The 72089-nt window shown below is 37.0% G+C and overlaps 1 long non-coding RNA gene across 1 annotated transcript; it reads right to left on the bottom strand.

Moving 5' to 3' along the window:
- Positions 1–45914: 45914 nt before the first annotated feature.
- LOC107649404 (uncharacterized) lies at positions 45915–71056 on the bottom strand. The gene is made up of 6 exons (XR_001623154.2): positions 70890–71056; positions 63475–63722; positions 62861–62956; positions 61303–61333; positions 46631–46730; positions 45915–46184 (listed from the first exon to the last, which is right to left on the bottom strand). It is a non-coding gene; the product is annotated as an uncharacterized LOC107649404 (long non-coding RNA).
- Between the last annotated feature and the right edge of the window lie 1033 nt (positions 71057–72089).

Here is a 72089-nt window from a genome sequence, read left to right as displayed (position 1 = left end):
GTGGGTTGGGACCAGGAGATCGATCTGGGTCAAGCAGGTCCCGAGCGGATGAATGGAAGCAAGTGTGGAAAGAGCGCAGAAGCAGGCAAGCAGGCATTAGGAGCAAGATGAATCAAGAAGCTTTGCTTAAAAGTCTTGGAGAAACATGGCTTAAAAAAAATTATCTAGGCTATCTTTAAAAAAAAAAAGAGAAGTTCTCATCCAATCTTGTGATCACCAGACTGTAAAAATTAAATTAGTCTCTAGTAATAAAAATATTATATTTTATGAGGTTTATTAAGGATTATTAGAATTCAAGGAATAAAGAAAATGCAAAAATAAGAAACCACATACCCATGGCTTATCAGCCAACTCAGAATACCCATTCTTAGCTTACTTACTACATCATTGCAAATGAGAAAGCAGAGCATAGAAGAGCAAGAGGTAGGCGTTACTGCCAGTTTAAATACTAATTGTGATCTTGCCCAGGTGGAGACTCAGATGAGATTATAGGGAATTCTGGGAAATACCAAGGACTTCTGGGGATTGAATTCTAGAGTTCAAATCTCCATTTTTACAGTAGAGAATAGGGAAAACCCCATCCCTCTTTCCTTATCCTCCATCCTTGTCCTGTCTTCACCAATAAACCCTTATTTGAGTTAAAAAAGAGAAAAGAGTTTTTCTCTAAAGCATCATAGTCCACACTGACTGAAACTGAAAAAGGTTGAAGGGAAAGGGGAAGGAGAAGCTGAAAGGCTTCTGAAGAGAGGAGGAAAGGGAGATTGAAAAGGGGGGAGGAAGGGAGACATAAAAGGAATAGGATAGGCAAACCTTGATCCATTAGTTATCCAGAATCAATCAATATACACCCCCCAGAATAACTATCTATTACAAATATCTGAAGCACTTGAATTTGAACATATAAGGAAGAGATAGGTGCCTGAAGCACCAAAATAGCCTTCTGAGCAAGGTATTTCAACTCTTATGAAACGAAAGAAAAATAAACAGTTTTTTAAATCAAATAAGTTGATGGAATACTACTGTGCTGTAAGAAATGACAAAAAGGTTAGTTTCAGAAAAAACAAATATGGAAAGACTTGCATGAAATCATGCAAACTGAAATAAGCCCGACGGAAGCAAATTGAGCACAGTAATCTAGTGTTGAAGAACTTCCAGCTCCAAGGTATTAGAGCAAGAATACACTATGTCAAAAAATTCTTAGAAAACTGGAAAGTAACTGGTAGAAACTAGGCATAGATCAACATATCACATTGTACACCTAGATAAGCTCAAAAAGGATATTTGATTTTAGATATAAAGGATGATATCAGAAGCCAATTAGTGGAACATGAAAGAAATTACTTGTCAGAGCTGTGGCTAGGGGGAAAAATCATGTCCAAAAGGCCAGCTATCTGACAATGATTCCACTCCTTGTTTTTTCCATGTAATTCTCATGTTTTTCATTCAGTAATTTGTAATGTTATACATAGACTAATATGTATGTAACACTGTAATTCATAGTGATATGAATTATTAATTATTTGCATAGCTGCACCTCAGTTGATAGGAGCTATCATTTAACAGCTGAAGCAACTCCTATATCTTGGCAGGAAAATCTACTTCAAAAGCAGGAAAAGGCAGCAAAAGGGTGGTTTAATTTTATGTGAATTTAAGAAAAAAATCACTTCTAGGAAACCTTTTAAACTATGAAAATCATCCATTTCCCATAGGTTTCTCCTATAGAATATGAAAATGTCTGGGATGTGACAAGGAAATCACTTTAAAAGACTGATATATATTAATTTAAGGTCACAAAGGAATTCAGCTATGTAATTCCTAAATGAAAACTCAAGTCAGCACTCAACCTTTTATGGAGTTTAATTACAAACAGGATGAAGAAAAGTATTAGAGATAGAGAGAGAGAGAGAGAGAGAGAGAGAGAGAGAGAGGGAGAGAGAAAGGGGAGAGAAGGGAATAGGGCTTAAATACCCCTTCTGTTTAGGCTGGGCCAAAAGGCCCAAGCCCTTAGATAGCTGGGGCAAAGAAAGGAGATCAGTCCCTATTACTCACATGACCAAAATGGAGAAACAGTCTCAGGGGCCTCCACCTCCAGCTTCCTTCAGAGCAAGCTTCTCAGAGCACCTCTCCAACCACTCAGAGCCAAAACTCTCCAACCCACCACCTCCAGTCCTCAGACCCCTCTCTCTTTAAGGAAGCCATCCAAGTTCCCTCCCCTCAGTTCTCACATCTACCAATCACTGTCCATGTCTTCCCTGTGTCAATGGTGGCTCTAGCTTAACCCAGGACCGCCCAGAGGTCTGTGGCTTTGCACATGTCTGTTGAAGGTCATATTCTCAATAATTAAATCTTGATCCTTTGCTGCAGCCCTTCCTAAATCCTGTTACCCTGAGTAGGGTAGAGATTGGAATAATTAAATTTTGATCTATGCTGCAGCCCTTCCTAAATCCTGTTAGGACTGAGTAGGGTGGAGATTGTAATTTCCAAGACCTGGTTCTGTCATTCCAAGTATCTCTATTGTATCAATTCTAAAATCAATCATGACTCAAGGAAATTCCTGTTCTATGCTTAAGCATAGGTCAAAGCCCTTTCCATTGTTCATCAAAAGGTTTCTGTCCTAAAGTAATCTTAAGAAGGGAGGAGGAGGAACCTCCCATGCCAATGGGGTTCACATTCCAATAGAGTTCCCACTATCAATAGGAAATTTTTCAAGTATGAAATTTCCCAATGGTGAAATTTCCAACATTTATAGGTCTAAGAAATTTTAAGGTTTACAGGGAGGAGGAAAGCCCAAAGGTAGTTTAGACACTGAAATATTATAAAGCCCCATGTAGCCCACACTATGCTAAAACAGATTGGAGATCAATCAGTCAACAAACATTTATTAAGCATCTCCCCAGGGATTGTGCTAATTAAGAGGCATGCAAAAAGATGCAAAAGATAGTCCCTGTCCTCTAGGAGCTTTCAGTCTAATTTGGGAGATGTGCAAACAAAAATATTCAAATTAAATTATATTTAGAAGGAATTTCTATTTTTGTTCAGTTATGTCCAACTCTTTGTGACCTCTGTTTGAGTTTTCGTGGCAAAGATACTGGATTTGTTTGCTATTTCCTTCTCAAGCTCATTTTACAGATGAAACAAATGGATTCCAGTGACTTGCCCAGAGTCACACAGCTACTAAGTGTCAGAAAGCCCCAAGTGGAGTCAGAAAGAGTTGGACACAATTGAAAAATTCCTTTCATGGCTTGCTCCAGCTCCCCTGTTGTTCTCTCATTTAAAACTATCCCAGTCTCCTATTGAATATCTCTGATGCTTCCTCAGCTTTTGAATGCCAAGATGAATGTCATGTAGATGAAGTATGATAGTATGGAGAACAAACCAACCTTTCTTGCCCCCCATCTCTTAGAGGCTAACTTCCTTTTATCTCTTTGTAGTCCAGTCTGCCTTAATTCCAGATAATCCATAGTAGGAAAATTGCAGAACCAGTCTCAAAAAATGGTAGATACCCTAAAGCAATCTCTTAATTGAAAAAGAAACAAGATTCTACAGGAAATCATCCAGCTTCTGTTTGAAGAGGCAGCTACATAGCCTCTGCTGAACCAGAAATCAGTAAGAACCTAGTTCAAATCTAGCCTCAGATGCTTACTAGATGTGTCAATCTGAATAAATTATTCCATCTGGTTGCCTTAGTTTCCTCATCTGTAAAGTGAAGGTAATAATAGTGTCTTCCTCCCAGGGTTGTTTTGAGAGTAAAATGAGAAAGTTTGTAAAGTGCTATAATAACATCTAGGAAGGTTGAAGAAACCAGCTCTGAAGAAAGTCCATTTGGGAGTGATGAGGGAAATTCCCCAAACTCCATTTCTCAGATGCCACAAATTAATCTGGACTTAGAGAAGCTGAATCCTGAGACAAGGACTCTGAATGATCAAAGTGTTATGGAAGAAATTGATTTTCCTGCTTGACTTTTCCTTGTTATTTGCCATGATATTCAGTTTTGATTTAAGCTTGGTTTCTTGCCTGTAAATAGACTAGAATGAGAATTTGTACAAATATGATTATCCAAAACACCTCGCAGTGTACCTAAGGAGCAAGAAGTTTCAGAGTTCAACAAGACATCTATTATACTTATATCAAGCCTAAACCAACCCTTGGCAACTTCTACTTTTTACTCCTACTTTTGCCTTTTGGGACTCAGCAAAATAAAACTTCCTTTTCTATGTGACTGCTCTCCACCTACCTGAAGATAGTATTAATCCCTATTTCCACCTTCCATTTCCTACCAATATTCTCCAGGCCAAATATTACCAGTTCATTCAAATGATAGTCCTATGACATGATCTCAAAAGTCTATCCCCATCCTAGCTGGCTTATACAGGATGCAATCCAGCTTATCAATAGCCTCCCTAAAATCTGACACCAAGAAAGAATATAATACAGTAGATGCTGTCTAACCAGTTTTCAACAGTGGAATGATCATCTCCCTTTGTTTTGGACACTATACCTTTTTTAATGTTGCCTAATTTCCCATTCAATTCTTGGACTGCCATATTATATTTTTGATTCATCTTGAGGTTTCAGTCTACTGAAACCCACCAAGATTTTTTTTCAGATTGGCTGTATCTTTGGGGTACTCCAATAGAGATCTCCTTTGGAATTAGTTGGGAGAGGGAATAAGCATTTATATAGGGCCTGCTATATGCCAGGGACTTTAAGAAATATTATTTCATTTGATATTCACAATAATCCTGAGAGGTAGAAACTATTATAATCATTCATATCTTACAGTTGAGAAAACTGAGGCAAATGGAGGTTAAAGGACTTGTCCAAGGTCACACTGCTCATATTTAAGGACAGATTTGAATTCAGGTCTTCCTGATTCCAAGCCCAGGACTCTCTATCCATTATGCCTCCAACTATGTGTGTGTGTGTGTGTGTGTGTGTGTGTGTGTGTGTGTATGTATAGATGTATGTATGTATTCATTCTATAGTAAATAGAATCTTGCACCAGAAGTCAAGAAGACCTAAGCTCAAATTCAGCAACTAGCTGTATGACCATGGGTTAGTCCCTTAACCTTTGTTTAATCTTAGTTTCCCTAATTATAAAATGGGATAATAATAAAACCTAACATAAAATTTTGATGATCAAAGAGCTTGACACATCATAAGCACTTAATAAAGAAATAAAACTTATTTGTTTTAGTCCTCCCTCTTCAAGTTTACATTGATCTACTAAAGACTAATTTTTTGGGTAATTATTTAATTAGTACATAAATGACATCATCTTATTCATTTTGTATCATGCCGTCATAAAAGAGAACCTTTGCGTCAAGACACACCAAACTATACTGGGTGAGTTGAGGATAGAGGTTGAATTCAAAAAGCTAGGTACTTTTTTTTTTTTACCAGACAAAGGAGTTAAATTTTATTAAACAATAGTTACAAGCTAGATGCCAAAAGATACATTATCTTTCCTCCCACGACCATCTCTTTCCAGAACTTTCCAATTACTTTGCAAGACACCATTATCCTTCCAGGCAATCAGGTTCACAACCTCAATGTCACCCTCAACTCTTCACTCTCATCCACCCCACCTATCCAAACAGTTGCCAAATCTTGTCATTTCTATCTCCCCAACATCTCTTGCATCTATGTCCCATCCATTCACAGAACCATAGTCCTGCTTTCATCACTTCTTGCTTAGTCTATTATCATAGCCTCCTATACTATCCTCCTGTCTCTCCTCTCTCTCCCCACTCTTATCCCTCCTACATACAGCTGCAAAAGCGAGCATCCAAAAGTTAAGGACTGATGGTATCAATCAGTCAATAAACCCCACCCAGTAATATCCAGTGACTCCTTTGGCTTCCAGAATCAAATGCAAACTCTTCCTTTTTGACATTTAAAAAGCTTCACAAGCTGTCTAATTCCTACTTTTCCCAGTCGAATCCATCACTTACCTTCTCTCCTATGATCCAGCTATTCTGGACTATTTGCTGCTGTTCTTTATACATGGCATCCCATCTCTTCTCTCTGTGGCTTTGAACTAACTTTTCCTCCTGCCTAGAATGTTCTCTGTCCTTATTTCTACTTCTCAGAATTTCTAGCTTCCTTCAAATTTCAGTTCAAGTGCCATCATCTACATTCATATTTTCTAGATCTCCCAGCTACTACTGACCACCCTCTTCAGACTACCAAGTATTTGTTTGGTAGATATCCTGTACACATTTTAGTGTGTACATCTTGTCTCCCCATTATTAAAGGGCATGCAACATTTTGTGAACTTAGTACCAAATCATATCAAATAAGAGATTGCAACAAAAGAAGGATGTGTTATCAATTTTTTTTTTAAGATGTAAGAGGCAAGGTTTGTTATTGTAGTTAATCAGTCATTTAAGTTGTGTCCAACTCTTCATGACACCCTTTGGAGTTTTCTTGGCAAAGATACTAGAGTGGTTTTCCATTTCCTTTTCCAGCTCATTTTATAAATGAGGAAACTAAGGCAAAACAGGATTAAATAACTTGCCCAGGGTCACACAGCTAGTAAGTATCTGAGGTTTGTTTTATGTCAACATATTTAAGTATGTTACTTTGTCCTTGTTTAATTCTCCTTCCACTTAAGAATGTGAGCCAAGAAGCCTTTCTTAAATTTTGCTTCTGCTACTTTATTTGAACCTTTTCATCTTAAATCATTTCTCAATGTCTCCCCTGAAATAAAAGTAAAGACTTCCTTTACAACAGAATTGTGTGGCATATTTAGCTAAGATCACAAATTGTTATCACATACAGTTTGGTAACATGGAAAATGGAAGGATATCTACTGGCTTGAGAATTCAAAAGGTGAAGAAAAAAAAGACTTATTACATAAGATCTTTTCATGAGCCTCAACTTTTGACTTTGCTAACTTAAAAAAAATATTACTTATGTTTTATATTTTGTTTTCATTTCTAAAGGTGTTCTTCCCTTTCCATCAAACCATTCATCCCTTGTAACAGATTTTTTTGTTTTTTAAATTTTATTTTTAACTTTATTAATTACTTTAGAATATTTTCCATAGTTACATGCTTTATGTTCTTTCTCTCCCCTCCTTCCTCCCTGCTCCTGTAGCCTATGAGCAATTCCAATGGGTTTTCACATGTATCATTGATCAAGGCCTATTTCCATATTTGCAATAGGGTGATTGTTTAGAGTCTACATTCCCCAATCATATATGCAATGAACCATGTGATCAAGAAAATATTTTTCTTCTGTGTTTCTACTCCCACAGTTCTTCCTCTGGATGTGGAGAACATTTTTCTCATAAGTCCCTGGATCATTGCATTGCTTCTAGTAGAGAAGTCTATTACATTCAATTGTATGTCAGTGTATCAGCCTCTGTGTTCAATGTTCTGCTGGTTCTACTCCTTTTACTCTGCCAATTCCTTGAGGTTGTTCCAGTTCACATGGAATTCCTCCAGTTCATTATTCCTTTTAGCACAATAGTATTCCATCAACAAAAGATACCACAATTTGTTCAGCCATTCCCCAATTGAAGGACATCCCCTCATTTTTCAAATTTTTGCCACCACAAAGAGTGTGGCTATAAATATTTTTGTACAAGTCTTTTTCGTTATTTTCCTTTTGGGGTAAAAAAAAAAAAAGCAGTGGTATGACTGGATCAAAGGGCAGGCAGTCATTTAAAGCCCTTTGGACATAGTTCCAGATTACCTTCCAGAGTGGTTGGATCAATTCACAACTCCACCAGCAATGCATTACTGTCCCTATTTTGCCACATCCCCTCCAACATTTATTACTTTCCTTTGCTGTCATGTTAGCCAATCTGCTAGGTGGGAGGTGGTACTTTAGAGTTGTTTTGATTTTCATTTTTCTCTAATTATGAGAGATTTAGAACATTTTTTTCATGTATTGATAGTTTTGATTTCTTTATCTGAAAATTGCCTATTTATGTCAATTGGGGAATGGCTTGATTTTTTTATACAATTGATTTAGTTCCTTATATATTTGAGAAATTAGACTTTTGCAAGAGTTTTTTGTTATAAAGATGTTTCCCCAATTTGTTGCTTCCCTTCTAATTTTGGATGTGTTGGTTTCACGTGTACAAAACCTTTTTAATTTAATGTAATCAAAATTATATTCTCTATCTCTTGCTTGGTCTTAAATTCCTTCCTTTCCCATAGATCTGACGGGTATACTATTGTATGTTCACCTAATTTACTTATAGTTTCCTTCTTTATATTCAGGTCATTCACCCATTCTGAGTTTATCTTGATGTAGGGTGTGAAATGTTGATCTAAACCTAATCTCTCCCATACTGTTTTCCAATTTTCCTAGAAGTTTTTGTCAAATACTGGGTTTTTGTCCTGAAAGTTGTTGTCTTTGTGTTTATTGAACACTAGCTTGCTGAGGTCACTTACTCCAAGTCTATTCCATTGATCCTCTGCTTCTGTTTCTTAGCCAATATATTGTTTTAATGACCACTGCTTTATAGTGTTAGAGTGAAGAGAGCCCCTGTTAAGGCGACTGGGATTTTATATGACCTGGTCTGACAGGTCTCTTCAAGGCCAGAGAGCAAAAATGACTGAGCTATCAGACCTCCGACTAGTGAGTAACCAATCTGACTGCTTCTCAGTGATAACAAGGTTTAATCACAATAACTGGGTATGGGATGAGGGAAGTGAGTTGAAGTTTATTTCTTATACCTAATAAAATCTAATTTGTTTTCCCACCAACTGACTTGAATGGCAAGACTCTTCAGTCCTCAACCAAAGAGGAGGCTATGCTAACTATTCTCTATGCCTGATAAAATCCTTCTCTTCTTAACTAAACCTAGGCTAAATTCAAATAGGAATGAGTCTTTAGATTATAGATTGAAATAGAAGTGGAGACTGGCTTTCAGGAGCAATCCAGTTTCCCTCTGGGGAGGGCCCCCAAAGGCAAACTGATGAGTCTGATCAGCTCCCTCTCAGATCTTGTTCTTCAGAGAGTCTCAGGGGAGTTATAAGTCTCAGATGGTTTCATGCTCTTCTCAAATTCTCATACAGGAATGGTTTCCACTTTCCAAAGGGTTAGAGCAGGGTGTGAGAGCTGGTTGTCTCTCCAGAGACCAGGAGCATCCCCCCCCCCACCTGTCCGTTGGAATCCAAGCATCCCCTCTCCTTCCAAAATTCTAACAGGGTTAACCCCTATCAGTTTTACTTCACTGCATTCTATGAGACTCGCCTTGTAATCCTTTTGTCTTCCTAAAGTCTTTTATTACAATAATACAATAACAGATTTTTAAAACAGAAAAAAGCAGTATTCTAGTCATGTCAAACAATGCACCTACTCTATCTGCCAGAACATGATATATTTCAGACTCATTGCCTCTCACCTTAGCAAAAAAAAAAAAGGCTTATATGCTTTTTCTTTCTGCTGGCCATATGTGTATATGTCTGTGTGTATATGTGTAAAGTCAGTAAATGTTGGCCCTCTCCATTCACAGAGAAGCTGTATAACAATAAGAGGAGGATTCTTTTCTGCCTTCTTTGGCCTGCTCATATATTCACTTGATAAGATGTGCTAGATAGTCATTTAGTCACTCAGTGTAGAAGCTACTTGGAACACCTAATAAGGACTGGGTTTCAATGGAGATGATTTAAATAAATAATTGACCCACAGCTGCCTAGAATCTTATTCACTTCAATACCACTGACCATGTGGTTCCTACTGAAAACAATTAAGATGGGCACACCCTTTATTCACCTTAATGGATTTGTATTTCACCCTTTGGACTTGTGCTATCTGTCTACTATTCTGTAAATTGAAGGCAGGGACAGCTTGAAGAGAGCTCCACCCTGTTCACACACTGGGGTGTGAGGCAGCTCATTGCTTTTACAGACTCCATGGAGACCAAAGAAGTCTGGGAGGAAAAGGGTTATCTGCCTGAGGAAGACTGAATAGGAGGCTGGCCAGCATTTAGTTTTGTCTTTGAGCTCTACAAAGTAAATCTTGTCTTGACCCTGCATCCATCTCCTAGAACAAAACTTATGCAAATTGAAATTTGGAACTGGACTATTACTAGCCCAACTCTTAGATCATCATGTGAATTAATGCTCCTGATTCTTTTTTCATTTCTGCCACAGCCTGTGATTCTTTGGTTTCTTCTAGCTAGTTAATCTATTCCCCTGGTTCCTGGTATCAGCCGGTTGCCCTTTATTTCTGAGTTCCACTGCTCCTGGAAATCCCCCATGTTGCCTTCCCAGAGCAACCTGGATATTAGCCAATCATGGTTTTTACCAGACCCCAAACTAGACTTTGCCTAATGGCTAGTCCACATGGGCTAGAATTCTATCTCCTTTCCCACCACTGAACAACATAACATAACATAATAATAAACAACACTGAAATATGATTTTAGGGAGAATTTGGTCATATGTATAGTATCTTTCAATATATCCAAAATAAATGTAACAGTAGCATTTGTGTAACCCTTTATAAATATCTGCATTTCATTCATTATCCTCACAACATTCCTGGGAGATAGGTACTATTATTATCATTTAATAGATGAGGAAACTAAAGCAAAGACTGTGTAAACCTTAAAATTTCTTAGACTTATAAATGTTGGAAATTTCACCATTGGGAAATTTCATACTTGCCTGCCCAAACAAAAAGAATCTGAAAGTTAGCATAAACTCATACTTTCTTGATTCCAAGCCCAATACTCTCTACTGCATCACCTAGTACCCAGCTGTCTTTCTAGTTCTGTCATCATGCTTAAGTAAAAGCCTTTTGCTTCCACCTTGCACAATGAAGCTTTCAGAGAAAGATACTGAATTCATCTCTGATGATCTCCCACAGTTGGGTAGCCAGGATTTTGTCCAAAGATAAAATGAATCAATCAAGAGGACAATCAAGAATTGGGATTTGGTCACCAGGATGAAGAAATCCAAATGGAGGAAGTGAACACAACTAAAATCAGGAGAGGAAGACTGGAAGGACTGGAAAGGTAGTTAAGGCAAACAAATACTGACAGTCTTAATTGCCAGGAAAGAAACTTGACTGCTCAGTTGGCAAGGGAAGCCACTGAAGGTTTTTGAATGGAGTAATATGATCAGATGTGTGTAATTAGAATGGTCTCTCCAGGACTCCTTTTCCCAGAAGCCATTTCCCTTCTCATGTTACAGGCTTACATATGTAGGGTATAGTTTGATGTGACCCCACCCTTCACTCTCTTTTTTCTCCTGATTTCAACTGGGATGTTGGGTAAGTGCCAGGCAGGAGAATTTTTCTCACGTGTTTTTACTCAGGCTTTTACTTTTGTTCTTGTATTTTTTCTACTTCAAGTGATTATTAATAAATCTTATAAAATATAACAGAGTTATTCGATATTAATTTTAATCTTACAGATGTATGTCTAAAAAATTATTGTGGCAATGGGTTCTGTTCTAAGCCCTCTGCTTACTCTCTCCTATTTCACTTGGTGATCTCATCAACTTTCAGAGACTAAATTATCATCTCTATGCTGATTATTCTTGAATCTATTTGTCCAGCTTTAACTCTCCTGACTCTCAGGCTCTGACTGCCTATTAGACACCTTCAATCGTATTTCATGCCAATATCTTTATGTCTATGTCATGTCCAAAACCGAACTCATTGTTTTTCCCTTCCCCATTCCAAACTTCCCTACTATTGTCTAGGAAATAACCACCTCACCACAGCCTTCTAGACTTGCAAGGTAGTTGTTATCAACTCCTCGCTCTCTCCACCACCATCTTCACCAATATGCAACCTGTAACCAAAACCTGCTAATTTTACCTTCATTACTTCTCTCATAGGCCATCTTATGTTCTTTGACATTGCCACCTCCTTGGTACAGACCTCCCACTACCTCATACTTGGACTATTGCCATAACCTGGTTGGTTTCCCAGTCACAAGCCTTTCTTCCCTCCAGGTCAGCCTTCACTCAGCCATCAGTGACCTTCCTAAAATGCTGGTCTAACCAAATCACTTCCTGCCCTTAATAAACTTCAGTGGCTCCCATCCTCTAAGATCAAATATAAAATACTCTAGTATTCACTACCCTTCAGATCCTGACCCTTCCTACATTTCCAATCTTCTTACACCCCATATTCTGGCATGTACTCTGTGAACCAGTGACTCTCACCTCCTTGCTGTTCCTTGAACAAGATGGTCCATCTCCTGACTCCAGGAATTTTTACTGGCTTTCCCCCACTCCCACCCAGACCCCTACCTCATGCCTGCATTGCTTTTCCTCCTTATATCCACCTCTTGTGTTTTTCTGGCTTCCTTCAAGCCCCAGATAAAATCTCACCTTCTTCAAGAATCCTTTCCTTTTGCCTTAATTTTAGTACTTTCCCTGAGATTACTCATCCCCTTTGGTAGTAGGGTTGTCTTTTACTTTTCTTGGTATCCCTAGCAATACCTGGCATATAGTAGGCTATAACTACTGACTTCAGAGATCGGAGTTTTCCTATGATGCCATATGTTCTATAGATTGAAGGAGCCTCATCTTTTCTTGTCAAACCTCATTTTATAGAATCCTAGAGAGATTGACTTGTCCATGGTCACAAAGCAAAAATTAAGAGAACTAATATTGGAATCCAAGCCCTCTAGCTCCAAACCCAATTCTTTCTGACTTCTACCTCATGGCTCAACCCATGTTAGGGGAGAGTTGTGTGCCTTTGTTGTACTTCTCTATTTCACAAACTCATGTAGGGAAGCTGCTGCTTGCTTGGCACAGGTGGTTGGCATGAGATTCACTTAACAAGCCCAGACAAGGATACATTCTGGACTGTAGAAGTGCCTGAGAGAAAACCACAGCACCTGTGTGTTTCAATTCTTGCCTCTTCATCCAAGACCCAGCCTGCTGTGATAACCTTCAGTAAATTTTGCCGATATACAAATATTATGGGGAAAATATCTTTCTGTTTCCCTGGCATTCTGGCAGGTTTATCAAATAACCACACATTTAAAGATCATTTGCTAATTGTAGGGAACTGATAGGAGGAAAATGATGATCATTTCTGCTTCCAAAAATAAGTTTGTTAAGTACCTACTGTTTTCTAGAGACTGTGGGTTTTTCTTCAGACCAAATGGGTTGTAAAAAGAAGAGGCATTAATCTGGTGGCAGTAGGAATGCAGAGGAAGAAAAAGCTACAAGAAATATTATAGATATGAAAAGTGAAGACACGATTAGAGTTCAAGGTAATCTGAAGGCTTAAAATATGGAGGGGCTGGGGGAGTGGTACTATAGCAGACAGAGTGAGGTCATAAAAAACAATGGATAAGTAGCTATCTTCTTTTGTCTGTAATCTATTTCCAGTCACAATTTCTTGATTCTCTTCTCACTCATGTTATGTCCATTAGTATGTTCTCTCCCTCAAATACATGGATGTCTACATCTTCAAGTCAAGCCTTTCATTAAACACCTACTCTATGTCAGGCACTGTTTTAAGGACTGGGAATACAAAGAAAGGCAGTAACAAAAATAATAATATTTTTTTAAAAAGAAGTCTGTTCTCAAGGAGCTCACAGTCTAATGGACATCTACTTAACATAAATGTCATTTTGCCTTCTTTTTACCCAATCTATTGTACTAATAGGGTGGCTACATGGTATAGTGGATAAAGTGCCTGGCCTGAAGTCACATCCAGCCTCAGATATACACTAACTGTGTGACCCTGGGCAAATCATTTAACCTATTTGCCTCAGTTTTCTCATCTGTATAATGAACTGGAGAAAGAAATTACAAACCACTGTGGTAAAGACACCAAGAAAACCCCCAAGAGGGGCACAAAGAATAAGACACAACAAAACAAAAAAATTATCAAATTTATCATCATATCCTCTTTTCTCTTTCCCTCTGGTAATAGAAGCATCCTGGCTCCTTTAATTTAATTTAACCCTTAACTCCTTTCCCTCTTCCATCCTCCAGGATCTTATCTCTAATATACAGCTTCAATATCTTCTCTGCACTCCCTCCAAATATTCTTAGTCTGCCTCCAAACAATTAAAAAAATTTTAGAGCCTTATATTGACTTTTATTTATTCTAACTACTGTCATCTCTCTCTCTCCCTTTCACTACTAAATTTCTTGGGAGAGGGAGGAGTAGATAATTGTCTATCCCTGTATCTTTACTTCCTCTCTGTGATCTTTTATGTCTACCCGTTATGACATATGGCTTTTGCTCATACTGTTTTATTGACATTATTATCTCAAAGGTCCCTGATGACTTTCTAACTACTAAATCCAAGACCATCATCTTCACCACCGCTGCTGCCATCTTCATCTTCTTCTTCTTCATTGTCATTGTCATCTTCTTCTCCGTCATCGTCTTCTTCTTCATCATTGTCTTCTTCTTCATCATCATCTTCTTCCTTCTTTACCTTCTTTCTTCTTTTTTAATCTTTATATCCTTTGGCTTGTCTCCAAGTTTTGACATGATTAAGTACTCCCTCCTCCTGGATGCCTTCTCCTCTCTTAACTTTAGAGACATCATAGTCACCTCACACTCCTTTGGTGTCTCCTTCATTGCTTCTTCCTTTTCTTCCTTTCTATTGGATAGCATAAAAGGTAGGGAAAGAGTAAGTCTATCGTTTTGCAGCAAATCCTAAAGCTTTCTATTTGAACATTTTTTAAATGTTTGGTTTTCCAAAACATTTTTCTATTTTTAAAAAAGTTAGCAGGGTTTCAATGAATCTCATATGTATTGCTGAATTTTATGAATGAAAAGAAAAAAAAAACACTTTTGAATGTGGAAACTGGAAGGTGAGCTCAGAGATAAAGGAGATTCCCTGTTTTCCAAGATATTCCAGATGATAAGAGGGTAGACTGATGGGAAAGGGAAATGGGTTACTCATGAAGTCAGAACATCATCTGAATAATGGAAGGAGGCCTTTGGGAAAAACTTGCTATCACTGAGGTAGCCATCGAAATGATCATCTAAAGGTAGTGCCACATGTTGGCCAATTTCTGCACTACATCCTTTAGGTGGTTGGTTAACTATGTAAGAAGAGAATTCAGGGTACTCTGTAGCTTGCTGAAAGCTGAAGAAGCCAGGTGTGGATGAATGTAACTCTGGTATCACCACCATATTCACACCTAATACTCACCACCCACACCTCCACATAAAAATAATTTTGATAGATTTATATGTTTGTATTAAGCTTAATAAATGTTTATTGATTAATTTCTTTTATTTGAAGTCTATCCCCTCTCTGATCCATTCCATACACAACTGCCAAAGTAATTTTCCTGGAGTTTAGGTCTGACTGTATCACTTTCCTCTAAGATCAAGTACAAACTCAGTTTTTTCATTGAAGATCCTTTGCAACATGACTACCCTTCTTACCATTCACAACTCTCCTTCATTTCTTCCACCTTCTTAGTTTTCCTCACAGATGACATTCTATCCCTGGTGTCTGTGCTTTTGTATCGGCTTTCCCCAAGTTTGGCATCCATGCCCTTAGAATGCCTAATTTTCTTTAATGATCAGTTCAAATACTACCAACTCTTACATCAGGTCTTTCCTGATACCTTGCCCAGCAACTGCCACTTCTTCTGCTGAATAAATTATTATATACTTTGTATGTATTTCATTGATTTAGACTTAGAGAGAATTTAGAGGTCATCTACTCTAATATACTTATTTTGCTGATAAGGAAACTAAGTATCAGGGTTATTAAATGACTTTTCAAGGTCCCATAAATGGAAAATAATAGAATCACCTTGTTATTATAGTGAGTTATTTGGGCAGTGTGGCTCTGATGGGAGGGGAAATTGCCTATCTATGAGGCAATTGGCTATGTGAAGTAGTAGGTAAAGAGGGAAGTAGATCTAAGAGTCATCTGCATAAAAATGACAATTGTACCCATGAGATCAGATGAGATACCCAAATGAAACACTATAGAAGGAGAATTGAAGAGGGTCCAGAATAGAACCTTGGAGTATGACCTTAATAATGAGCCAGCAAAGGAGATTAAGAAGTAATCAGAGGAGTAGGATGAGAACTAAAAGAGAATAATGTGGCAAAAACCAAGAAAGAATAAACTATTTTAAAAGGAAGGAGAATAATCAATGTCAAAGACTACAAAGAGGTCATAAAGGATTGATAATGATAATGATGGTGGTGGTACTGATTTGTGTGAGCCTTTTTATCTTCCGTACTTTGAGGGTGAAATAAAAGATATCCTTTATCAAATTCCACTTTCACGTTTACTATGGGATCTTGGGACCCCTTGTCCCAAATCTAATCAAACTCAGTCACAAGTTACATGAGTTATTTGTAGATTGCACTATTGGGAATGAGCATAATGAACCCCCAAAGTATAGTCCAGGATCCTCTATGTAATGTTTACATGATCACAGTTTGTATCTTGGCACTAGAACTTGCCTATGTAAGCCCAAAGGATGAAGTCTTGTTCAATGGATTACATGGGAATGTAAGAGGTCATTCATAAATGATTAGCCATGGCATCTATGAAAGGAGTAATGAATCCATGAATCAGAGGTTTTCAGCACCTTGGAAATGGTAGTAACTGACTAGCAGTTTAAGGACAGAATCAAAGTGCAATGAACAATAAATGATAAGTGGACTTTGGTGATATCTCTATATTTAATACTCCTTTCCTGAAATTGCCTCCTGTTTTAGGAATAACATCTTTTTATCTAGACTTGACATGGTTTCATTTTAAGGGGACAAAGATGCTATCCTTGGAATTTCACTCGTCCTAAGGGCAAGGGATAAACATTGGTATTATTTTCTTTGAGCCCAAAGATGCTACAAGGATGCAGAAGTGGAAGGGAGTGATGCCTATTTGAATAAATACATTTTTCCCATTTAATCTTTTTATTTTAACTCAATTCTCAAAATCTAATTTTGTGGTCCATGACTGTTTCATTGCATCCCAGGTCCCAAAATGAATCACTAAACTGGCTTGATCTAGGCTTGACTCAGAATATTTGACATTTGTTGGAAGGATTAGAGAGGAGGGACTGTCTGGTTAATTTCATGAATGAATTGGAGGAAGATCTATAAGGAAGAAAGAAAGGGAGAAAACCAGACACTGTACTAGCTATTTTACAAATATCTCATTTGATCTTACAACAACCCTTTGGGTAGATACTATTATTATCTCCATTTGACAGACGAGGAAACTGTAAGTGTCTGAGGTCAAATTTGAATTCAGGTCTTCCTGACTCCAAATCTAGCACTCTACCCACTGTGCTACATGGATGATTAGATGGTGAAATGCTAGATTCCAGTTCCTTCCAAATGCTATCCTTCCAGCTGAATGTAGGAAGCCCTCTCAGTAGGATAAGAAGATAAATGAAGAACAACAAAGGTATTATAAAAACTAGTATTCACTGGGTCTTGCTAATGGTTTTTGAAAAACTATATCTCCAGCATAAAGGAAATGAAAATAAATTGTTTTGCATATTCAGCAATTGGAGACAAATATGACTGTGCTTATGACTTTTAAACATTATGCCTTCCAGGTAGAAGGGCACTTTAGTAAAAAAAACAGGTGAAAAGGGAATTGATGAGATCACCGAGGTCAATAGTATAGAAGGAAAAGATAAGAAGGCTCAGGTCAGAGCCTTTGGAGACACCCACAGTTAGTGGGTATGACATAGATGCTGGTTAGCAGGAGAGTCATCATACAGGTAGAAAGAAAACCAGGAGGGTGTCGTGTCATAAAAGTCAAGGGAGGAGATGGTGAACTAGAGGAGAAGGTGAGAAACAGTTTTCTCACATGTCACAGAGAAGGCAAGAAGGAAGAGAACTGATCAAAGGTCATAGATAGGGCACTTGAGAATTCATTGATTTTTCAGTTGAATTAGGAGACTGAATACTGTGACTGAATGTGGCTACAGGGATATACAGGAGCCAGTTCTTACTCTTCAGAGGCAACTGTTACGTTTTCAGGAGATTTGTACCTTAGAAATCAATATACAGTGAAAATTACGACTTGATTCATTGTATTGCTGATTGTCTAAAAGGAAGAAAGTGATGAAGGAAATATTAAACTTAAATGTATGTCATGGGGTACTTTTTATTTTTTTTTTACCTAGTTGTTAAACATTTATTTGAGAGATTAGAAGAAAAAGTTTAAATAACCTTCTGAGTCACTGGAAACATTGGTTAGTGAAAATGTGGTCTTGTAGGTCTAATGTGGAATTCTTTCAGCTGCAATTAGACAATACAGTTGTCAGTTAGAGCCCTCAGAGAGGGGATTGCCTACAGACTCTTTTTAGATAGCTAGAGTAGGAAATCCTGCATACTTGGCCTCATAAAGGGGAAGTTCTCCATTGGGTATCATCAATTGAAGAGTAAAATTCCTAAAGGAGATGGGTTTGGTGGGCTGAATCTATTTCCCATTCTTGCCTCCTCCCTTCAAAACACACACACACCTCCCCCACACACACACACACACTCATACACACATCCCACCACCATCACTTTTGGTATAACCAACCTGTGTCAGGAGTAATGTCATACCTCCTTTCCTTTTCCGTAGAGTTTCCCCTGATTGGCATCAGGCATTAACTATGGGATTTCCCAGCCACACCAACATAAAGATCTGACCAGATTATCTGATATTTGTGTGGGAGACTGAGAACTGAGACAATTCCAATGAACAGATAATACAACTCATATAGAATTGTTCTGGGGGTGATGGGAGGAGGCACTGTGATTGACACTACTTTAAAATGATGAAATCTTCTCCCACAAGAAGTTTTAGGAATGACTCTTGAGACACAGAATTGAATAGAGTATGATTGATTGACATTCTAAGAAGAGTGATGGTATGATTGGAAAATGACTGAACAAATTGTGTATCTGATGGTGATGGAATACTATTGTGCTATTTTACTATTGGAATAATGAACTGGAGGAATTCCATGTGAACTGGAATGACCTCCAGGAATTGATGCAGAGTGAAAGAAGCAGAACCAGGAAAACATTATACATATAGACGGATACATTCTGGCACAATCGAATGAAATAGACTTCTCTACTAGCAACAATGCAATGATCCAGGACAATCCAGAGGAACTTAGAAGAAAGAACAGTGTCTACATCCAGAGGAAGAACTGTGGGAACAGAAACCCAGAAGAAAAACATCTGCTTGATTACAGGGTTTGATGGGAATATGATTGGGGTTGTAGACTCTAAATGATCACTCTATTGCAAATAGTAATATTATGGAAATGGGTTTTGAACAATGATGCATGTAAAACCCAGTGGAATTGCTTGTTGCCTCCAGAGCAGAGAGGGAGGAGGGAAGGGAAAGAACATGAATCATGTAACCATGGGAAAATATTCTAAATTAATTAATTAATACATTTTAAAGAATAAAATAAAATAAAAAAGGATAATGGTAAAATTTCAAGTGATGTCCAACATCAGAACAATAGGGATCCTTCTTCCTAACTGGGCTTTAGGCCACTCATAAAAGTGTCTCATTCTACATTGTCATTCTACATCATTCAAGTTTTTGTATACACATTTGAAGGAATGTTGGCATGGTTCAGTTTCCAGAATTCTACTCTTTATTACCATTGTGAGGTAATAAGGGACAAGATGCTGTTCTTGTCTGAGCTTCAATTTCCTCATTTGAAATATATAGTAATTGGATTAAATCATCTCTAATGTCCCTTCCAGGCCCAAATTTTACAATGCTATTAAAAAGAAACTCAGTGTTATGTTAGGGCATGATAACAGGTGAGATGGATATTCAGGAGAAGAAAGATTCTTTGGGGAGGTTGTAGAATTCAAAATTTAAAGATTAAAGAAAAACAAAAGTGCTTCTAATTCAAGTAAGGTGCTTAATTTTAGTCCCCAAGCTTACTTCAAAGATGTCATTTAAATTACAGGATCTGAAATTAGTGGAGGGAATGAGGTATATTGGTAACCACATAGATCCAGTCCACCAAACGCAGTCATGTTAGAAATTTCACCTTCTCCTTTTCTGACTAGCCAATGGGGAATTGGCTGCTGAGGGGAATTAATCTTTTTGGGGTCAAATAAACAGAATTGTCTATTTTAGCCAACTAAAATGGGACAGTGGCCAATCCCTACATGAGGCCTCTTACTTAATTAGCTTTGAAAAAAAAAAAAGTAAATATAAGAGCTCCCCAAGCCTATGGAACTCTGCTGTTGAAGAATTCTACTTTGACCTCGTTAGATTATACCCTCACTAAAAAATGCTCTAGTGATTCATGAGGTTGCTGCTTAAACTTTTCTGGAAACCTACTGAGTTAGTTGGTAATAAAAGCCCTTTTAAGATTTCTGTGGAGGAAGTTAGTCTTCAGCATCATTATTCAACTGAAACTGCCATATCTTGAATAAGTATCAACTGTCATAAAGGCAAACCTCTGGCAGAGGGCCAATATAATCAGCTTTCTAGTTGGAGGCAAGTAAATAACCACAAGGTATCATTCTCTATTGATTTTCAAAGATAGGCAATCTCATTTCATAAGAAGCACCTTTGGGATCATATCATCCCTGGCTCACACCACATAGCATCCCAGCTCTCATGTCCTGATTGATGATATATTCCCAGGTCTCAGTCTCTGCCATTTTCATAAAGGTGTTGACTTGATTATTCAATTGAGCAGAAAGTATAAAATGTCTCTGAAGGGCACTAATATATCTCCCAAATAAGTATCTGCTCTAGGGACAGCAGTAATTTCCTCCATTGGTTCCAAGCCCAAAAGGGAATATCTCTGATCATCTCTCTAGTCCTATTCTCTGTAGCCCCCAGATTACTTCACTAGACTTATGGCCACTGATACAAGAAATCAGTAAAGATGAAAATCTTATCCATTTAGCTTTCAGATTACATCCTATACCTGTCATGAAGTTCACCAGAAGGTCTTGCCAGAGTCTTCCCCTTTCAGAGCATCCCAAACTGAGATCTGGTGGTGCATGGCTCTCTCAGAATGATCAGAAACATCCGAGAACTGAACAAAGTTGTGTCCCCCAAATATAAGAGGCCACTGGACTAGGAGGGGAAACTAAGCATTGGCATACTCAGTGAGCCTGAGAAAGCTACTTCCATTTCGTGATAGAAAATCTCCTGTGCTCTACCCAGTTTGTATCATTGAATTCATAATGGACCACTTAGGACAATGGTTGTTCTATTTGTTAACAGCTAATAGAAGTGGGTAGATGCTATTCAAGAGTTATTAAACTTACTTTTATTGTTAAAAGCATTAAGGTATGGTCAGAAATAGATGCCTCAGTGGATTGAAAGCAGGCTTAGATATGGGAGGTCCTGGGTTCAAATCCAGACTCAGATACTTCCTAACTGTGTGACCTTAGCCAAGTCATTTAACTCCCATTGCCTAGCTCTTACCACTCTTCTGCCTTGGAATAGGCAGTATTGAGTCTAAGATAGAAGGTAAAGTTTAAAAAAATAAAGCAATAAGGTATAAGATTTTGTGAAAAAAAGCATCTCCACACAATTCCAAAAGGAAACATGAGAGCAGGGGTTACATGTATCTCATTCTGTTCTCACATCATTTTGATGTCTTCTGCCAAGACCCTATACTTTAAAATCATATTATTGCACCTAGCTTGGAGATGATGAGTATTTTGGAGATCTATATGGTTTGCCAGTCAATAAAAGATAATGAGATTCTGATGGAGCATTTTAGCCATTAAGTTATAGCTTCTTAGATGTCAAATAAGTGTTTAATTCTTATGTGCTACAGTTATGTGCTATACAATTTCTACCATGGCCTGACTTGTTCTAAATTGTTCACTAAATCAAGACTGCTTAAAGAGGACCCTTCTGGAGTTTCTGAAGGCAATGATTTGGTCCTGAAATTCTTCTATTTCCATAAACAAATACATATGACTTAGCTATTTCTTTGATAAATTGTTTTTGATGTCTTATTGACTGAGTGAATGCCATTCATTAAGGGTCCTTTTAATAACATTCTTGGATCTTATTTATTTGATAGGCTCCATTCATAGCTAAGCAACTTTTGGTTACATTCCACATACTTGTTGCAAGTGATAGTGGCTAATTAAAAAATATTTATGAAGTTTTTGAATTTGTTATTATTATTATCTTTTCTTAGAAAGAGGTTAATCTCTCTGAACCATATCAAGAAACTTGTGATTTTTAGATTTAATTTAGATTAAGAATGTAATGTAATCATTATAACTTTACATAGTTTTTATGTTGTAATTTTTACATCACAATATTGTGACATCACAACAATTTAGATAAATGACATGATAGAATCCCCATAAATTCACAAAGCATGTGATGCAGAAAAAAGAATGGTGCCTTTGGAGCCAAAAGACATTGGTTTGATTTCCTAGAAGTGTTACTGGGTAAATTTTCAGTTTTCTTATCTGTAGCATTAGAGATTGTTACTGGATTGACTTTTAGCTCCCTCCCAGCTCTAAAATACTATGACTATAATCTTGGGTTGTTGCTGATTCACTTGCTGTATTTACCCTGTGGTATCAATAATGTGAATGAGTATGGTGGACAAAGCTGACACCAAGCAATATTGTAGTCCTTAAATGCTATAGTCATAGATTTGGTTTAGGGGACTTTTGAGGAAGAATCAGTTATCTCAGTTTTTATTCTGACTTCTCTATTCTTTCAACTCTTATAAAAGAAAATCTAACCCTTCATAAAATCAGCAAAATGCAGAGGACTACTATAATTGCATTTCAGAGACATGTAAAGATACCAAATACCTAGTATTTGATTGATTATCCTTCATACACAAAGAGGATCAAAATGAAATCATAATGTAAGGGTCAATGTCCTAGAAAATATCATTCACCAGTATCTCAGCTCCAGCTGAGGGAAGAGTAGTAATGAGTATGGTGGTCCCAGTCATTCCTCTAACAGGTTAGTCTCCCTGACCTGACTCTATTTCCCTCCTTTCGTTTTCTTTCCTCTTCTCTTGAGATTCCTGTTCTCTTCCCCCTGTATAATTGAAAATCTGTTATCCTTAAAAAAAACACTACATTTCCCAGGAGCCCACTGACTTCCTGTCATTATGACAGGGAATAAATATCTAGTGGGAAGTCCTACCTGCCTCTTCCTTTGACATGCAGTCAGCAGTGATGGTGGTGAGTGAGGATTTTGAAAATGGCTAACCAGCCATGGGTACATGGTCTTTATTTGTATCCTCTTTATTCCTTGATTTTCTAATAATCATTTAATAAACCTCTTAAGTTATAATATTTTTATCATTGATGTTAATTTTAAATTTTACACCCCATAGGACTAGGAGAACATCACTCAATAGTCAAAGTGTCATGACTGCAGGGGCTTAGGTACAGGAATGAAGGAAGCCTCTGTCAACCAATGGAAGCTAATGGCAATGCCTTGTTACACATAATTAACAAATTAACATGGGGAGCCATTATAATGTGGGGGGTTGAATAGAACAGCATGCAAAGATATGGATTTGAATTCTGACTTGTTGATTTATCATGTGACGTTGGGTGAGTCACTTCCCTCATCTGTACCCAAGTCTGTTTGTACTAAGTTGTCTCTAAGGTCTCATCCAGTTGGGATCCCAAACACATGTCTGTGTTATAAAGTAAATACAAAAAAAAATCAGTAATTTCATGACACCTTTTTTCATTATTACAATATTACAAACTTTGAGGAAAACAAATCTTACCTAAAAGAATGAAGGAGAGAATGAGGAAAACTGAATGGGTGATGTCAAGCACTTACCTATTTGGTCAGGGTTATTTCCCTGGAGGTCAAGCCAGTCAGCTCTTAATTTGCAAAATAAACCACATTCTTTCATTAATCCTTTGATCTCTTTATAGTGTCATTGTTCATTCTATCTACTAGGCTGGTACTAGTTTCACATTAGATATGATAGTTAATAACAGACAATAGAAAATGAAGTGGGTGTGTAGTCAGAGCTAAGTAGGATGAAATCAGTCTTGGTGGCTATTTATAGCAACAATTCAACTTTCATCTGTTTAAATTGCTATTTTCATGGAGTAAACTCCAATCTCTCTGGCAACAGTGTAAGCAGCATAAGATTAGAACCAGAAATGATAATTGGTGTTAGTCAAATATATAATGACTAAGAAAAATACCTCCTTCACCATAAAGGGCAGTCACTTACCAAGGAGAAGATCAAAATAAACATTAGCCTTGGAAAACAGTAGTGAGCAATTCATCTGAGGAGAAGTAGTTATTCCAGTCTTACAAAGCCAGCGATCTGGAAAATGGAGAGTAATGAAAGCTATCTCAGCTGAAACTCTTTGTGTAAAAGACCTTTTGGGGAGAAAATTAACCTAGTTTCACATGAAATGGGGGCTGGTGGGAGAACTGATTGGGTAGTTGAATGAGACCCACCTGAAAGTCATGAAGTTTTTACTGAAATAGTAAATGAAGGAAATGCTATGAATAGAATTTACCTGGATTTTAGCTAAGCATTTGATAAAGAATTTCATACTGGAGAAGATGAAAAAAGAAAATTAGATGACATAAGAAAGATGAATTAGGAAAGAATACAATCAGACATGTTCAGAATTGGAATGAAAGCTAGAATCAAAGAATTGTTCATGTTTCAGTGTCAATATGGCAGATTTCCAGTGGAGAACCCCAAAGATCTGTGCCTGAATCTGTGATGATTAACATTTTTATCACTGACTTAGATAAAGACGTAAGTGACATTCTCTTAAAATATGCAGATGACACAAAGGTGGAAAGGGTAAGTTACATAATGCATGACATAGTCAGGATTCAAAAGGATCTTAACAGACTAGAACATTGGATTGAATCCATGGACATAAATATAAAACCTTGCACTTGGGTACAAAAAAATCAAGTAGAAAATGGAGTGGGAGGGTGTCATAGTATATAATTGTTTTTTGAATCAGATCTGATGGTTTTAATGGATTGCAAGCTCAATATGAGCCAGCAGAGTGAAGTTTTAGTGAAAAAAAATCTAATTCAATCTTGATGATTAAGAAAAGACATAACTTCTAGGAATGGAAGGGAATAGTCCAATAGTATTATACCTTCCTCAGACTTCATTTGGAGTTCTGTAGTCATTCTGGATGCCATGACTTGATAAATAGAAGTGTCCAGAGTAGGGCAACTAAAATGGTGAAAAGATTTGAGGCCAGGTCATATGAAAGTTAGTTGGAAGAATTAGACTGAGAAAGAGAAAACTCAAGAGGGGATGTGATAGCTATTTTGGCATACTGAAAAGATTGTCATTTTGGGAAGGATTAGACTTATTCTGTTTTTGCCCAGAAGGCTGAACCTAAACAATGGGTACAAGTTTCAAGGAAGCCACTTTAGGTATGAGGTCAGGAAAACATCTTAATAATAATTAAACCTGTCCAAAAGAAGTCTGGGCTACTTTCGCAAGTAAGCTTACTGACTTAGAGTTAGTAAACATTTATTAAGCATCTATCATGTGATAGGCACTGTGCTAAATTCTGGGGATACAAAAAGAGGCAAAAGACAGTCCTTGCCTTCAAGTCTTGAAGGAGATCAGAATTTAAAAGGGGAAGATAATAAGCAAACAAATATACAAGATGAATTGGAAATAATTAAGAAAGAAAAGGCACTAGAGTTAAGAGGAGTTGGAAAAGGCTTCCTGTAGAAAGTGGGATTTTAATTATTACTTAAAAGGAACCAGGGGATATAGAAGGTGAAGATGAAAAGGGAAAGCATTCCAGACAGATATCCAGAGAAAATGCATTGAGTCCAGAAAAGGAGTGCTTATTCATGGAACAGACAAGAAACTAATATCATTAGATCAAAGAGTACATGGTAAAAGCACATGGTGTAAGAAGACTAGAAAGGTAAAAATGAGTTGAGCTAAGTGATAGTCTTAAACATCAACTAGTCAATGGTAACCACTACTTTGAGGGCTTCAGAGTCTAGACAACTATGCTTTGAGCAAGTTATGGAAAGGATTCTTTTATGTACAGGTTGGATTAGAAGGCAAGGTCCTTCACATACATGACTGAAAAGGTTCCTGTGTCTATAGTTAAACATTTTCTTGTGTGAGAAAGAGACAGACAGACCTTGAGCAAGCTATTTCCCAAATCTTGACCTCAGTTTTCTCACCTATAAAATGAAGGGAATGGAGCAAACTCTTCCAGTTTTCCTCATTAATAATCATGTTGTGTTAGGATAGGATTTTGGATAAGGGAAAGACAAGAGGAAAAAAATATAAAACTATTGTTTTGGAAGGGAAAGGAAAAAGGGCTTAGGGATTTAATTATGCTTATTCTTATTTTAAAAAACTAACAATGCTAACTAGGTTACTAAACTAAAACTTAACCAGGTTCCCAAATCTTACTCAGCAGGGGCCCAAAACCAGTTAGAGCCAGGATCTGTTGTTGTTAGATGTCCAAGCAAGTCCTGATGTCCAAGTGAGACTGAATGCTGCCAGCAGCTAGATACAGGAACCCTTCCTCAGTTCATCACAGGGAAATCCTCTTCAGACCTTCCTCTTGACTTCCTCAGGAGACCAGAGAAAAGTCCTGGGGCAAGATGGAGTCTTCCCAGATCCTCCCGCCCAGGCTCCCATGTGACCCTTGGTCACCTGGCACTGTCAATCATACCTAGGAGTGCACTTTTCAGTTTTTGCACAGTTTTGCAAATTGCAAACCTTTCCATCCTTTATCACAATTCCCCCCTATTGTACGAATCAAAAATCATATTGGAAACACTATTTTTGAATGTGTGCACAATCTAAAATACTTACCAGTTACCTAAACTAAGAAATCTACCCAAAATAACAAACAACCTACACTCAACTATCTTACTCTAACTTACACTAACCTATTCTAAGGAATTGTAACAAGGGCAAAAGGAAAAGGAAAACAAAGTAAATAATGAACAAGTACAAAAGTCAAGCAGAAGCCATATCAGAACAGCAAATAACATCAAACAGATGAACATAACTTCCATGCAAATATAGAACTTAAAACATTATCAGCTAAAACAGAACAATGTACTAGTATTGCAGACATTAACATTAAACTTAGAGAAAAAGTTTTGAAAATCACAACAAACACAACATTGCACAAGTTTTACAATGAAAATTAAACGAAACAATAAACTCACTTATGTAAATACATGTAACAGTGAGCTATGTACATAATCTACACATATATACATATTGTACATACACACAATATACACATGTATGCCAAACATATGCACATATATACACTTACACACACTTCATATTTACACATAGTTTACATATCTACATACACTATAATACAATTAACTTACGATGCTATTATATACTCTCTATATATTTGCATATTTATTTACAATTTTGTTTGATATCTGAAGTCATATGTTGTTTGTGTTGTGTAATATATGATGCAGTGCAAGTCAGTATCTGATTTTCTTATCTTACTTAATTTTACCTAAATTCAAAATATTTTTCCTAACTAAATTTCTATACCTAAGCTAAATCTAAGAATGTAAATATATTTGTTAGTAAATAACAGATCTATAGCTAATCATAACACTGTTAGTACCCTAACTATACATTGTTTCGCTCATTTAAGTAGTGATTCAATGCAACCTAGCCATGTTTATGTTTTGTGTTTATGTGTTATGTTGTTACTTTTGTTGTCATGTTGTTTTGATATTTAAATGTCAGTGTTAGTGTTATATAACAGTTATGTTACTGTTGTATGCAACATACTTACCCCTACTTCCTCTTCAATATCCTTCCGTCATTCCATAGTAGGAAATATATTTGTGTTTGTATGTGAATAAATGCTATGTTATTTACTATAATACATTACCCAAAGGATAAAATCATTAGTCCATTTATCCTGTAATCCTCTTCATTGTAAATTTCACGAAGTCTTTTAAATTTTAAGTTCTCAATCTTTCATCAATGTCCATTAATTCCTGAATTCTCCTCTTCATCTGCATTATCCTCTTCTGCAGGAATGGTCCTCTCCTTACTGATCATTTTGACTGCAGACTCAATTTGACTGAAGATTCTATCTTTCTGCAATCTCTTCTTCATTTCCTTCTTCAATGATTTGTACATTTTCATTATTTATACCATGTGTTAATTTTATATGTGAACAATGATACCAAGAATCTCTATGCAAAACTTTTACTGAAGATGGAGAAACCAACACAATAGTGTAAGGACTGAACCAACTTTCCTGAGTTGCTGATGTTTTAGCAAAAAAATTTTACATATACCATATCTCCTGGTTCATAATTATGAAGAGAATAATCCAAAGGACCAGTTTGAATTAATACTCCCATTTCATGTAATTCTTTTAGTCTTTGTTATAAAGCACTTAAGTAAGAAGCAAGTTGACAATCTCCTCCTAAGAGAGATGTATAGGCTGTCTTACAAGTTTTTGCTTGTAGTGGAGCGTGTCCAAAGAGCATTTCATAGGATGATATATGCAAATCTGCTCTTGGCCTTGTATGTAAGTAAAACAAAGCTGTGGGAAGAATCTCTGGCCACTTAAGATGAGTTTCAGCACAGAGCTTCCCTACCATAGTCTTTATTTCCTTATTCATATGCTCAACTTGGCCTGAACTTTGGGGATGATACGGCACATGATATTTTGGTGTTATTCCTAGATTTTCATAGACTCTTTTCAGGATGTCTTGAGTGAAATGGGACCCTTTATCAGAGTCTATTGTTAATGGTACTCCAAATCTAGGTATAATTTCCTTAATCAACACTTTCACCACAAAGCTAGCTGTATTTGTATTTGATGAAAAAGCTTCAGGCCATTTAGTTAATATATCAACAATTACCAAGCAAAACTTGTATCTTCCAGCTTTTGGCATGCTGATATAATCAATCTGCATACTCTCAAATGGACAATATGCTAAAGGTCTACCACCTAAACCTTTCTGTCTGAATGCTCCTTGATTGAATTTTTGGCAAACAGAACAGCTTGAACAGATCTTATTTGTTACAGTACTTATTCCAGAAGCAACCCTTTGCCTCTTTACAGTGTCAATTACAGCTTGACTACCAAAATGACCTTTTGTATGAATGGCTTGACATAAATAGATATACGGGTCTTTTGATAACAGCAGCTTTCCTGTATCTCTTAACCATATACCATGTTCTTTTTTAGTTCCAAACTTCTCTTTCCATTTTTGTATTTCTGAGTCTACAAAAGTTTTTTCTAGATCATCAGATTCTATAGTTGATAAGTTCATAATATACACTAGAGCATTTCTGGCCACAAATTTTGCCATTATGTCAGCTCTATGATTTCCTTTAGAAATAGAATCTCTTCTATTAGTATGACTTCTACAATGAATTACCGCTAGCTGTTTAGGCTTCTGGATAGCATCCAACAACTCAGTTATTATTTCTGCATAAGCAATTGGTTTTCCTAATGCAGTAATAAAACCTCGTTGTTTCCAGCTCTTTCCTGTCACATGACAAACAGAAAATGCACAATGAGAGTCTGTGTGAATGCTTGTATTTTTACCAGGTGCCAGAAGAAATGCTTGTTTTAAAGCGATTAACTTTGTGGTTTGAGCGCTAAGGTTACTAGGTAACGATCCATACCACAGCATCTCAAATTCTGTGACAACTGTAGCACCTATACATCTAATTCCATTACACAAATATGAAGATCCATCTGTGAATAAAACCAAATCTGGATTTTCGATCGGAGTGTCTTTTAAATCTGCCCTTGGCATATCCACTAGATTTACTACTTTTAAGCATTCATGTAATGGTTCACTGTTCTTTGGCAAATCAGGAAGAAGTATAGCTGGGTTTAATACACTACACCTTTTCAATGTGATATTTTCACTACCTATCAGTATAATTTAATACTTAGATATCCGTTGGTCTGAATATGCTTGAGTACGAATACCACTTCTATTTGATGTAAACAGAATACCATCAATGGACATCCTAAAACTAATTCTGATGACTTTCAAACTAACACAGCTGCGGCAGCTACACCCCTTAAACTGTACCTGCACCAATTGGATCTAGCTGACAACTATAGAATCCAATTGGATGATAATTGTGCCCTAAAGTCTGTGTCAGTACACCAGATGCAATACCATTGGTCTCATGCACAAATAATTGAAAAGGTTTAGTATAGTCTGGGATTCCAAGATCTGGTGCAGATAAAATCACTTCCTTAAGCTTACTTAAGGCTTGCAGATGTTCAGGTTTGAGTTTCAGAGGTTCTGGTTCTGTATTTCTAGTTAGATCTATTAAACATTTAGTAATTTCACTATATGCAGGTATCCATTGTCTACAAAACCAGTTGTCCCAAGAACATCTCTGAGTTGCTTCTTGGTCTTAGGTGCACTCAGTTTCTGGATATCAGTTATTCTTTTCTTAGTAATAATCCTGGAACCCTCTGACAAGACAAAACCAAGATATTCAACCTGTGGCAAAACCCACTGAAGTTTTGCTTTAGAGATTTTTATGTCCATGTTTATATAATTCAATCAAAAGAATCTTGCTATCTCTCATCAAACACACTTTAGCAGATGGAGATGCTAGGAGAATATCATCTACAAAATGAACTATTTTACTTTCCCTGAATGAAAATGTTTTAAGGTCTCTATTCAAAATTTGAGAGAATTGGCTCAGGCTGTCACAGAATACCTGTGGAAGATGAGTGAACGTCCACTGGGCACTGTCCCATGTAAAAGCAAAGATCTTTTGAGAATCCTCATGAATTGGTATTGAGAAAAATGCTGAACATAAATCTATCATGGTGAAATATCTTGCTTGACTTGGAATGGATGATTTTATAGTAGCTGGGCTTGGTACCATAGGATGAGTCTTAATTACATGATCATTTACAGCTCTTAAATCCAGTATGAATCTATAGACAACTTTGCCATCTTGATCAAACTTTTGTTTCTTTATTGGCAGTATGGGAGTATTGTAATTTGAAAAACACAGTATTATGATCCCTTGTTGAATTAGGGACTCAATAATCGGCCTTATTCTGTCTATAGCTTCTTTACTCAAAGGATATTGAGAACACAAGGAACTGATCCTTCCTTCGTTCTCACTATCACTAGATAAGCTGATTTCAATAGGTCAACATCTGTGGAAGACTTTGCCCATAAACCTTCTGGTATATCCTCAGGAATAGGATATATGGAATTCAACTCATTCTCTGCACTGACTGAATCTAAGAACAGCAAGGGAAAGGCTTTCAGAGATTCTTCTGGGAGTTGTAATGATATATCCCCAGTGTCAGTACATTGAATCTTTGCTCATCATTTACAAAACAAGTCTCTCCTGAGAAGGTTCATTGGGCATCCAGGCATACAAAAAAATGTATGTTCCATGCTTAATGGACCAAGGGTAATCATTTTAGGTTGTAATTTAGCTACTCTCTCTGTTTTTCTAGTAGCTCCAATACCTTCCATAGTACCAACAGCTCTACAATCTTTAGTAAGACTTTGCAAAACTGATTTACTGGCTCCCGTATCCACCAAAAGATCATATATCTGATCCCCTATAGTTACTGAAACATAGGGTTCAGTACTATTTTGGGGTTGGAAGGTTTCAAGAATTGGTGCAAGCACAGTAATATCAGTACAAAGCTCAGTCATTTCCTGTCCATCCAAGGCAACATCTGCATGAATTATATGACTTTCCCAGGATTTTTCATCATCAGCTTTTATGTTACTCTCATTGGTCCTTAAATTCTCCATCTTAGTATCATTGTTCTCATTTACAATTTGCTTATTATTATTTAGGTTATATTCTTCATTAATTTCTCTTATCATACCTTCATTAGAATTGTCTATTAAATTTATATTACAATGTTCTTTCTCTGTACAATTATTTACACCAACCATATCCTCCTTTGATTCAATGAATCCATTTGTATCACCAAGTATTTTATTTTCATTACTCCCATTTTCATTTATCCTCAACCCATTTGCAATTATATCACGCTCATTCCTTGATTCATTCTTATGTGTTCCCTGGGCAAACCTTCATAAGACAGTATTCTTACTCTGGTCACCCTTTACAACCTGGCTATATTGAGGCCTTGCTCCAGCATTTACCCAAGACTACATAGTATTTAAATCAGGTGCTTGTTGTCCCTGGCAACAGGCATTTTGACATTGATTGGTATATCTAGTTTGATTATTGTTATTATTTACATTATGTCTATTATAATTATTACTATTCCAGTTATTGTTTCTATTATACCCATTACTTAATTGTCTCCTAACCTGATTCCTAAAGCAGCAGTCTCTGAACAGGTGTCCAATGAGATCACATAGGAAACACCTCCAAGGGCCTGATCTCCTTTCATTTGGTTTATAAGTATTATTAGTATACCTTGGCTGTACAGATCTTAATGCGGCCACAGCTTTTATTTCTTTGATTTCACTTTCTCTAGCCTTTAATTCAGCTTCCTTCAGTTTCCTCTTTAAGTCCTCAACAATAGTATCCCTGTCATCATTCTTTTCCTCTGAGTCTGTAATCAAATATGTGGCCTTCCTCCATAGATCATCCAACTCTAATTCCTCCCAGTCAGGGTAATTTGTTTTAAAAAATTGCTTGATCTTTGGGACAGCATTTTTAACAAAGACCCTCTTAATATGTACAATTGAGTTCTCTTCCAGGGGTTCCATTCCCAATAAAGTTTCAGCTGCCTTGGTTATCTTTTCCAGGAAAACCACAGGAGCTTCAGAGACCTTCTGTTTGATTGCCTCAAATTTTGACCACGAATTGGCTCTTTTAGTATACCTTCCCATTACCTCCAGAATTGCATCTCTTGCCTCTACTAACATCTTATACACTCCCTCTTCATGTGTATCTAACTTCAAATCCTCTGGCCAGGATTGCAATAACGGATCTGTTGTAGTCTCCTGAATAAATTTGGTTCTTTCTCTCTTAGTCAAGACCTCCTTCATCAGTAGGGCAAAATGTTTCAGTGACCCCAAACCAAAAAATTATTTTGGTGGCTACTTCAAAACTGTAATTTTTCTACAGTTATGATTTGGAATGTAAATATCTGATATGCATTATGTATTCTCATTACTACAAATTGAGAGGTTGAGAACTGCTGCATTAGGGGTTTCAGACAGTTCATAGCAAACACATAATGACAATAATTAGGGAGCATTACAAATACAAAATACAATACATATAGAAAATAATTGAAGAACAAAAACAGTACATTGCTAAACATGTCTACAGACATGCCAGCTTCCATTGTAAGATTATTTCTACAATGTATATTGTACATAAACTAAAGACAACACAAATAAATGTCAAACAATCAAAACAGTTTGTTTTTAATTTTTTTTATCTTAAGACAGCTGCCCCAAGATGGCTGCCGGGGTCTGTGGTACAGCTTCAGTAACCCCTTCAGGAAGCCACCCTCAGAATTCTATGTAACCCCCTAAGCTCCTAACTAGCTAAGTACACAGAGAAATATAAAATCATACAAGAAATAAATACAATATACAGATTCTTAATTCTGGCTGGCTCGCCAAACTGTTAGGCTAGGATTTTGGATAAGGGAAATGCAAAAGGAAAAAACATATAAAAATCTACATTATTGTTTCTGAAGGGAAAGGAATAAGGGCTTAGGGATTTATTTATGCTTATTCTTATTTAAAACTAACTAACTATGCTAACTAGGTTACTAAACTAAAACTTAACCAAGTTCCCAAATCTTGTTCAGCAGGGGTCCAAAAAACCAGTTAGAGCCAGGATTTGTTGTTGTCAGATGTCCAAGCAAGTCCTGATGTCCAAGTGAGACTGAATGCTGCCAGCAGCTAAATACAGGAACCCTTCCTCAGTTCAACACAGGGGAAATCCTCTCAGACCTTCCTCTTGACTTCCTCAAGAGACCAGAAGAAAAATTCCATTGGGGCAAGATGGAGTCTTCCCAGATCCTCCCACTCAGGCTCCCATGTGATCTTTGGTCATGTGGCACTGTCAATCATACCTAGGTTTGCACTTTTCAGTTCTTGCACAGTTTTGCAAATTGCAAACCTTTCCATCCTTTATCACAGTTTCAAATATTCTACTGAGAAGAAACTCAGAGAAGCTTAGATTTTTTGTTGTTTGTCTTTTTGTTTTTGTTTTTGTTTTTTTGGCATCCAGGAAATATAATATGCATATATGACAGATGAAATTTACTTTCTTTTATTTTCTCCTTTTTTTGATCCACACACATAAGTTCCTTGATGTAGGAAATTCCCAAAGAGTAAATACCCTCTACCAATGCATAGTTACAGTTCTGTCATTTTTTTGTGTTAAGGAGTCATCTGGGACACTAAGTTCAAGGAACTTTCCCAGGGTCACAGAGCGAGGCTATGCCAGAAACATCACTTGAACTCAGGTCTTTTTGATGTTATAGCATCTCTTTAGAGCCACATGGACTATAATGGATAGGGCTGTTGTTACTTAGTCATGTCTGATTCTTCATGACTCTGTGGAGCATGAGGCTTTCTTGGCAAAGATACTGGAGTAGTTTGCCATTTTCCTCTCCAGTGGATTAAGGCAAATAGAGGTTTAATGACTTGCTCAGGGTCACATAGCTAGTAAACGATGCTAGATTTGAACTCCTGTCATTCCTGACTCCAGGTTCAGTGCTCTGTCCACTGAGCCACCTTGCTGTTCCTACTAAGGATTAGTACAAAGCAGGAAAAGTTGACTGCTAAGAGAAGTGATGCAGAATCACATTCTCTAGGCAATCAATGGCATAGAAGATTACTGTGTTTGATGTGGTCAGCAAACTTTCATGGAAAATATTGGGTTGTTTGTTCCCTTTAATGAATATTTCAATAAATAAGAAAAGCACTAGAGTCTGAAGAAACAGCGTGAACAAAAACAAGAGAATGCATTTGGATGGTGTAGTGGATAGAACAATGGGTTGGAATCAGGAAGACAAATTTAAATCCTGCCACAAATTACTAGCTGTGTGACTAGTCACTTAAGCAAATCATTATACTACTCTCAGTCCCAGTTACCTCATCTATAAAATGGGAATAACAAAAGCACTACTTCCCAGTGTTGTTGGGAGGATCAAATGAGATAACAAATGCAAAGTTCACAGTATATTTTGAAATACTAAGTAAATGCTATTAATAATTCAAGGTATTGCAAGTGTTGAACATTTCATAAGTGGACTCTAGAGGTGAAAATCAGTTTACAGAGGAGAAAACTGAAGCCCAGAGAAGAGAAGGTCCTGCCTCAAATCATATTCGAGTATTCACTGTGCACACGTAGTACTGAAGTTTGAAAAACTCATGTTCCTGTGTTCAAATCTGACCTCAGACTTAGTAGCACTGTGACACTGGGAAAGTCACTTAACCCTGTTTTCATCAGTTTCCTCATGTATAAAATGAACTGGAGAAGGAAATGCCAAACCACCCCAGTGTCTTTGCCAAGAAAACCCCAATGGGTTCATGAAGAGCTCGAAATTACTAAAAATGACTGAACAACAACAAAAAGTGAACATACTTAAATGTCCTAAACTCTAACCATTATCTCAGTGTAGCTACATGTTGCTGGGAGGAATGAATGATGCCTATGAAGGAAGAAGTGTCATAAGCCTCTGGCCAGAAGAACTCTTTGCCCACATACTAACCACTGGTCTCAAATACATGAAAACTTGTTTGTTTGTTGTTTTTGTCACTGTTTATAAGTTCCTGACCTTAGTGAAAGAATATAGGGAATAGAGTGGGCCAGGTCATGACCTTGTAAACTTTTTCACCAATTGAAGTCCATAGAAGAGTTTGAGTCACTGAAGCAATGAATTTGGTGATGAGCTGGTGCTACCCTGAAGGGAGATCACCCTATCCATTGGTGAATTGTCTTGGCAACCTAGATACCATGCCCTACCATTAAGGGAGTGATTAATCTATCTTCCATCAAGTAAGCTTCACCCAGAAGTGAACTTAGTGAGAGGAATGTTTGTAGAATTCACTTTAAGTTTGAAATCCAATTCTCTGGGGCCTGAGATGGTAGAGGGGATATGAACCCTGGTTTAGAGGAATATATTTATACTTCTATCTTGCTTTATCCTCTCTCAGTCAATAACACTTTCCAAAAGCTTTTCTTTAAGACAATGAAAGATATTTTGAAATATGTGAGATCATGGGAGCTTGGAATCTCAGAACTGAAAGGAACCTTGAAAACTCTCATAATTAAATTGTACTAGGTTAATCTTCTTGTCTTCTACATTCTTCTGAATGACTCTCCCAACTACATTGTGAAAACTCTAATCAATAGAAACCAGACATTCTTCTTCCACTCAAGTAAGAATATTAGGAACTCATCTATTCTGGGAAATCCCCATGGTTTGGATAGCTTAGAAATTAAGCATCTGATTCATTCATTAGCAATAGGAAGAATGTCCCAAGATGCCATCGTTAACCCCAGAGAGCCTCCCTATACTCCATTATTGTGAAACTCCTGGGTAATGTTAGGTGTGTTTATAAGAATTCCTTTCTCACCCAGCGTTAATACTGCTGTGTCATGGACCTTTATTTACAGAGCTTCAATAGTGATTTGGAGACACATGAATATAATTATCATAATCATTGCCACTTAAGCTGAGCTGTTCTGATATCCATCCTGACACTGAGATTTTGTGTTACTTTAAAAATGGACTTAAAAAAAGCAAAACACTTCAGACTTCTAGCAAATTAACATAAGTCAATATCAGTAAAACTGAAGTTTTATTTGGAAATATTCTTTATTATGTCCTGCTTGGATCTTTTGAACCATCAATGAATTGAGAGTATAGGGCTTCTGAAGCTTTTATGGCATTCGCCACTGATTATGCATTAAAAGTATAGTTCCTTATTGCAAGAGAGCTTATGGGTACAGTCTTTTTTTTTTTTTTAGTTTTTAACAAGGAGGGAAGCTAGGAAGGGGGCAAATTATGCTCAAAAAAGAATTTCATCCTTAACACCATCTTATTTAAGGATTGAATTAAATGAATCCAAATGATACAGTACTTTCTTTTTAAAAATATTTATTTGTTAAATTCATTCTCTGGTGCAAACACCAACAACATGGAAATGGGTTCGAATCAAGAACACTTGTGATACCTAGTGGAATCCCGTGTTGGCTATGGGATAGGTGGGGGGGGAGTAAATTATCTTTGTCTCCAATAAATAATGCTTGAAAATGAGCAAATAAAATAATGTTTAAAAAATAAATAAATTCATTATGGTTTGAGTGAATATTTAATTGGTGGTTGCCACGGATTTAATTTCTAAAGCCAAAAATGAATTACTAAAGTAAAATGTAATTTATTGGTAGTTTATTTTTACAATAGAAGGAAGATATTAAGGAAGAGAGAAAAGGGGGGGAGAGAGAGAGAGAGAGAAAGCTCTGGCTTCCTCTGAGCCAGGTAGAAATTCTAAGCCCCAGCCAGGGAAAAAGGAGTCTCAAGACGATGCGCCTTTCTCAGAGGTTCACACCTCCAGAAAGGCAAGGAAACTAAGTCAGTCTTTCACTCACCATGGTGACCACCTAAAAGGAAAGCAGTATGAGGTTTCCTACACAAGGTCCTACAGGGGTCCAGTTCCACAGCCAAGTGCCTTCACTCCAAATCTGAGTGTCTGTCTTCCAATCTCTCCTCAAGTGTCTGTCTTCCAGCCTCTCCTCCAAGGGACACTTCTTCACTCCAAGCCCGAGTGACTGATCTATCCAGTCCAACTCCAATTTACTGAATGATCTATCTATGTCTATTGATTCCTTGTGTGCCTCTGTTTCCTCTATTTAAAGACCTTTTTCTCTTGTGTCACCTCCCCTAAATTTTACATCTACCAATCACAGCAGATGCTCCTCTCCAGGACTACCCATTCAATGTATCAAATGGGTGTTCACACCTTTTTTAGTTAGTTATACCTTTTGTGGTTAGTAAACACCTTTTTTGGTTAGTTCACCTTTTGTAGTTAGTTAACACCATTTTGTGATTAAAATGGGTAGATCTACTTTAAATATTGAATGAACACTTTGGGGATTGAAATCTAAAAATAGATAGGGGATTACACTGTAATCTTCGCAATAAAGGAAGAGCTAAGTACCTTTATTGTTACAATCAGGAGATAGCCAAATCCAATCTTCACATATTTTAGCATTCTTTAAAAATTTTAAATAGAGGGCAGCTGGGGTGGCTCAGTGGATTGAGAGCCAGGCCTAGAGATGGAGAGGTCCTAGGTTCAAATCTGGCCTCAGATATGTCCCATCTGTGTGACCCTGGGCAAGTCACTTGACCCCCATTGCCTAGCCCTTACCACTCTTCTGCCTTGGAGCCAACTCAGATTCCAAATTGAATGGGACTCAGCCCTATCTGGTTAAGAGCAAAAATGCTTCAGAGCAAGAATGCAATGACATTCCTAGGACTGTTAGGAAAAAGGTAACTTTTTTCTTTTTCAACTTTAATGTATGGGATAGCCTTTTGATAGAGAAGGGAATATTACAATTGATATATTTTCTTCAATAATATGTTAACCTCCATGAAGTCTTATCTTTAAATTTAGGGTGTAGCAGGGGTAGAAATCATGATCTTAGACAAGAAAAAGCAAAACTATACCTAATTAAAAGGGACAATCAGTGGAACTAAATTTTGCTAAAAGATATCATAGAAAATGAATTAATATCAACACTAAACTCATATGCAAAAAAAAAAAAAATCATAGTATCCAAATTCCCAAAGGAAAAGTTAAGTTAATTAAAGGGGGAAATAGACAGTGAGACTATAGTAATAGAGTTATCTCATTTACCCCTCTCAGACTTAAATAAATCCAACCAGAAAATAATTTTTTTAAATGAACAGAATTTTAGAAAAGTTAAATATGAAAGACCTCTGAAGAAAATTGAATGGGATTAGAAAGTAGTATACCTATTTCTCAGCTATGCATAAAAACTTCACCAAAAATTGACTCTAAAGGTATTAAAAACCTCACAAAAATGCAGAAAAGCAGAAATATTAAATGGATCTTTTTCTGACAACAATGCAAGAAAAATCATATTAAATAAAGGGTTTTAAAGTATATATTAAAAACTAATTAGGATTCCCTTCTAGACAACTTTAAAATAATGCCTCAGATAAAAATTTTGCTGTGGCATAAGCAACAAAAGGTCAAAGCAAAACAGCTTTGCAATCTAAGACAATGTAAGATGTTAGCATAAGAAGTCTGTGACACTAGGGTTGAAACTTGCCTAGGAGTTTACATGATCACAGAACCCATCAACCCCCAAATGGTGAGGGAGTCAGACAAGTGGTAAGAAAGAGATTACAGGGGATGTCTGGCTGGCAATGGGTACAGGGTTTAGTGCTAATTGGCAACTCTATTGCCCCAAAACAGTTGTGGGTCACAGTTCCAAGGCAGAAAGGAAGACTAGGGTTTTGTGGCTAGAGGGAAACAGGGGCCCTTCCTGGGTAAAGACAAAAGCACTGGCCAGGAGGATAATGACCACACCTATTCCTGGATCATACTACCTTAGAAACACCAACAAATTGCAGACCCTCAGAAGTAGCTCTGAAAAACAGTAGCACAAAAAATAAAAAGCCTGAATCTTATGACAGTGCCACCCCATGCTGAAGTGAGCAGAGCCCAATTTTACATAAAGTCCAAAGTCAAGAAATAGGTTGCATCATACAACAAGAAAAGAACTTCACCTTAAAAAGTAACGATGGTAGTATAGAAGACCAAGGCAAGAACTCAGAAGAATACAACAGGAAAACAGCTATATGCAAGTTTTAGAGAAAACAAACAAACAAACATGCAAATGGGGCCCAAACTTAAGAAAGAGATAAAGTAAGAATTCAACAAAGAGATAAACATGGTAGAGGAAAAATTGGGTAAAGAAATGAAAATGATATAAGAAAATTCTGAGAATAGATTTAAAAGTGTGGCAAAAAAAAAAGGCAGAAAAAAACCCCTGAAGAAAATTATACCTTTATGCCCAAAGAATAAGTGGGTAAAAGAACAAATCATAGAAACAATTTCATTACATATAATGACAACAATGAGGCGATATATCAACTCTATAATAATTAAATCACAGTGCTGTTTCAAAGAGAGAAAATCTTGTATTTTCTTCTGAGATAAAGCAATCTGTGGATTTGTTAAATCAGTTCATGAAGCTCTTTTCAGTTTTCTCTGACTCCATGTTTGTCATTTCTAACATCGTAATAATATGCTATGAGTTGTAGCTTACATTGAATTGATTAGAGTTCTTAAGTATTTTTAAATTGTTCTTCATTACAATGTAGTAGCCATTATATAGCATTGTTTAATCATCATTATTTACTTAGTTTATATGTCTTCCAAGAATTCTTTCTTTAATGCTCTTAAATTTTCTTTTTTTTTTTCATTCTGAACTTAAGCACTCTTCAATTTCAAAGAAAGAGAAGTAAAACATTTGTAATGAATATGAATAGTCAAGCAGAACAAAGGCCAATTTGGTCATGTATGAGAATATATGTCCTGTTCTGCACTTAGAATTTATCATCCATCCATTATATGTAAGTAGCATGCTTTATTTTTGATCCTCTAGAAACCAACTTCATAATAAATTACTTCAGGAAGCATATTGTTATATTATTTTTGCCAAGATTTTATTTGAAATATTTGAGTCAGTGATTCATTAATGATCTTGGTTTTTAGCATTTTGTGTTTTTTTGGTTTCTCCTTTGTTGGACAAGTAATTAGGATTACATTTGTCTAATAAAAGGAAGTTGAGGGAATGGTTTTCCCCCCCTTATTTCTTGAGAATAATTTGTGTACTACAGATCTTAATTGTTATTTAAAAGTTTGATACAATTCTATAAATCAATCTGGGATAGGAATTTCATAGCTATGTCTGGTATATATTTTGAACTTATTGTAATTACATCTACTTTCTGCCAGAATTCTTTCTCGTTTTAGTTTTTGATGAATGGGGAGTCCTAATTCAAGTACTTAGTATCCTTAGGTTCATTCAACATTGCCGTGTAGTATTTGATTGATACTATATCTTGTTTATTCAATCTTTTCCACAGACCAAGAGGGAAGAGTTGGGATGTTTTGGGTTTTTTCAAACAAATCCTAAATAGTTTTGATGATAGTTGTGTACTTTGAGAGCTAGTATTAGTAGGCCTCCTTTAATTCTACTTTCATTATTTTCTTTGAGATTCTTAACCTTTTTTTGGTTACTCCAGATCAATTTTATTAATTTATCTACTACTATAAAGTCCAAAAATGCTATCAGATCCTTAATCGTTTTTGTTAACCTTTTTTTGAAAGATTTATCTAAGTAATTATTATCAATGTCTTAACTATTATAGTATTTTTAGATTACTTCTTCCTCTAATTGATTTAACCTTTTATGTTATTTTATTATGTTATTTGCCATTCATATTTTAAGTATTGATACTGTTTCATTACCTATGAAGCATTTAAACATAATATATTTTTCATTTATCTCTTTTACCCACGTCTACTTTTTGAGATCATGATTGCCACCTCTGATTTTTATGAATTTGCTGGAAGAAAATAAATTCTGTTAAGAATCTTCATTTTGATTCTATAAAAATTTTTGGTTCATACATGTTTCTTCTAAGTGACATTGTTAGATTCTACTTTCTAATCCCTTTTGCTATACTCTTCCATTTACTGCTGAATTTAATCTCATTCACATTCATGGTTGATTGCATGTTTCTCTTTGTCACATCTTGTTTTTTCCTTTCTTTGCCCCCTTCTCTTCATCTTTCATTTTCATAGAGAAAAGGGGGCTAGGAAAGAAAAGGGGGAATAGAATAAACAATAGTGATCTATCATTCTACTCCTCTGGTCCTCCTTTTTCTAACCTACCTAGGCTGAGATCACTGGTTCTTACACTTACTTTCTGCCCTTTTAATCTGTCTTCACAAATGGAAGTTTGTTTTCCTTGTGAGTATTCCCTCCCACACTCTTCCTCCCTCTTAAATCCTCTCTCCACTCTCCTTGTCATTGCCTGTTTCCCTGATTCCAGATAAACCCACTTCTCCCACCCCCACCTCCATGTTTGTATACTCGTCTGTCCCACTTCATATATGACAAATAAGTACTTCCTTCATTGTCCTCATTTCTTCTTAATGCATTCTTTTTTCCCCTCATTTTTCACTCCCTCTCTTAGAATCAACAAACAGAACAATACAATCCCCAGTCTCTAAGTTTATGTTTCTTTACTCCTTAAGTGGCCCTTGAAAATAGGATGATTTTTGTGGGGGCACATGACTCTTCTCCCTCTATCTAAGCATTTGGTCATTGTCTAGCCCGGTCATTGTCTAGCCCCTGCAACTTATCGAAAATATTTTCTAGGATTTTCTTTCAACAATTATGGTCAATTGTTCAAGGTAAATTCTATCATGCAATAAATATTTCCATATTGGTCATGAGGCTCTGTCTATATTAATTGTAGAGACACTTTCTTCCTCTTGAATTTCTTTTAACTCATCATAATTCTTCATTATATTAGGAATCTTATACAACTTTTTCATGTCTCCATACTCAATTTCTAGACTGAAAGTTTGAACCATGGATTTCTCATATTCTTGAATGGATTAGCTAGACCCTGGTCGCATTTTCTCTGCAATATGGAGGATTCATTGCTACTGCCCTGGTGGAGATCTGCTTGGGATGATGTATATTCTCTTTTCCACAATCTTAATTTGGGATAGGAAGCTGAACCTGGACCTGGCCTTGTCTTCTGTTTCAATCCCTGGCTTAAGGACCAATGCCACATGTTCAAGTCCAATAATGTCACTACTTTTCTTTCATTCCATGTCCTTTATTTATAGTAGTCATGAACTGGTAGTTGGCTTTTCCTCTCTTCGTGACTCTGATAAGCTCCATAGATTGGAGTTTAAGTTGGTCTCAGTCCTCTTAGACACCCCAAATTATGGGCTTCCAAGGAGTCATTGCTCCATCTCCAAATTCAGGAGCTGACTTTATCCCTTGCTTTGATTATAACTAAATATTAGAGATGTCACTTTCTGCCATCTCCCTAACAATCTCTTTGAACCCCAAAAGAAACTAGGACTCTGCCTCTCTCCAAGCCACCTGAATAGGTGACCCTTTTGGCTTATCTATCAGGGTGACCATGATATTCTTTGTCATTTCCTCTCCTTCCCTTCCTGACTTCAGTTCCACTCCTATTCCCCTATCCAGACTCCCCACCATCATCTTCAGCAAGATTCCCCTTCAGCATGTTGGAGGAGCTGATGATCCCTTTTTTATGGATTACTACCTCATTTGCCAATATTTTCCCCTTGGGTCTCATAGAGGAACCAGAAAAGACTAACTTTTCACATCACCATCTTTGCTGAAGGTTGCACCACTTCCTAAAAACATCTGTATCCCTGTCCTAAGGCACTTCATGTCAATGATGAATGAAGCTTAAAAGATAAATTGTGTCTAACCTATTAAATGATCTGGTGACCACAACATTGTCTTATTTTCAGGTCAATGCACCTAGTATGCACCCCCCTTTTCAACTTTGGGGGGAATCAGTTGAAAAGTCATCTTCTAGTAGAAGTTCACCAGAAGTGGTATTATTTATTAATTATAAAATGATAGCTTACATTAATTAGTACTTTATAGCTAATGCAGGACTTTAGGGTTAGCAAAATGCTTTAATTCATCATCTAACACGAGTGCCACAGAATAGCTTACTAATGTAGAAGAACCCCAATTCTTCCCAAACTAAACAATACACCCACATCCCTTAGGTATATGAACAGGAAGTCTGAGCTTCACCTACTGATTTGAGAATGAACAGCACTCTCCCTGTCTGCTGCCTGACACTCTCAGATCCTTAATTCACAATTATCTCATATTAACATCTACACCAGGGAGGTGAATTGTTCTCCTACAAGACAGTGACTGTGTGTAAAAGATGTGTGAAATTCAGGGCGAAACATAACAGACAGGCCTAGCTTTATACATAGGCAGAGTGGGTGGACATCTACGCCATGTGATTTAAGGAATATTTGGAAGGACTTTCTACCTAAAAATCTCCTTTATCAAAGTTCCACAGAGCCAGTAATTCTACCACTAAATAGTCATCTCTTTGAGCTAAACAATGCCTTCTTTGGACAACCTCATTGAAAACTCACATGTTTTTGAGCAATCATCAGCAAAAATTTTAATTAAGTTATATAATCAATTTCTTACATGCAAGAAGGGATCACGGTAACAAGAGAACACTGGAATTCAGAGGTAAGTAGGTACAAAAGGGGAGAAAAAGTCCATAGAAAGCCAAAATAGAGGAGCCCCAAAGTCAAATTTAAAGTGAATGCTGGATTTAGTGTTTGACTCTGCCAGGTGACTAATCTAATTTCTTCAAATCTTAGTTTCTTCATCTGTAAAATGGGAACAATAGTACCCGAATGCATTCCTCATTAGATTATGATGAAGATCAAATAAGATCATGTTTGGACTCTATGAACTTTAAAGGCTCTTCCAACTTCTAATCTGTGGTGCTGTGGTCTAATGTGAACAATTTGCTCGTACACTTTAAAGAATTATAATTCTGGTCATCTCATAAGTTATATGGTACTTATAAGGGAGGCTATTTAGCCTAATATATATGAATTTTTTTTAACCCTCACCTTCCATCTTAAAATCAGTATTGCATATTGGTTCTAAGGCAGGAGTAGTAAGGGCTAGGCAATGGGATTTAAGTGACTTGCCCAGGGTCACACCACTAGGAAGTTCTGAGGCCAGATTTGAACCTAGGATCTCCTATATCTAGGCCTGGCTCTCAATCTACTGAACACCTAGCTGCCCCCTATATAAATGTTTTCAAGTCTCCCCTACAACATACCTGAGAAGTTGTCATCCAGGGTCTGCCAAAAATCCACCAGTGAGGAAGAACTCAGGAGGTCCACTCCACTTATTTATACTATATTTAGCTCAGTACCTTTCATATAGTAGGTACTTAAGTATTTTTTCACTTTCCCCTTTCCTTTTCCTTTCTCTTACACATGCACATAAAAAAGAATTTCTTTAGGTACTATCATGATTAATAAAATACAAGTTCCATTTTATTAATTTTAAAATAAAATATGAAAAATTAATTTAATGTTAAAATATAGAATTTGTTTTAAATATACAAATAAATAAAAGAATTTCAGCACCTAAATTTAAAAACTGACTATATCCACTAGGCATGAGGGATTTGGATTCCTGGGTTTTTTGTATCTTATTCTTTCTGTCTTCCCCACTTACATTTTTTTCTACTTATTGGTAGCTATGGAGGTAGAAAAACAAAGTAGCCTTTTCCCCTTAGTTCCTCTGGTTTTAATTAACACTCTGGTTCTTAGTTTCTATAGAGTTTATGAATATTTACTTGAAATAGAGAGCATAGAGATAGAGGGAGATTTAAGCCTTTTCTAATCTCATTCTAATCTAGCCACATGATGCTCTTCACACTGCTATCTATCTCAGCCATGGTCCTACACTGCCCCTCCAAGGGAATAGAGAGAGACCGCTTCCTGAAGCCCCCCCCCCTTTTATTTTTTCTCCTTTACCACTGGATCCTAACCTGATCCTTTCCAGGTCATTGTGCATAGTTCACTTCTCCCATGACCTATGTTTAGAGTGCCCACCCATGAGGTCCAGTCATGTGACATAAAGCTCAGTCCTGGGACATATATAGGACCACCCCAGTATGTGATTTCAGGGGTGGGTTTCCCTTTACACAATTGCCTTACCTATTCACAGCCTAAAACAAATAAATCCTATTCAATTACTATTCATTAGACATTCTGTCTACTAAATGAGTATTAAATAATGTATTTAATAACTGTATTAAATGTAATATGTAATATGTAATATATAATTAAAAATATGTAATAACTATATTAAATAATGGAAATAAAAAGACAAATCAGAAGGAAGCTTTCATTCTTACCCAGTGAAAATAATACAGCTGTCAAATGATTAGAGATGTCACAGGGCCATCTTGAATGCAAAAGGCAACAAGACTATGTGTGTCCTTTGTGGGTATCTCAGGGGACAATTGGGATGCTACTGAAGGAGTAACAGCCCTCCCCTGCCTTCCTGAAGTCCATGGAAATACTACTGGGTATCACTTGACAATTAAAGGAATACCAGATATAATTGTTTCACCTTGTGGGTCTCTTTGTGATCTCTCTGACACATGCACAGCAAGTCCCCTCTAGTATTCCTAAATAATGGGAATAAAATGTAAAGGAATAAGAAGACAATATATATATATATATATATACATCTATTAAAATAGTAATATTTTAATTCAGAATTATTTAATATTAATTCATTCAATCATAAGACAGACAGTAAGCATGCTCATTTATCTAGAGATGGATAACACAGTAATCACACTTACTGATCTATATGTGTGTGTATATTTAAAGATATAGACATAGATGTAGATGTAGAAAAATAAACACATCACTGTATATTATATAGAAATATGCCTACATAGACACACACAGAATGGGGTATTTTGTGTATACATACATATATGTGTCTATCAACCAGATGGCACAGTACAAAGGGATCCAAGACTAGTCAAGAAGACTTGAGGTCAAATTTGACATCAGACATTTAGTAGATGTATAATCTTGAGCAAGTCACTTAACTCTTTTTTACCTTGGTTTTCTCATCAGTTAAATGACCTTGAAAAGGAGATGGCAAACTACTCCAGTCACCAAGAAGACCCCAAAGAGAAGTCATGAAGAGTTGAACATGACTAAAAACAAATGACAACAAAATACATATGCATCAGTAAACTTAATTGACATCTTATATAGTTCTTTTTTATAGATGAAAAGCTATAAAGATAAATATATATAAAATCTTATGTATAGATAATATTGAAGATATCTTATTATTTTACAAAATATTATATAATACATATTAATAAAGTATTATATGTTAATGTATTATGAAACACAGTATATGTGTCTGTTTATCTGTAGGAAAGGATTATAACATAATTTATCTACACACACCCTGTATATATGCTATATATGGAGTCTCAAAAAATCTTAAGCAATTAAAGTTTAAAATCACACTAAGATTTTTTAAATGCCTTAAATGTCCAACATAAACTCATCACACTTAACAAGATAATGGCATTTGAAAGCCCTTGTTAATATATATGACAGATTCAAAATATTTCTTTCATTTGCTAAAACAACTTTGTGAAGTATACTATTAAGATTCTCAAAATTATTTAGATTAAAACATTCTGTGAAGGTCTTCAGAATTAAAAGTGAGGAGCAACATAGAAGAGGGAAACTGATGCTGGGGGGAAATGACCCAGGATGGACAGACAAGCACACTGTACCCTGATATAGGCACAGAGTGGCAGCTTGGAGAAGGACCAGAAATGATTGAGGAATCCATAACATACACAAAACATTAGGACATGATTTCTCTGTTCATAGAGAAATAAGAAACTATTCCCAAGATCTGAATGGAGAGAAAGAAGATGTCAGTGTTTGAGAGTCAGGAGGATAGAGGGAGCCAGAGGGAACCTTGGGGTGGCAGAATACTCTATCATTGTATTATTACCTTAAAAATAAGGTTTGAACTTAAGGAGCAAACTGCTGGTAGTTTCTAGGCTTACCTATCACCTGTCCATGCCATAATACCTGGGAGAGAGCATTAGCAACTTATCTTATTGAATGAATGAATGAGTGAATGAATAGATGAATGTCCCTAGATTATGATAATTGGAGTATTTCCAAAGGAAGGTACTATGATGGTAGGAATGTTCATTGAAATGAAATGAAATGGACCAAATATAATCTCTGTAATACAAATTAATGAAGTAGATATTAACTTGAATTCGATTCAACAACAGCCCTGGAATGGGGTGGGGTCATTGAAGGCCAGAGACAAAAAATGAAGTCTGGGTAAGTAATTTCATAATTATGCTCCATTTCCTAACTTATTTCCATTTCCTGATCCAATTTTATATTCAGAGTAGTGTATGTCTCAAAATAATCCATGTGTTGAGAGTAAGGGAGAGACCAGGTTCCTAATCCTCCTCAGTGAATGACTCAGAGGCAGGATCCTCATTCATTTGTAAAGAATACTAACTTGACCATTATAATTACACCTAATTAGGGAGGTAGGTGGTACAGTGGGAATAGTGCTGGTCAGGGAGTCAGGAAGACGTGAGTTCAAGTCCAGATTCAGTCATTAGCAACCTTTGATGCTGAAGTCACTTAATCTTTGTTTGCCCCAGTTTTCTCAATTGTAAAAATGAAGATGATAATTTTATAAAGTGCTTAATACAGAGCTAAGCACATAATAGCTGCTTAATAAATCATCCCCCTCTCTTATATGCCCAGTATAAATGCATCACCTATAGTAAAATAAGAAAATGAAGTCCTATCTCTGCCACTTATTATTTATATGATTTTGGACAAATTTCTTAATCAACCTTAGTTGAACTAGGTAATAATAATCTTCACAATAATAATTTATTATTATTGTTTATATTTAACATTAAATATATTAATTATTAATAAATATAATAAGAAAGCATATAATTTGTTATGATATAGTAAAACTATAAAGAGTATATATTAATTATAGGTATATGTATATAATAATTTGAATCATAACTTATATTAAATATATTGATTATTAATAAACAATAAAGCAGTATTATGGAGAAGATTAAGTATTTATAGAGCACTTTAGGGTTTACATAGATTATCTTATCTTAATCATGTTTGGATTATGTTATTCAAAGCCTTGAGACTCGATGATTGTCATGGTTGTCATGGTTGTCAGTGACTCTGTAGCTGGGTATATGAAGACCCAATAGATCCCATAGATATTTTGGCATTGATGAGTGTGAACTCTACCCTATTCCAGATACTAGCAGAGTCCAATTGGTAATGGCATATGATTCAGTGCTTCTATGCCCTGGAAACCCATGTAGAGAATTCAAAAGATTGAGGACAACATTGGAGAAGAGCCCCAAGGCAGAAGGTACTCCAGATATATGGTAAGAGAAGATACTCTTTGGAGAATTTTCACAATATCTAGAGAATGACGAGTTGAGAAGACGGCAGAATGACAAGAAGCAAAGCAATGCAGCTTGCTCCCCTCCACAACGAGCTCCTCTTCTTTATCCAAGGGAGAATCAGAAAGGCTAGTTGTACATTTGCTGCCAAAGAGGGATGTAGGATGTGCCAAAGAAACAGTCCAAACAACTTATTTGAACATCTCTTGACCAGCAGCAGCCTTAAATATCCCTCCTATATCAGTATCCTCTCTAAGAACATTAATCTCCCTAGGGGTGGGGTATGTATTCCTTTGATTCACTGGTGGGTGAATATGTGTAAAACTTTCCCCAGTTGTTTATAGAGGGATTTTTCTTACTTTTATTTTGCTAATATTATTTTTTCTTTTTAAAATATTTTATTTGGTCGTTTTCATACATTATTCATTGGAAACATAGATCATTTTCTTCCCCCCCCCCCATCCCTCCCCTAGCCGACACACGATTCCACTGAGTATCACATGTGTCCGTACTCCAAACCCATTTCCTTGTTGTTGGTATTTGCATTAGGGTGCTCATTTAGCCTCTCCTCAATCATATCCCCTCCACCCCTGTAGTCAAACAGTTGCTTTTCCTTAGTGTTTTTACTCCCACAGTTTGTCCTCTGCTTGAGGATAGTTTTTTTTTCCTCATAGATCCCCGCAGATTGTTCAGGGATATTGTAAAGCCATTAATGGAGAAATCCATTACGTTCGATTGAACCACAGTGTATCCATCTCTGTGTACAATGTTCTCCTGGTTCTGCTCCTTTCACTCTGCTTCACTTCCTGGAGGTCGTTCCAGTCTCCATGGAATTCCTCCACTTTATTATTCCTTTTAGCGCAATAGTATTCCATCACCAATATATACCATAGTTTGTTCAGCCATTCCCCAATTGAAGGACATCCCCTCATTTTCCAATTTTTGGCCACCACAAAGAGTGCAGCTATGAATATTCTTGTACAAGTCTTTTTCCTTATTATCTCTTTGGGGTACAAACCCTGTAGTGCTATGGCTGGATCAAAGGGCAGACAGTCTTTTATCACCCTTTGGGCATAGTTCCAAATTGCCCTCCAGAATGGTTGGATCAATTCACAACTCCACTAGCAATGGATTAGTGTTCCCACTTTGCCACATCCCCTCCAGCATTCTTTACTTTCCTTTGCTGTCATGTTGGCCAATCTGCTAGGTGTGAGGTGATAGCTCAGAGTTGTTTTGATTTGCATCTCTCTGATTATAAGAGATTTAGAACATTTTTTCATATGCTTATTAATAGTTTTCATTTCTTTAACTGAAAACTGTCTATTCATGTGCCTTGCCCATTTATCAATTGGAGAATGGCTTGATTTTTTGTATAACTGGTATAACTCTATAAATTTGAGTAATTAGACCTTTGTCAGAAGTTTTTGTTATGAGATTGTTTCCCAATTTGTTGCCTCCCTTCTAATTTTAGTTACATTGGTTTTGTTGGTACAGAAACTTTTTAATTTGATGTAGTCAAAATTATTTATTTTACATTTTGTGACTCTTTCTAAGTCTTGCTTGGTTTTAAAGTCTATACTTTCCCAAAGGTCTGACATGTATACTATTCTGTGTTCACCTAATTTACTTATAGTTTCCTTCTTTATGTTCAGGTCATTCACCCATTCTGAGTTTATCTTGGTGTAGGGTGTGAGGTGTTGATCCAAACCTAATCTCTATCACACTGTCTTCCAATTTTCCCAGCAGTTTTTATCAAACAGTGAAATTTGTCCTAAAAGCTGGGGTTTTGGGGTTTGTCATAGACTGTCTTGCTGAGGTCATTTATGCCAAGTCTATTCCACTGATCCTCCTTTCTGTCTCTTAACGAGTACCAAATTATTTTGATGACCACTGCTTTGTAATATAGTTTGAGATCTGGGACTGCAAGACCACCTTCCTTTGTATTTTTTTTTTCATTATTTCCCTAGATATCCTTGATCCTTTGATCTTCCAAATGAACTTTGTTATGGTTTTCTCTAATTCAGTAAAAAAAAGATTTTGGAAGTTCAATGGGTATGGCACTAAATAGACAGATAAGTTTGGGTAGGATGGTCATTTTTATTATGTTAGCTCATGACACCTATGAGCAATCAATGTTTTTCCAATTGTTTAGGTCTAGTTTTAATTGTGTGGAGAGTGTTTTGTAGTTGTGTTCATATAGTTCCTGTGTTTGTCTCGGCAGATAGATTCCTAAGTATTTTATATTGTCTCGGGTGACTTTAAATGGAATTTCTCTTTCTAATTCTTGCTGCTCATCTGGATTGGAGATGTATAGAAATGCTGATGACTTATGTAGGTTTATTTTATATCCTGCAACTTTGCTAAAGTTGTTGATTATTTCAACTAGCTTTTTGGTTGATTCTCAAGGATTCTTTAAGTATATCATCATATCATCCGCAAAGAGTGACAGCTTGGTCTCCTCATTGCCAATTTTAGTACCTTCAATTTCTTTTTCTTCTCTAATTGCTACTGCTAGTGTTTCTAGTACAGTATTAAATAGTAAAGTTGATAATGGGCATCCTTGTTTTACTCCTGATCATATTGGGAAGGCTTCAAGTTTATCCTCATTGCAAATGATGTTTGCTGATGGTTTTAGATATATACTGTTTATTATTTTTAGGAAGGGGTGTATGGGGTGCTCAGGGAGGGGTAGTATCTCTGGTATGGAGGACTTGTCATGCCCTCTTAGGGCAGCTTTCCAGCCTCTGACTCTCACCTGACACCGAGCTCTCACTTGTGGCTCCTAGTAGCTGCTAGCATGCGGCAGCGGCCACACCACGAGCAACGGCTTTGACAGGCCGGCTAAACCTTGTGAGGGTAGCCATCGGGTCGTAGACCCCTAGTGAACTAGGGCTTTGCTCACCCAGCATGTGAAGACTGCTTCAGCTGAACAGACGGAAGAAACCAATAAGAAGGTTCAATGGCTGAGATGGTGATGCAGCAAAGCACTGTGGAGTGCTTAGGGCGTGTTGGAGCACAAAGGACAACATGGCCATCAAATGCAGCTGAGGAAATCTCCAGGTTTAATGCTTTTTCGTGCCATTGGACCCAGGCTTCCAACGCTGAGAGAGTGAGACTATCTCTTTGCAATGACTTTTCAACTTAAATCTCCTTCACACACAAGTGTCTTTGTGCACACTCATCTATACACCACAGATGAAAATGCACAAAGACAATCATCATCCTCGGTTACCGAAAGACTACTACTACTACTACTATTTTTAGGAAAGGCCCTTCTATTTCTATATTTTCTAGTGTTTTTAATAGGAATGGGTGTTGTATTTTATCAAAGGCTTTTTCTGCATCTATTGAGATAATCATGTGATTTTTGTCGGTTTGCTTGTTAATATGGTCAATTATGTGGATGGTTTTCCTAATATTGAACCATCCTTGCATTCCTGCTATGAACCCTACCTGATCATAGTGGATAACCCTTGTGATGACTTGCTGGAGTCTTTTTGCTAGTATCCTATTTAAGATTTTTGCATCTATATTCATTAGGGAGATTGGCCTATAGTTTTCTTTCTCTGTTTTTAATCTGCCTGGCTTTGGGATCAGTACCACGTTTGTGTTATAAAAAGAATTTGGTAGAACCCCTTCTTGGCTTATTCTGTCAAATAGTTTGTATAATATTGGGATCAGTTGTTCTTTGAATGTTTGATAGAATTCATTTGTGAATCCATCTGAACCTGGGGATTTTTTCTTAGGGAGTTCTTTGATGGCTTGTTAAATTTCTTTTTCTGATATAGGGTTGTTTAGGTAATTAATTTCTTCCTCTTTTAGTCTAGGCAATTTTTAAAAATTTTATAATATTTTATTTGATCATTTCCATGCATTATTCTTTAAAGACAAAGATCATTTTCTTTTTCTCCCCACCACCCCCCATAACCGACGCGTGATTCCACTGGGTATCACAGGTGTTCTTGATTCAAACCCATTGCCATGTTGTTAATATTTGCATTAGAGTTTCGTTTAGAGTCTCTCCTCTGTCATGTCCCCTCAACCGCTGTAGTCAGGCAGTTGCTTTTCCTTGGTGTTTCTACTCCCACAGTTTATCCTCTGCTTATGAATAGTGTTTTTTCTCCTAGATCCCTGCAGATTGTTCAGGGACATTACACCACCCCTAATGGAGAAGTCCATTACATTCGATTATACCACAGTGTATTAGTCTCTGTGTACAATGTTCTCCTGGTTCTGCTCCTTTCGCTCTGCATCACTTCCTGGAGGTTGTTCCAGTCTCCATGGAATTCCTCCACTTTATTATTCCTTTTAGCACACTAGTATTCCATCACCAACATATACCACAATTTGCTTAGCCATTCCCCAATTGATGGGCATCCCCTCGTTTTCCAATTTTTGGCTACCACAAAGAGCACAGCTATGAATATTTTGTACAAGTCTTTTTGTCCATTATCTCTTTGGGGTACAGACCCAGCAGTGCTATGGCTGGATCAAAGGGTAGACATTCTTTTGTCGCCCTTTGGGCATAGTTCCAAGGCAATTTTTGTTTTTGTAAGTATTCATCCATATCACCTAGATTTCCACATTTGTTGTCATATAATTGGGCATAGTAGTTTTTAATGATTGTCTTAATTTCCTCTTTAATGAAGAGGTAAGGTCTCCCTTTTCATCTTGAATACTGTCAATTTGGTTTTTTTCTTTCATTTTTTTTAATTAGACTTACTAGTACTTTGTCTATTTTATTTGTTTTTTCAAAGTACCAGCTTCTAGTCTTATTTATTAAATCAATAGTTCTTTGACTTTCAATTTAATTGATTTCTCCTTTGATTTTTAGGATCTCTAATTTAGTCTTTATCTGAGGATTTTTAATTTGTTCACTTTCTAGTTTTTTAATTTCCATGCCCAATTCATTGACCTCTGCCCTTCTTAATTTGTTTATATATGAATTCAAGGATATAAATTTCCCTCTGAGTATTGCTTTGGCTGCATTCCATAGGTTTTGAAAGGATGTCTCACCATTGTCATTTTCTTCAATGAAGTTATTGTTTCTACAATTTGTTCTTTAACTAGCCAGTTTTGGAGAATCATATTGTTTAATTTCCAATTAATTTTTTTATTTATCTCTCCATGTACCCTTACTAATTATTATTTTCATTGCATTGTGGTCTGATAAGGTTGCATTTATTATTTCTGCCCTTTTGCACTTGTTTGTAATGTTTTTGTGCCCTAATACATGGTCAATTTTTGTGAATGTACCATGTGCTGCTGAAAAGAAGGTGTATTCCTTTTTGTCCCTATTTATTTTTCTTCACATGTCTACTAACTCTAATTTTTCTAAGATTTCATTTGTTTCTCTCACCTCTTTCTTATTTATTTTTTGATTTGATTTATCTAGTTCGGATAGAGAAAGGTTCAGATCTCCCACTAGTATAGTTTTTCTATCTATTTTACCCTTGAGCTCCTCTAGTTTCTCCTTTAGAAATTTGGATGCTCTGCCATTTGTTACATACATATTGAGTACAGATATTTCCTCATTGTCTATACTGCCTTTTATCAGGATGTAGTTACCTTCCCTATCTCTTTTAACTAGATTTATTTTTACTTTGGCTTTGTCAGATATCATGATTGCAATTCCTGACTTCTTTTTATCAGTTGATGCCCAATAGATTTGGCTCCATCCTCTTACTTTCACCCTATGCGTGTCTACCTTCCTCATGTGTATTTCCTGCAGACAGCATATGGTAGGGTTTTGGATTCTAATCCACTCTGCTATTCACTTGTGTTTTATGGGTGAGTTCATTCCATTCACATTCAGAGTTATGATTACTAGCTGTGTATTTCCCAGCATTTTGATTTCTACTCCTGGTCCTGCCATTTCTTCTTTCACTATTTCCTTCTACACCAGTGTTTGTTTATAATCAGTCCCCCTAGTTCCCACCCTTATTTTACTTCCCTTTTAACCCCTCCCTTTGTATCCCCCCCTTATTTTCCCCTGTAGTCTTTTTAAAATTCCCCCCCACCTTCTCCCTCCCTTATACTTCTTCCCTCCCTACCAGTCTGTTTTTTTACCCTTCTACTCCCCTATAGGGTGCAAATCTATTCTCTGCCCCAATGGATTGGATTGTTCTTCCCTCTTTGGGTCAGTTTCAAAGCACATAAAAGTTGAGTATTTCCTATCTCCAACCTCTTTACCCTTCCAACATATCAATGTTCTCCCCCCTCCTTCCCTGAGCTACTTTGTGACATATCAATTTATCCCCATTTGTTTCTTTTGCCATTTCTTTTAGTATTAGCCTTTTTTTTTTAGTTCTGGTTGTATACACACACACACACACACACACACACACACACACATATATATATATATATATATATACAAGCATGTATATGTATTTATGCATGCATGTATCTATATATCTATTTATGTCTTGTCCTTTCATCCTATACAGTTTGTCACTGTTCCCTCTAAGTGTAATTATTCTAGCTGCCCAGGTGATAGCTACAGTTTTTAAGCATTACCAACATCCTCTTTTCTTATAGGGATACATCTTTTAATTTTTTTTGTTGTTGTTTTGTTTTGTTTTTCTTTTTCTCCTCTTTTTTAATTACCTTTTGATGATTCTCTTGAGTTCTGTGCTTGGACATCAAATTTTCTGTTCAGGTCTTTTCTTTACAAATGCTTGGAATTCTTCTATTGTTTTGAATGACCATACTTTCCCCTGCAAGAATATAGTTAGTTTTGATGGGTTTTTTATTCTTGGTTGTAGACCTAGTTCCCTTGCTTTCCAGAATATCATATTCCATGCCTTTTAGTCCTTCAGTGTGGATGCAGCCAGATCCTGCGTTATCCTCACTGTGTTTCTGTAATATCTGAGTGACTTCTTCTTGGCAACTTGTAATATCTTTTCTTTGGTCTGATAGTTTTTGAGTTTGGCTATAACATTCCTGAGTATTGTCAGTTGGGGATTAAATACAGGAGGTGATCTGTGGATTCTTTCAATCTCCACTTTCCCCTCTTGTTCTAGGATATCAGGATAGTTTTCCTGAATAATTTTCTGTAGTATTATGTCCAGGCTTTTGTCATGGTCCTCTGGTAGACCTATGATTTTTAAATTGTCTCTTCTTGAATGATTTTCTAAATTGTCTGTTTTGTGAATGAGATGCTTCACATTTTCCTCAATTTTTTCATTCTTTTCATTTTGTTTTATAGTGTCCTGTTGCCTTGTGAGGTCACTTAATTCCAGGTGTTGTATTCTGGTTCTTAAAGACTGTATTTCATCCCTGGCATTTTGGTCGTCCCTCTCCTTCTGGTCTGATTTTCTTTGGAGGTCATCTTTCATCCTCCTTACCTCGTCTTTCATCTCCTTTTTCTCATCTTTCATCTTCTTCACCTCGTCTTTTATCTCCTTTGCCTCATTTTCCAGCTGGTTGATTTTGGCTTTCAAGACACTATTTTCTCATTTTAGTTCAAGTGCCTCTGTTTCCAGATGACTTATCTTAATTTTTAAGTTTTTTTTCCAATTGTCTTCAGCCTCTCTTAATTGTGTTTTGAGTTCTTCCACAGCCTGTATCCAATTCGCTGGGATCTCTGATTTATCGTTTGCTGATCTCTCCCCCTCTGTTCCATTTGCTGAGTAGAAGCTGTCTGTTTTAGTTTCTTTCCTCTTTTCTGTTGTTTGTTCAAATTCACCCCTTCTTTAATCCACGTATTTTTCTGTGCTCTTGCTCCTCTCATTTTTTTTTTTTGGTTTGGGGGCTTCTGTCAATCTCCCCTCTTGGAGCTTTAACAGGAGACCTCTTGGTTTAGTCTCTGGTGGAGGTTTTTTTGGGTTTCAGCTTCCCTGTCCTCCAGAGGCTCCCAATTGGATTAAATTTCAGCAGTCAATGAGGATGGGTGTGGAGCCTGGCCTTCCCTGAGTTCTGAAGGCTTTTGATGCGATTAAGTTCAGCTGGGTTGGGCTGCAAATGCTCTGAGGCCATAAACCTCCTAGAAGACTGGAGCAAATATGGAGGATCTCCACAGCTCTGGCCAGGCTGCCAGCTCTATGCTCCCTCTATAGCTCCTTCCCCTCCATCTTTGTTGGAGACTCTGAACTTATCACAGCCCTGGTTGCAATGTACTACATCCAGATCGGCACCTTTGCCTGCCCAGAAGTTCCCGCTGCTGCTGGGGTCTGGGAGTCTCTGTGCTCTGGGTGAGAGGGAGGATGGGTCCTGGGACCTTCCTTCTATCTTCCTCTTAAACCTGAGTGTTCTCAAATTCCGGCTTTTTGGGGGGTGTTCCTTTTGAATTAAGTCCAGCAGGAAGGTTCCTTGACTCTGTCTTGTTGTTAAGTTTGTTTTTCAGTCTTCTGGGACCATTCAGTTTATGATTGGTTAGGAAGGGTATTCAGAAGTCTGAACTTCTTCTCCTTCTAGGCTGCCATCTTGACTCTGCCTCCTGCTAATATTATTTTTTCAATTAAATATTTTTTCTATTTGATTTACAATTCCTGCCTAGACGATGAAATAATTTTTTCCTGGATTAGGGATCAAGATGTGCATCCCTCTCACACTCCTCCACATATACACTAAACTTGAGTAGTATAGCTATAGACTTCCTTTATACTTAGTGTATACCTAACATTTAACATTGTGCTTAATTAACACATATATTAAATAGTGGTTGACTTGACTTGATCTTCAAAAGAAGAGGGAATGTTCTTTTCACTGAAGTCAACAAATTCAGTTCCCATTTCTATTCCTTTATTTGTGTTAAAGTAAATTTTAAATGGGATCTTACTTTATAATTTTTAGGAGTTCCTTTTTCCATTTTCTCTTAAATTCATATGATAATACTGAAAGTGGGTTGAGAAGATGATAATGATAAGAAGCATTGTAATGAACTTCTCTCCATAAATTAGATCCCCAAATAGATCTAAAAAATGCATTAGAACTAATCCTGATGGAGAAATCCTAGAAAAGTCAGAATGAGTTTTGTCTAGTCCAGCTCCGCATAGAAAGGCAGACAAGTAAGTCTGTGAATGCTGGGGACAGGATCAGGCCAGGAGCACACTGTGCATTGGAAACTCCAGAACTCAGAAAAGCTATGCACTAGTGCCAAGTCATCGCAAAACCTACAAGTCCAACAATGGGTACAGCTACCCACTGACAGCTTTGCCACTTGCTACCCAAGCCTAGTGGAGTAAAACAGGGACCCACACAAGACAATGTTGTTCCTACCTGCATAATATAGCTAGAAAGGAAGAGTTCAAAATCCAGTAGCAATAGCGGAATAGAGCAGGATATCACTTGCAAGGTCTAGCCCAAATTACAAAGGAATTACCACAGGCCAAAGGGAAATCTACAATTCTGTCCCTGAGCCAACAGAGCTTTCCAACAGGTTGATAGAACTAGAGTCCACTAACAGTCCATTCTTGTTCAATCCCAAATCTAGCTATAGAACTTTCAGAGCTCATACTGGTTGAGGTTGGGAGATATAGCAATCAGCCTTTTTTCTGGATCAGACTACTTTGGAATCACTGAAATCTTGCAGTCTCGAGCCTGTTCCAGAGAAACTGAGATCACACAGGACCCCCAAGAAAACAGCAACAGAACCAGCCTTGAACTTCCCTATTATTGTGGCTTGGATGTTCAAGACACACATGCAGAAGAAGAGAATGACTTCAAGGTATCTACAAGCAACACCTCAAAGAAAAATACAATGTGGGCATCAACTCAACCAGACTTTTCCATCCTGGAAGAGATGAGAATTTAAGTGAATTTAAGTGAAACTTGCAGAAAATAGTTGGGAGAAAAATGAGAACTGTGGAAGAAAAAATTGGAAAGGGAATTACCAACTTGGCATAAGAGGTACAAAACTTTGCCCAAGAAACAAACTCCCTAAAAATTTAAATGAACCAAAAAGAAGTCAACCATTTGGATACAATAAGAAATATTAAAACAAAGTAAAAAAAACTGGGGGGGGGGAATAGAAGAAAATGTAAGGCATCTCATAACAAAAACAACTGATCTGGAATAAAAGGAGAAAAAAAATTAAAAATCATTAGACTACCTGAGCACCATGACCAATAAAAGAGTTGAAATATCATATTTTAAGAAATATTATAAGAAAACTGCCTACATCTCTTAGAATCAGAGGGCAGAGTAGAAGTAGAAAGATTCAATTAGTTACTTCCAGAAAGAAACTTCCTGATAGAAAACTCCTGGGAACATTATAGCCAAAACCCAGAATTTCCTAGTCAAAGGAAAAATACTGCAATAATTCAGAAAGAAAGAACTCAAGTCTTGAGGAGCCACTGTCATAATCACATGCTATTTGGCAGACACAATTATGGTCTCTCAGATTGCTGAGTTCCTTTTGCATTGTTTCCCATTTTTCCTGCCAGAAGGCTTCCATCTTTTTGATAATTTCCTATTTAAATTCTTGAAGAGTTTGTGGAGAATTTCCATTTCCTTTGGAAAGTTTTGGAGTATTTGTTTGTGTTTCCTCTTCTATCTCCTCTGTATTTTGTATTTTTGCTCCATAAAATGTGTCCAAAGTCACCTGCTTCTTCTTCCTTTTCTTGGTGTTTGGAGGCTTTTGCACTTCTGCACTGTTTGCCATCTCTATGATTTTTCTTCCCCTTTCCAGTCAGAAATCTGAGTGAGGAGGACTGGCTCTCAGTGTATCTGTCTGATGATCTGAAGCTTTAGCCCCAGGCAAATTGTCCATTCTCCGCAGCTGCTCTGTCTTCCCAGGGAAGCCCAGGGTCTGCCCTTCCCTGCTTGCTGACGTTTTGGGTGTTACTGCTCTCAGTTCTTTCCAGTTGCTTCTCTGCTGCTTTACTTCCATGCTCTGAGCCTGGCACAGCACTGTCAGCAAGGTACCCCAGTGCCTTTGCCAGCCCCGAGGTTCTTGTCCTTTTAGAGGCTCTGCACTCTAAGGGGAAAGGGGTCCTGGCATCCCTGACCTCTGAGGGCTCCTGATGGGATTAGGTTCAACTGAGTTGGTCTGGATGTGCCCTGAGGCAAAAACTTCTGGTGACACTCTGATGGAAGGACCCAGCCATGGGGCTACAGACTTCCCCCATCTCTCTCAGGCTGCTTCCCTGTCATCTGTGTTGGAGGCCCCAGGACTGGCCCAGGTTGCTTTCAAGGTGCGCCCTTCAGAACAGCACCTTTGCCAGCCCTGAGGTTCCCTCTGCTCCTGCGGGCTCAGCGCTTTGGGTTGGGAGAGAGGGGTCCTGGGACCTTCCTTCTGCCTTCTCCTTAGAGCCGAGTGTTCTAGGATTCTGACTTTTGGGGGGTGTACCTTTTGATTTGAGTCCAGAAGGAGGGTCCCTGGCTCTGTCCTGTTGTTAAGTTTGAATTTCAGTCACCTAGGAGCATTCAGTTTGTGATTGGTAAGGAAGGGTTTTCAGAGGTCTAAACTTTTGCTGCTTCTAAGCCACTATCTTGACTGGAAGTCTGTTTCATGTGTTTTTAAAGAGAATTTGCAATTCTTCTTTTGAGATCTGTTTGTTCCTATCCTGCTCAAAGCAATTTTCAGAGGATCTGTCATTATTGGTTAAGTTTTGCCTAACAATCCATGCAGCATCAAAAATATGGCAACAAACTTCATATTTCTAAACAATTCAGGAGTGATCCTGAGACCGTGGAACAGAAGGATTGATCCCCATGTGACAGTTTCACAATGTGAATTGACCTTGTCTCTAATAGATCCCTTTCTGTAAAGGAAAGACAGTGCTCTGATTAGACTGTGGGTCTTGCAGTACTTCCTGAAGCCATGGTTATTTAACAAGCCTATTTGGTGGGGGCAAAGAGGAATGGAAAGGAAGACTTTGGACTGCTTAAGGTGTGACGGGTTTTCTAAACTTGGCACACAGGTCTAAGAGATGATGCTGTTGCTTTGTTGACTGTTACCTTAGCAACCCTGGGTCTGGCCCCAGTTGCTGAAGGCTAATGCCCATATCATTCCTCTTTTTGATGACATTCAACCCCATCCCCCACCCCCACCCTCGATCTCAGAACTGCAAAATGCCACTTTTATTATGATTACTCAAATGCTCATTTGGTTTGGAGCATTTTTTCCAACCACAGGTCTACTTAATATTTTAACTTACTAAGCATATATTAGTAAAGATACTTTATTTTATTAATTATATATGATAACAATTTTTCCACATGAGTTTTCTGAAGTTATATGATCCAAATTCCCTCCCTCCCTCCCTTTCATCCCCCTTCCTGGAGATGGTAAGAAATTTGATCTATATTATCATGCAAAACATATACTCACATGTATTAGAAGGAACCAAATTTAAGAACATCTAGAAGAGAAGGAACAAGAAAAGTTTTTGTATCAATTGGTACACATGACCTATCTATTAATAATTTGCATCCTTGAACCTATATCTTTCATGTAAGCAATATGTTCATATCATTCATTATGTATAATTCCCTTCTCTTATCATGTTGTTGTTCAGACATTCGGTCCTATCCAACTCTCCATGATTCCATGAACCATAGCTCTCCATGGGGTTTTCTTGGCAAAGATACTGGACTGCTTTGCCATTTCCTTCTCCCATGGATCCTTTTGTCAGGTAATCCGAGATTAAGTGATTTGCCCAGGGTCACAAAGCTAGGAAGTCTACGAGGCCTGATTTTGACTCTGGTCTTCCTGACTCCAGGTCCAGTGCTCTAACCACTGAACAATAACTGCCTCTAATTATATCCCAAGTGATTTTTAGCTTGGAAATAGCCAGACATTTGTAGACATGGTAGATACAAATTTTTCAGCATACCTCCAGGAACTGATTTTCCTCTAGGAAAATTACACTAAACCTTCATTTCCTTATCTTTTATGTACTCCTATGTTTACTGATTTAAACAAGGCTTGTTTAAGAACTGTCTTTAATAGCATCACATATTAAAGCAAATTTGGCAGAATCTAACTGTATTTATTCTCTATAGAGCAGAATTTATACTAGGCAAAAACAATCCTTCCCCCCAAGGAGCTTACAGTCTAACAGGGAAGACAACAAATAAACAAATATATATATATATATATATATATATATATACATACATATATATGTATATATATACACATGCATGTGATAAATTCAATGAGCCACCTAGCTGCCCCCAATAGACTTAATTATGGAAGTAAAAAGAAGAATTCAATGAAATACATGTTCCAAATCCTTGATGAGCACACATTTTACTTATTTGTTTTTTAAAACCTTTGCCTTCTATCTTAGAATTGATACAAGTATTGATTCCAAGGCAGAAGAGCAATAAGTAGTAGGCATGATAAGTGTTTATTGAATTGAATTGATTAAATCATGTTTCATAGATCTTTATATTTCACACACTTCCTAGCAAAGTATCTATAGTATATATGAATATACAAATATATATACACATATATATTTGTATATATGTATATATTTATAAGTATGTATATATATAACACACATATACACAATGAGTGAATGAAGGCATGAAGGAATAAGTAAAGATCTACCAACTGATGTAAAAAGCTGGCAAAAAGCTATATTAAGGGGCTGAGCCACAATGGTGGAGAAGGTACATGGACCCATCTGATCTCTACTGAATTACCCTCCAAAAAACTATGATATGGTGCCTCAAAATGTTCTGGAGCAGCTTAACCCATAAGAAGACACAGTGAGGTAAGTTTTCAACCAATACAACTTGGAAGGCCAGCACAAGGGATCTAGTGCTCCTTGGTGGAGGTGGAGCACAGAGCAGTGTGCCGGGGCAGGCCCCAATTTTGGCACAGCCCCAAGTCCTGGGGGAGCTGAAATAGCAGCAAAGGCTTCTAGGGATCTTACCTTAGTGTGGACGAGAGAGATGTGGTATGCACTGCAAGGACTGCAGGGGGAAATGGAACTTTGGCTGACAACAGGGAATGGGACTGGAACCTCCAGCTAAGAAAAGGAGATGAACACTTAGAAAAGGGTTCTTATCCCTTCTGAACTAAGGGGGGGGGGGGGAAGAGCAACTCCCTTGAGCTTAGCTTGCTATAATCCCTCATTGATCTGAAGAGACCCAGATTAGCCATCTTTCCTCAAAAGAGGTGGATAGAGACTTTTTCCCTTTGTGGAAGGCAAGAGACTATCCACCCAGAAAATTTCCCATCAATATCTTCAAAGCTGTATCTCTATGCCAGGAAATTACACCAGCCTGATTCCATAATGATCCTCAGGGACCAAGGTCCCCAGACCTGAGCCCTCAAACCGTGAAAGGAATTTAGGTTGAAAATTGAATAGAGACTTCCTGTTTCCCTCTTCCCTAACCTACCAATCCTGAATCTCCAACCAATAAATAGTTCTTATAAATTACAGAAGAACTAAACATATCATTCTTCAAATGTGCTGAGGGGATCAAGATAATATCCACCTAGAGAGGGAAACATAAAACAGACTGAAGGGGATTTCCTCTTTACCTTTCAGCTCAACATAGATCCAACTTCCTTCTCTGGGACACCTCTGCCTGGGAGAGGAAGTGGTGTTTCTCTTTATCTGTTCCCTCCCTCTCAGAGACGTGTCAAGCTTTGGTTCCTGATAACCCTCTAGTACAATAGATGGTATGGGGCAGGAGGCAACTGTTCAGAAGGAGCTTACAAGTGTCCCTTTACCAACTCTGGGTACAACAATCTTCTTGATTTGCTTATACACCCATAATTAGCAGTCCCTGAAAAATAAATCCAGGAAAGATAGTCTAAGAATTATTGGACTACCTAAAAGCTATGATAAAAAAAAAAGAGTTTAGATATTATCTTTCAAGAAACTATCAAGGAAAACTACTCTGATATTTTAGAACCAGAGTACAGAATAGAAATTGAAAGAATCCTTTGCTCATCTCATAAAAGAGATCCCTAAAGGATAACTCCAAGAATATTATAGCCAAATTCCAGAACTTCCAGTTTAAGGAATAAATATTGCAATCAGTCCGTAAAGAAACAATTCAAATATCATGGAGCCATAGTCAGGATAACACAAGATTTAGTGGCTTCCACTTTAAAGTATTGAGGACATAGAATATGATACTCCAGAAAACAAAGGCACTAGGACTTCAACCAAGAATCACTTACCTACAAAAACTGAGCATAATCCTTCAGGGGGAAAATGTGCATTCAGTGAAATAGAGAACTTTCAAACATTCTTGATGAAAAGACCAGAGCTGAATGGAAAATTGACTCTAAAATACAAGACTCAAGAGAAGCATGAAAAAGGCATATAGGAAACAGAAATCAAAAGACATTCTATAAAGTTAAACTGTGTGTAATGTACTTAGAAGGCAAGGGTGTATGAATTCAATATAATGGGATGATATAAAAAATAAAATTAAAACACAAAAAAGAAAAATGCATTGGGAGGGGAAAGAGGAAAAGAAAACGAGGGAATTATTGCATATATAAGAGTCAAAAGTTTATAGTGAGGGAAAGATGGGGGAGGTGTGGAAGGGAGCAAGTGAACCTTATTCTTATCAGAATTTGTTCAATGAGGTAAGAACACACATAATCAATTGGGTATAGAAAGCTATCTTACCCTACAAGATTTTTGGAGGAGATGATAAAAGAAGAGGATTGAGACTGATAGAAAAGAAGACAAATTGGGGAGGGGGAAGTAAAAAAATAAAAAGAGATTAATATAATGGACAGTAATACAGAATAATCATGGGGGTGCAAAAAAATTTTTACAAGTCTCTAACAAAGGCCTCATTTCTCAAATCCACAATGGGTTGAATATGTAGGAATACAAGTGATTCCCTAAATGATAAATGGTCAAAGGATATCAACAGGCAGTTCTCAAACAAAATAATTAAAGGTTTTGATGGTCATGCCAAAAATTGCTCTAAATTGCTATTAATCAGAGAAATGCACATTAAAATAACTCTAAGGCACCACCCCACTCCTATCAGTTTGGCTATTATGACAAAAAGGGAAAATGATAAAACTTGGATGGAATATGGGAAAGTTGATACATGGATGCAGTGTTGGAGGAGTTGTGAACTGATTCAGCCATTCTGTAGAGCAATTTGAACCTATACCCAAAGGGCTATACAATATATTTTAGACATATATTGACCCAGAATCAGAATATCATTACTGGACTTGTATCCTAAAGATTAACAAAAAGAGGAAAGACCTAAATGTACAAAAATATTTAAGGTAGCTTTTTTGTGGGGGCAAAGAATTCGAAAATGAGGGGATACCCAACAATTGAGGAATGGCCAAGTAAGTTATAGTATGATTATAATAGAATACTATTGTGCTTTAAGAAATGACAAGCAAGAGAAGCTCAAAAAAACCTGGAAACACTTACACAAACTGAAGCAGAGTGAAATAAGCAGAACTAGGAGAGCACTATACACAGTGACAGGAACTATACAACAAATAACTGTGATTAACAGCAGTATATGTGTATTATACATACATACTGCATATAACATTATATATAGCTTTAACAGTTATACTCAGCAATACAATGATCCAAAACTATCCAAAAGGACTCATGATAAAAAAATGACAACTGCTTCTAGAGAAAAAGAACTGATAGATTATGAATCCAGACCAAAACACACTTTTTCGCTTTCTTTCTTTTTTTTTAATTTGAACTTCCTTCCACAAAAGAATTAACATGGAAAACTATTTTACATGATTTCACATGTAAAATCTATATGAGATTGCTTATTATGTCAATGGGGGCATGGGAGAGGGAGGAAAAGAATTCAAGACAATATTCTTTAAAAATATTGAGAACTGTTTTTACATGCAATTGGAGGACAATTTAATTTTTTTAATGCTATTTAGGGAAGAATTTTAAATGGGCTAAAATAGAATTTGGGGATTATTTGCAGATTCTATTTGTGCTGTCCCTATTAGTCAAATGCTATGACCATGTTTACATTTATAAGGCACAGCAATCAAAGAACAACTTGAACAAGAAGGCTAGCTGATGTCTACTGAGGTAAAGGTGGGTAGGGGCTTAAGTGTCACTGAGTAGACATATGAAAGAATCATGTGATTGTTGACAGACTTAGACTTTGAAGTCTGAAATGCAGTAGCTATTTGAGTCCAAACTAGGTCAATTGAAAACTCAGTCTGTCCTTAGCTATGAATAATGTCCTTAGCTCATTGAATAATATGAAACAATGTAAGACTGAGATGAATACTACCCAGTTGCCCAGTCTACTTCAACCCCCAGCATCAAAGGAGTGAAAACCAGAAGCCTGATTCTTTGGGGTCAAAGACAATGAGGTTAATGGAAGATCTAAGTACCAGTAGAAGTTTTCAATTTCCTGACAATTCTTCTAAGCCTCCAGAGTTTTCACCTTGAAGAGGCATCCAGAATTATTGGATCTAGCATTTGGCAGGAAGGGCAGAATGTGATAATTCCACTCATGCATATATGAGAAAGCCTGCTTACTTCTACATCCCACAGTGGCTTCATTTCCTTTATGGAGGTGTGATGACTGAGAGAGCAGCAATAACTACTAACTCTATCCATACATCTTTATTGCCTCCATTCCTCCACCCCTTTCTAAATCCTCTGATATCTGACTTCTGATTTCACACTTCAATTGAAACAACTGTCTCTGAAGTTTACCAATGATCTCTTAATTGTCAGATCTAATGGTCTTTTCTCAGTCTTCTTCCTTCTCAACTGCTCTGCAGCCTTTGACACTGTTGATAATCACCTCCTCCTGGATATTCTCTTCTTTCTAGTTTTTTTCTCTCCTGATTCTTCTCTTATGTTTGTTCCTTCTCAGTCTTCTTTGCTGGATCTTCTTCTGTGTTATATCTACTAATTGTGTATATTTATCAATGCTCTGTTCTAGCCTCTCATCTTTCTGTACCAAAGCATTTAGCAATCTCATGATAGATCTATTTATCCAGCCCTATATTTCTATTTGTTGCATGTCACAATGGTAAATATTACTGTTTGGGAACAGAATGAGGAGAGAGTAGACATAAGCAGTTTACAAAATAGGAGAGTTGAAAAAGAAGACTCATACAAACATATTTTACAGTTTCATTACAATTCAAAAGCACTCTTTCCACTAAAAACACAGCACACACTTTATGCATCTTATTAAATGGTCTTTGTGCATTGCTGGTATGGGGAACATTTGGCATAAATAAGGGGATTTCCACTGGTCATTTGCATCATGAATTTGGCTCAAAGCCTACTTGGGAAGCTCTATGCTATGCATAACTAAAGTTGCAAATGTCTCTCATTAGGAAATCATAGTCATTGTGAGTCATTTCACCTAGGCGTTATTTACAAACATACATTTTGTGTCCCCTAGGAGAAAAAAAAATAAAATTCTTGTGGGTGATGGGGTATCATCTCCAATGAAAATTGTAACTGTACTATTGAGAGACCATGGAATTGAAATTACAGTCCAAGTCATTAATACATTTTGCACTTGCATGAGAGAGAAAAAAATATAAGAATGTGGGTACCACAGAAAAACAAATATAAAACCATCAGTCCCAGGAGAGGAAGCAAATTAGAGATTGGCAAATCTTTAATTAAGTAGGCAAATCTCTCTATATGAACTCTACTAGATTCCTTTCCCATGTGCTTCAGAATCCTGGACTGTCCCGTGTCAGTATTTTTTGTGCCAGGGGTGACTATGCCTTGGGGAAACTATGGGGGTAGTCCTGAATGCCAAGGAAGTCCTACCTTCTCCAGTGACTCAGGTCCAGGAAATAGCATCATGCAGGACATGTTTATAATGACTACTGTGTCACCACTTCCGATTTCACCCATGACTTCAGCTAACAATTGCATGGGGATGACACCCACATCTCTTTATCCCATCCTAACTTCTCTCCCAACTATAAGTACTATATTTCTAACTCCCTACTGGACATAACTCATAGATTTCCTACCAACATGTCTAACTCAGATCATACAGAACTGAATTCACTATCTTTCCTCCCAATCATAGTTCCTTCTACTGGTGGTTTCCTTCTTCTATTCATCAATCATTTTCTCAGTTGTTATCAGGCATAAATCTGAGTTGCCTTTGAATCCTCTCTCTTTTGTACAATCATACAACTAGTTGATGCCTTAAAATTGTCATTACAATTAGCAATGGATGCTGAAGGAAACACACACAAAAAAAATCAGCATCTCAATGTCAACAAGTATGGTAGCCATGAAATTATTCTAATGATTTGCAAGGATTCTACACTGCTAATCTTTCTATCACAGGCAGCCCATATTTATATTAGTGTGAAATGGAAGTTTATTTCCTTGCCAAAGATGGTTGGAGGAAAGCCTCTTTGTTTTTTGGACTCAAGAGGAAAACAAAACAAACAAACAAAAAGGATAAGAAAAAAAAACAACCTTCAGGCAGACAGAAGGGAACTGAAATCAAGGGCATAAAGATCTAGAGTTTACAAGGAGGGTACAATTAAGTGGCTTTTTGGTTAGAGAACCAGGCATAGAGGGAGTAGGTCCTGGGTTCTATAATGTTCTCTTTCTCCATGCTTCTTCCACAGTTCAAATCTGACCTCAGACACTTCCTAGCTGTGTGACTCTGATCAAGTCACTTAATACCTTAATACCCATTGCCTAGCCCTTACTGCTCTTTTGCCTTGGAACCAATTTGCTTTATTGATTCTAAGATGGAAAGTAAAGATTTAAAAAGAAGAGTTTATAAGGAGGGAAATGTGACACAGAAAGTGAAGAGTATAGTCAAAAGATCCAATCTAATCCACTGGAACTGAAGTGATGATCAAGAGTGGAAATTAATTGGGTGGAAAGAAGGAAACTTTTCTAATTTTCTCTTCTCGTGCACATATAGATAGTAGAATCTTAAAGTTGGACAGGATCATCATAGTTATCTAAAATAACAAGTACCTGAATTATGAATCCTTTCTATGATTTTCCCAATTTAATAAATATTCATTATAACAAGCATTTCTTAAGCCTCTACAATGTGCAAATCACTATGTTAGGTGCTGGCAGAAGAGATAATTTGGATAAGCAATAGTTACTCTCCAATGGAATTTACAGTCTAGTTCATCAGTAAGTGATTATTAAGACTATATTTAAATAATTTTAATGATGAGGAACTCACTACTTCATGAAGTAATCAATTCCACTTAGACTACTCTCATTCTTAGAAGTTCCTTATTATGTAGAGATAAAATCTGCCTTCCTCACATTTCCATTTATGTTATTAATATTATTACAGTTGTTATATACATACATGTGTATATTTTTAGAAAAAATAAATTTATAACCTAAATCAAATTGATTCCCTTTTTAATGAGGGAGAAGAAGAGGAAGGAAAGGAGCGAGTTTGAAGCTAAACATTTTAAATGTTTAAAAAAATTTAAATGTAAATGGAAAAAATAATTGAAGCCAAAATTCGATGGGCTTAGTCCTCCAGTTCTACCCTCCATAGCCAAAGAGAATTGAGGGCATCTTTCAACATGACAATTCTTGGAGTTAAAAAAAAGACCATAAAAGTCATCTCACCCAAGAATTTTTTTTATTAACATGATATCAATTTGTTTAATATTTGATTTTCAGTATAATTTTCAGTTGTTCAATTGTCTTTCAATTGCATCTCTATATGACCTAATTTAAGGTTTTCTTGGTAAAGAAAGTGGAGAGGTTTTCATTTTCCTTCTCCAGCTCATCTTATAAATGAGAAAACTCTGGCAAATAGGCTTAAAAGAGATGTCTAGGATCACACAGTTAGGAAGTGTCTGAGGTCAGATTTGAACTCAGGACAATAAGTCTTCCTGACTTTATACCTAGCACTTTATCTATTGTGCCACCTAGCTCCCCTCAACACAACTGGCTTCCTTTTCAATCCTAGCTGTTTTATTTTATTCACAGAAAAACATTATTCTAGGTATAGTCTTCAACAGGCTTCTGAAGAAGTTTTGTGACACAAAAATGTGGAGGACAGGAGTCCTAGTCTAGTCTGGTTCTCTCATTTCTGCCATGAAAAAAAACTGAGATTTAGAGAGAGACTATAATTTTCTTAAGGGTCCGTGGCTGACTAATAGCAGAGATGGTTCTCTATTAAGGCTTTTTCAGCATGCAATGTGGCCTCAGTGACCACTGCCACATTTGTTCTGAGATTCTGAGGGCATCCTATTTCTGTTCCAGACTTGAAGATCATGAATGCTACTAGACAGTCCAATTTGTTCTGTGTTTTTTCCCACCCTCATGGATATCTATGGTGGAAGAAGCAATCTTTCAGGAAATTCAGGGTGTGATTAGACTGTAGTGAGCTCATGGAGGGAATTAATTACCACAGGGACAATCAAGACTGCAAGCTGACACCTGAATTTTTTTAGTTTAGTGAGAGCAAATATAACCACCATCGTGCCCATCCCTGTGACTTAGAATCATAGGACTTAAGATCTTGAAGAGTCTGTAAATCATCTCTCCATTCCCGTGCAATTTTAATTCTGTACTAAAAATGTAGCCATAGGGTTCATCTGACTGAGCTGAAACACAGAACTCTTTGATGTTTGGTCCTTCTTTGGTTTGGAAGAAGGCTCTTAAATAGTTGACTTTAGACATCTTTACATACATTAGTTTTCTTATTACTGAGAAGTGTTCTATTTTGTGCAATATAAATGAATTTGTATACACACATAGATAGTTATATATCAAATTAAATTAAAATATGATGGGCTAAACATTCTAGTCTCTACATGTAAACCCTTGAATGTAGACCATGGGAACATGGTAAATATCTGCCATATTCCTGGAGCCCTAGTCCAGAAAACCAACCCTAGTAATCTATGTAAAGCTCTGGGAATAAAACTATACATTCAGAATTAAAAAGGACTTCAAAGACAATCCAAGTACAAACCCTTATTTTATAGTGGAGATAAGTGAAGCATGTGACTTGCCCAAAGTCATGAAGGTCGTAAGAAGAGCCCAGACAGGTGTTGTTGAGTTGGGAAGTAGACACTGTTGTTAGGAGACATTTGGGGAAAGAAATAAGGTAACAGTGTAGACATGCAGAGTGGAACAAATGCTATGAGCCAGGAGAGGCAGGAGAACCCTTTAGAATCTGAGGGTGAGAATCTTGGGAAAGCAACTGCCATTCTGGGAGTTGGGAGAGGACTCTGAAGCTAATTGCATCCCCAGATCCCAGCTCTGAGATCCTATAGACTTTAAACTTGTTCTGGTGGAAAATCCAGCTATATCCTGAAGACTGATTAAATCTTCTACTCTGATGATACTCTGAGGAAACTGAATCTCAGGAAAGGCTGGCCAGAACTGCTTAGTTTGCTTTTGGTGAGGCCTTGGCCAAACCCAACATCTGTCTCCATCACTATTTTGTTCTTATGCTAGAGACTGTTACCTTTGTGGGCTTAGTCTAAGATTAGATCAGATAGAAGGGGACCCTGAGACAGAGAGGTCAGTCAATATGGCCGTAGCTCAGCTTGGGACTGAAGAGTCCCTGTGAGGGGTCAGATTGGGGGAAAAGAGAGTTTTATTAATGTTAGGGAATATCCTCAGCCCACATTCCTAACCTCATCCTCATTCACTACCTTTGAATAAACCATGTTACCTTGAGAAGTGCAGTCAGGTTTTGTTAACTACTGGCCTGAGTCAGTGAGCAGCCATCTGCTCTAAGATCATCTTGCCTGACTAGGTTTGGCAAAACCCCAGTCAACCATTATATTCACCTCTTTCACTGTATTCTGTTAAGTATTTCACAATTGGTTTTCTCTCAAAAAAAAGTGTTGATAATTGACTTTTTAATGCTTATTGTCCATTGTTAATATTTCCTCCATGACGTTCTTGGTTAATAAATCAATGACACAATCAATTAAGCCCTGATATATAGCATTTGTTGATTTCCAATGTGTAAATGCTCATGTTTAAAATTTAACAACTAGCCCTCATGAGCCAGTTTGAGATGACCCTGGCACATCACTGCTTGAAGCTACCACCTTGACCTATACTCCTGGGTACAAATGAAGAAGTAAAAAGAACATTACACAGACTTAAGTTTTGACAATGGGTAAAGGGTTAGGTGCTCAGGTAATTACAAAGATGA

The sequence above is a fragment of the Monodelphis domestica genome, chromosome 6 (assembly GCF_027887165.1).
Source record: "Monodelphis domestica isolate mMonDom1 chromosome 6, mMonDom1.pri, whole genome shotgun sequence".
Lineage (NCBI taxonomy): Eukaryota > Metazoa > Chordata > Mammalia > Didelphimorphia > Didelphidae > Monodelphis > Monodelphis domestica.
Note: the sequence above shows the minus strand (reverse complement) of the source record. Positions and strands in the feature narration are given on the sequence as shown.